Here is a 72089-nt window from a genome sequence, read left to right on the forward strand (position 1 = left end):
CACCCACATGTATTTTTAGAAAAACTGAAAACTGTTGTTTAAACACACATACCAAACGGGCTCCAAATATTCTTAGAGTTTAAGAGCTTGCTTGGTTTGAGGGCGAGTCCTGTTCCATCACTCATCCTGTAACTCCTTTTTTTTTTTAACTTGAAAATCCCCAATATCCATCTCACCTTTGTTTGGCTTATAAACCCGTCAGAGTTTTCTTTCAAAAAAAACTCAAATATTTTCACTTTATGTGGGATCCATAGACTGATTGTGTTCAGAAAAGCTAGAACGGGTACCTGTGTGTATCTTCTCTCTCCCCTTAAATCCTTTTTTCTTTGTTGTTAGAACTTAGAAGAACAGTGTCGGTGTGTTCTTGCTTGTTGATGCAAAGACTTCTTGGTCATCAATTTTCACTTTGACAACTGGAAAAGGTTGCCAAACAAGTAGAGCAACGTTGGTGCTGGCGAATTGTGGTTGGTAGAGGGGTAATAATGGGTCTATGTGAGGACACCTTTTCATCAATTACAACTTACAACATAGATGAGTTGTAATACAAATTGTGTCACAAGTTGTGACACTAAAATTATCCAAAAAAGTATGGAATGTGAACCACTTTAATTTACTGTTCGATTTGAATCCCTTCTTTGCCTTTTACTTTATTTGTTTCTTTTATAATTTTTTTTTTTACTTAGCACGACAAATCAAGAACAAAACAAAAATGACTAATTTAGTGGTTCCAGTTCTTTCGATATTTCAACTAAACAAAGAAAATCATTCTATTACGGATTTAGGCCCCGGTTGTGCCAAATTATACTACCAATTTTAAACCAAATTATTTATTAGTCAAATTATGTGTCGGTTCATAATGTTGGGTGCATGGCACCATTGTAGTCCAGCCCACATTCTATAGGACACCTCATTATATGAGGCTGTTGAACAAGCCACAAAAGTCATCTTGCTTTTTCTTGGAAGATTTCCTGGGCGTGTCTTACACTCTGAAGAGAAAAAGCAAAAGCTGAAGCAAAATAGAGAGATATTCGGTCATTGAGTGAGATTGCTCATTTATATTTATATATTATAATTAAGTTAGTGTCTTGCTCTTATATGTGTGTGTGCATGCCCAGTTTCATTTTCTTTATTAGTATATTTCATTTATGTTTTGTATCTTTCCTTTTGTTTATATATATTAACATTGAATGCACGCTAGTTTTAATTTTTACCATATATTTAGTCTTGAATCTTAGTATATATTTCATTCTTGAGTTCAAATTTTTTTTTTGTTCATGATTAGCCTCCTAAGCTAAAGTCTTGACACTGTCTCTGTGCGTAGTGTCTATTGGTGTTGAACGGGTGAAAATGCATACTTTGAATTACAACTGATGAAGGTACGAAATCACTACAATCTAATAAAGGATGATGTATCTCGCATTAAAGGCATTCTTCTCCATACCGGGGAATTAGAAGCAAAGACTTGTATCAGAAGCAAACACTAGAAAATAAAATTTATATTACTACATCTCCTAAACAATAGAATACGCACAACAGGAAAAGCCAGGATACTGTCATGCAAGAACAGAGTAAGGAATTCTCCAAAGGCAGCAGAAAGCAGCATACGAAATCGCTTTTTTCGATTATCAAAACTAAATTGAGTTTTTCATCTTATCCTTTTTGTTTTCCAATTTTCCTTTTTAACTATTCGATTGTTTCAACGACTTAACTTTTATGTTTCTTTGGTTTAGATGGAATATTAGATACAATTATATGGCATCCTACGTGAATTACGACCTGTCTTTCCAATTAGAACATTTTCCAAATGGCTTCATATGACCGCATTTGAAATGATCTACAATGGAGACATGACATGTATGCCCATTCTTTATAAGTGCACTAATGGTACATGTGAATAGCATTCTCTTGAATCTCTTCCTGCTTCGTGTGGCAGTGAACAGTACAGCTCAAATGTAAGACTGACTGTACCTCTTCATGAAAATTGCAAATAATGCAGTTCTAGGCTTCCAAATAATAGGAATAAACAAATGAAGGCAGTTGGTCAGAGTTAGAGACAATCAGAAATCAGTTGAAGTACAATAAATACAAAGGAGGTTCAAATAGGAAACAATTAAACGTACATTGGATACAATGTTATCACTTATCAGGGACAATATAAAAAAGTATCAATATGACAGACAAGAAATATGCCGTAATTGTTCCTATGAGAACCATAGTGAGAATACTAGAAACTTCTGCAAGACTGATAAAGATAAAACAAGAATCATGAGAGCCCTTATGTGATCCACCATTATCGGCCTTCTTCAATGGTAGAAGTTAATTCATTCAAACTTTCTGGTTTAGTAGTAGAAGAAGTTGCGCTAGAAAGGGATCTTCTTACAACGTAGGCTGGTTGTTTAGGAGTTGGGAGAGTTGCAGTTTCACTACCAAGCATGAAAACTACATTCGACATTGTCGGACGATCACTTGGGTCCTCTTGTACACATAAAAGCCCAATGTTAACACACCTCAAAAATTCGTCAGCATTACAAGTTTCATGTATTGTTTGGTCCATTAAATCTAAAGCCTTGCCTTCTTTCCACAATTTCTATGCCTGAGACAATTTGAAAATTGAATTGGCAATAAGTAGAGTGCAGGAAAAATTAAAAATAACTATATGTACTTGATGCAACATACGTTTTCTTTGGTTTACTAATACAACATACTTACATTACCTAAAAGACTCAGACCATGTTCTGACTGGTGAAATCCTGTGTTCCTTTTTCCACTGATAACCTCAAGTACAACTTCTCCAAAGCTGAAGACATCAAACTTGACTGAGAAAAACCATCCAATGCATATTCTAGAGACATGTAGCCACTGCACAACAAAAATTGTTTAAATTTTCAATGAATTAGGGAGCATAGATAGGAGAATTGAAAAAATGTAATTCAAAGTCTAAACAACGAGCTTTCATAATCAATCATCTGCATCAAACTTACTAAGTTCCAACTACTCTGGTTGTGGTTGTCTCAGTTTGTTTGCCTCCAAATATCCTTGCCAAGCCAAAGCTTGAAATCTTGGGGCTCATCTCCTCATCCAATAAAACATTGCTTGTTTTCAAATCCCTATGAATAATCCTTAACCAAGAATCTTGGTGAAGATAGAGCAGCCTTTGAGCGATTCCCAAAATGATGTCAAAATGTATTGAAAGTTCAAATAGTGTAAAAACACCCTTGAACGTTTAGACCCCCAATTTATAAATTACCAATTCAAGCTTAATATCAAACAATTAATGTGCAGAATATGAACATAAGCTTAATACAGAATTGATAAACAATCTAAACCAAATAATATCATATCCACAGCAGAAATTAAATGGTAAAGATTAAGGGAAGAGAGATGCAAACACAAGGACAACACACGATGTGTTATCGAAGAGGAAACCAAAGCTCTCGGCGTAAAACCTTTCTGCCGCCCTCCAAGCGGTAAATAATCCACTAGAAAATGTAGTTGGGATACATGAACAGCAATAGACCCTGTAAGCCTAATCTGCCCAGTGTACCTAAGCCCTCCAAGCTTCTTGCTCCAACGAAGTTACTCCGAACCTATTTCTTTTCTAGTTTCCCGGATTCCGCTACCTGACCATAGCATCAACCAATGTAAAATTGGTTCCTTCCTAACTGCTTCCCAGAACACCAAACAGCCCTCTCACAGTAATGGATATGGTGAGAAAAGGTTTTGGTAAAAAGGCTCCTCAAGGATTTAACAATGGAGAGGAAGAGAGTAGAGGAATTTGAAGAGTCTCTATATGAAGATTATGGATGAATCAATCTTATTTTTCTCTAGGGTTTCTCTCTTAAAATTCTCTCTGGAAGCCCTCTTTTTTTCATGGTTATAAGGGGTATTTATACTGGGGTGAGAATGGAATGTGAAGAGTCAGGTTTTTCAAAACAGGGCTGGCTCGCGGCTTGACTGAGTCGCGAGTTCTAGCCGCGAGATAACTGAACGGCCAGTTGTCCTATTTTGTCCTGTAGTGCTCTAGCTGGCATGACGCTTCAACTTCTAGCATGCTTGGCACGTGTGCTACTTCTGGCGGCTTGCAGCTGCGAGTCACCTGCAAGATCCAATCGCGAGTCTCTGTTTTTCTTGCACACTCTTGAGCATTTCAACACACTATCTCACTCACTACCCTTACAACAATCTCACCTAAATACAGGGTTACTAATGCTGAAATATAAGCAAATTTGGCACGGAATAAAGCCAACAAGATGGTTGATTAAATTCAACCTTACAATCTCCCCCTTTGGTTATTTTGTGACAAAACCCTAAAACAGATTCTAGACTTAATATGTGAGTTGGGAACAGTTGAACAAAACTCACTCACACCTAACTCTAGAAACTGTGAAGCTCTTGAATCATATGATTATAAATCTCTTGAAACACAACAATACACCATAATCATTGTATGTAGAAAAGCATGAAATGCATATGAAGCAGGCATGATAAGATCAAGCAAAGATGGAGTTAAGAAACAAACCATGACTTGATCAAACAAGCAATCACTACAGGGTAGTGACCACAATGCTCATTCACACTTGGAATGAACACTTGAACAAACAAGCTAACAAGCTCAATGCAAGTCACTTGCATGCCTAATACTCAACCAATTCATAATACACTAAGTATATGCATCTAGGAACAATCCTACAAAGGCACAAGAGTGACAATACTTAACAAGAAAATGCATGACATTTAGTTAGAAGTACTAATTTAACAAAAACATAAAGGCTGCAAAAAGCATGATACAAACCATAAAGCCTACAGAAGAAAATAAACCCTAAAAGCTTACAAAAGCACCATGGGTACAAACACACATTATATACTGAAAAACATCAACAATATATATAAAGTAAACCAAGTTTCAAAAACATCCATGAGATATGAGTTTAAATCAGACAATAACCATAACCATATTAAACCAAATCCATAGTAACAACAATTATACAAAACATAATACTTTAACCATAAACATAAACAAAATAAACAAGATAGACACTATTTTTGACTGCTCCCCTTCAAAATAGTGCTCCCCCTCAAGAGCTGCTTCTCAAAAACTTCTCCCCCTTTTTGACCGGAATAGTCAAAGGATCACTGCCCATGATGTGTGGTGAAGCTATCAAATTTTGCTGAGAGAACATTTAGCTGGTCCTACATGGCTGCCATCCTCTCAGACTGTTCGGTCTGGACCTCTCTAAGTCCATCAAGTCTTTCCAAGATGACCTGAAATGCATCTGGAGGTATATTTGAAGAAGTTGATGCTCTAGTCCTCTTGCCACTCCTTCTGGGGGTTGAAGTTAATGCCTGACCTACTGCCTCTGCCTCAGTCTCCATTGGAACACCCTCTCCTTCATCACCTTCATCTTCTTCACCTGGAAGACGAACACTTATCATTTTGAAGGTTTGCTTGTTAATTGCTGAAGGTTTAGACATGGGACTGATGTCTCGAGGGATTGCAACACCCTTCTTTCTGAAAATCCTCATGAGTAGACTAGGGAATATTAGTTTAGGCCTAGAAGTGGTTCTAGTCTCATACACAATAGTATCTGTAAGGTTGAATTTAATCAACCATCTAATTGGCTTTATTCCGTGCCAAATTTGCTTGTATTTCAGCATTTAGTAACCCTGTATTTAAGTGGGTTTGTTGTAAGAGTAGTGAGTGAGATAGAGTGAAGATTGCTCAAGAGTGTGCAAGAAAATAGAGACTCGCGGCTGCAAGCCGCCAGATGCAGCACATGTGCCAAGCATGCCAGAAGATGAACAGTCATGCTAGCTAAAGCACTACAGGACAACTGGCCATACGATTATCTCGCGTCTGGATCTCGTGACTCAGTCAAGTCATGAGGCCAAGCCGCGAGCCAGCCTGTTTTGAAAAACCTGACGTTTCACATTCTCCTCTCGCCTCAGTATAAATACCCCTTATACCCACAAATGAGAGAGAGCTTCCAGAGAGAATTTTGAGAGAGAAACCCTAGAGTAAAACAAGATTGATTCATCTACAATCTTTACATAAGTGTCTCTTCAAATTCCTCAACTCTCTTCCTCTCCATTACCAAACCTTTGAGAGGCTTTTTACCGAAACCTTGTTCTCACCATATCCATTACTGTGAGAGGGCTGTTTGGTGTTCTGGGAAGCAGTTAGGAAGGAACCAATCTTCATTGGTTGATGCTATGGTCTAGTAGCGGAATCCGGGAAGCTAGAAAAGAAAAAGGTTTGGCGCAACCTCGTTGGAGCAAGAAGCTAGGGCTTAGGTGCACTGGATAGATTAGGTTTGGAGGGTATATTACTGTCCATGTATCCCAACTACATTTTCTAGTGGATTGTTTACCGCTTGGAGGGTGGCGGAGAGGTTTTACGCCGAGGGCTTCGGTTTCCTCTTCGATAACACATCGCGTGTTGTCTTTGTGTTTGCATCTTCCTTCCATTTTATCTTTGCCTTTTATTATCTACTGTGGGTTGTGATTTTAATTTGGCTTAAATAGTTTTTCCAATTCTATATTATAGCTTTTGTTCATTTTCCGTACACTAGTTGTTTGACATAAAGCTTGAATTGGTTAATTTGTAAATTGGGGGTCTAATCATTCAAGGATGTTTTTACACTATTTGAACTTTCAATTGGTATCAGAGCGGGTACACATTTATTGGTTTCATTACCAATGTGTGATCCTTGACTCCCTATTGAGATGGATCGGTCTCAATCCCTAAATGCACTTCCATATTTTGATGGTAGTAATTATGCTTTTTGGAAGGTTCGCATGAGAGCATTTTTGTGCTCCATTAATGAATCTGTTTGGGATGCTCTTGAGAGTGGTTGGACCAGACCTGAGGTAGCCAAATCCACATGGGATAAGGCAGCACTCGCTGCATCTAATGCTAATAGTAAAGCCCTCAATGGTATTTTCTGTGGTGTGTCTCCAGATGAATTTCACAGGATCTCCCACATTACCGTTGCCAAAGAAGCATGAGAGATATTGGAAACCACCTACGAAGGCACGAAGAAAGTGAAAGACACCAAGTTGCAAGTGCTGACCACTCGGTTTGAGGAGCTCAAAATGAGTGAGGATGAGTCATTTGACTCTTTCTATGGGAAGCTAAATGAGGTGGTTGTCAGTAAGTTCAATTTGAGGGAGAAAATGGAGGATTCTAAAATAGTAAGGAAGATCCTTCGATCATTGCCGGAAAGTTTTCGTGCTAAAGTGACAGCGATTGAAGAGAGCAAGGACCTTGATGACATTAAAGTCCAGGAGCTGGTTAGTCTCTTCAGACTTATGAGATGTCGCTGCCCAATCAACGGAGGAGCAAATCTCTTGCTCTTAAGACCATTAATGAGAAGGTAGAAGTCCATGGCTCATCGGAAGAAGATGTGGTTGATAAAGATGTTGCATACCTTGTAAAAAATTTCCAAAAATTCTTGAAATTCAAGAATAATGGAAAATTTGGTGATAAAGGAAAATTCCAAAGTTCAGGAAGGGAGAAAAGGGAATTCAAAAGGAAAGATGGAAAAGAATCTCAATCTACACAAGGTGTCACTTGTTTCGAATGTAACGGGCATGGACACTTTAAGAAAGAATGTCTGAATTATTTGAAATCGAAAGGCAAGGTGTATGCCATGACATTAAGTGACTCGGATTCATCCGACTCAGAATCTGAAGAAAGCTGTGATGGAGAGGGGAACTATTCAGCTTTTATGACTATTGCCCATGTTGAGTCTTCAGACAAGTTGAATCTGCTTGTACGAGACCTTGGAGAACATAGTGATGAAGAATCATTGGGAGTTGTTGAAGAATCAGATGTTGAAGAAGATGAAAGCACAGCCAATCTTCAAGAGAATTATAACTCACTCTTGGAAAAATCGGGTGAGTACACAAGGGTGGCCAAGGCAACTGTGAGAAAGATGAAGAAGGCAGAGGAGGACTATAAAAGTCTCCTAATTCGCTATAAGGAGGCCAACTGTGAGATAGAAACTTTGAATGGTGAGCTGTCAGAAGTTTACTCAAAAGTGAGATTTCTTGAGTAAGAGGTTGTGCAAGCTAATGCCAAGATAAAGAGGGTCTCCACCAAGAAACTAGATGATATTAGTTCATCTCAAAAGAGTTTTTCAGACAAATCCGGATTGGGATATACCGGAGGAAGTAGCTCATCTGGAACTGTCACTAAAGAAGTGAAGTTTATAAAGGCCAAAGAGCCAGTTGAAATTAGCCCTACTGATGAAAAGCCCAAGATAGAGGAGAAGAGGAATTTGGAGAACCGATGGATGGTAAACAACCCACGTAATAAATTTGTGGGCAGGTCTGAATCCTGAGCCAAGTCTCGTCCATGACCACAAAGAGGTCCTAGATCAAATTATGTGTGTCATCATTGTGGACTTCAAGGGCATACTCGACCAAATTGTCAAAAGCTGAGAGCAATGAATAGTGCAACTCCTCAAAGGTCATGAGGACCTAGAAATGATATAAGAAATTGGGCTGGTGAACCATCAAGAGATCAAAATGGTGATCCCGGAATGGTGAAAGTGATGAAGATGATTAGTGCATTCACCAATTGTTTGGAAAGCTTCACACGAAGGTTTGAAAGCCCTAACTCCCGTACCCAATCCTATAAGGAAATCACCCCAAACGCAAGTGACGTGTGGGTGAAAAAGGGTACTCATGCATAAGCATTAAAACATGTCCATGCATTAACACTTCCTATGCTTTGTGACGATGTTTGATTGTTTGCTTGTTGTTTGTGTTGATGGTTGTTTGTTTGTCTTTTTGTGCATACGTTTGGTCATTCTTTCCTTCTTATGTGTCAAAAATCCAAAAATCACATAAAATTAGAAAATTAAAAAGTTTGATTGATATTGTTGAGTTTTTGTCTCAAAACTTGTTTTTCCTTGTACCTTTGTGCTAATGGCTTTGTGCATTTTCGAGAATAGCTTGTTCCTTTGCACCCTTATCACTGTGAGAGAAATCTTGAAATCTATGTGATTGTTGTAAATAGATCTTCAAACTTATCATGAATGATGAGTGAATGGTTATGATGATCTTGAGACATGCATAGTCTTGTGTTTATATATCTTCCCACTCTTTATTTTTGTTTTTGCTAAAAATAGCTCACCAAATGTAAATCTCCAAATGAAAAGAGATATTGAGCTGCAAAAGCCTGTCGCACATACTAGTATTCGACTAGGAAAAAGGGAAAGCGACCAAAAATTAAAGTGAATGTTTATTCAAAAGGCCAAAGGCTTGTTTATTAAAGTGAATTATCAAATATCACTCTCATAATGAGAGGTGATTGTCTCAAAAGGATCAAAAAGATCAATTGTTATGATTGAAAGTGGAGTCAAATGTAAAGCTCCATGTTATGTTATCAAGTTTGTGGGAGGTCATATATACATATTTCTATAATTGAGATAGGTCACATAATCTAGTGCTAATTGTGTATGCCTTGGTTGAATTGATCATTGAAGCTTCACTTTAGACTATGGACTCTCTCATTGTTGATATCGACACGCAACACACAAGTTTATGTTCATTAAATGCCATATTCATTTGTGTGATTGTACATGTTGAAATGTGTTTTCACATACTCAATCTTTGTTGATTCAAGTACAAAAAGATTTTTGAGTATTTTAGGTATTTTTGGAAAGTATTTTGTTCTTAAAAACTGAAAATTTCAAAAATCATTTTTGCCCTGTTTTGGTGACTCAATCGCGGGTAAGTCAAGTCGCAGGCCTTAGTCGCATGTTCGCGGGTCTATTTTGGCGACTTATTCGAGAGTGAAAGGTCCAATCGTGAGGGTTACTTAGAGATTTTCGTGGCTCATCTCGCGACTCCCTTGCGGGTAGACCTTCCAGTCGCAAAAAACACTTAGAAATTTTTTTCAAAATTTTGTCTTTGAGTGTTTTGGCAGCTCGACCTGGCGACTTGTTGGCGACTCAATTCAGTCGCGAAAAACGCGTGTTTGGCAAAAATAGGGGCAGTTTTTAAAACTATTTCAATTTTTCCCTCGAACTTTTTGTGACTGTTCATTGTCTCTCTCAACTGCTCTTACCCATTCACACCGTGCCTCCATTTTCGAACTCCATTGTTGCTTCCTTTCAGCTCGAAATCTTCAAGTAACAGGTATGGGTTTTCTTTCTTGAACTCTATTTCACTTGATTCCGTGCTTTTTCCCTCTTGATTTCTCACATTTGTTTATGTTTTTGATATGGGTTTTTGTTTCGGCTGTTGCTCTTTGTCCATGCTCAGCTTGTGGAAGTTATTGATTTAGTTTGATTTTAACTAAGTTCTTGGTTGGTTCTTCTTCATGTGCTTAGCTAGGGTTTGCTATTTGTTGGTTTCTCTTCTTGTCTAATCTTATGTTGATATGTTGATTCAAAATGTTCCTATTTTGGCTGTGAGGTTTACTGTGCTGAATATGTGCCTGTCCATCTATTATGTGCATCTGTCTTTTGTTCTTTGAGTCAGGTCATACACATCAATTTGTATGTCTCATTGACATATATTTGTCTTTTGGATGTTTTCAAAATCTCTGTTGCATTAATGCTCCCATGCATTATATCAGTTGTTCTTTTGTATCCACTTTTAGGCTTAGTTCATCTGAGTGGTGGCATTTTTGTCCTTGTCACTAACAAAGTACTGATTTTTTCTACACATGTATTGTACTATGTTGTTGTGGTCTCTTCTAATTGTTCACAGATGACTCCCTCAACTCCGAAGAAGAAAACTCCTGCAAAGAAGGCTGACAAATGATTGAAAATGGATTCTAATCTGTTTAGGTCGGTTCAACACTTTGAGAGATACAAAGATTCTTTCATGAAGGGAACCATAATTCAAGAGAGATTTGTGGATTTAGTGGACCTAAAAGATACATTTATTCCCACATGTTTTGAGGGCAGAGGCTGGGAAAAGTTGTTAAGTGGATTACCGGGTGTGTGTGAGTCTCTGATAAGAGAATTTTACTCTAATGTGAAGATTAGGGAAAATGAGCTAGATTGTTGGGTAAGAGGGCATGAATTCACTCTAGATGCCCATGAGTTTACCAACTACAAAGACAGAATGTTGTCTTTAGAAACTGTTCAAAACCACATTGGAGGACAGAGAGAAGGAAAGTGTCTCAATACCACAGCTTTTCCAGTGGACATGAGGTGCCTCACCATCATCATGATGAACAACTTGTATCCTGTGAAGAAACTCACTACAATCAACAATGCCAGAGCCATTTTTCTTATGGAGCTAAAGGAGAAAACATTCATTGATATCAGCTCTCATATATTTGATACAATCGTGGAAGAGACCAGAACAACTTCCCGAGCTAAGCTGATTTTTCCTAGCCTTCTCATGCGGATTTTCAGGGCAAAAGGAATTCCAATTCCTCAAGACCTCAGCCTAATGCCAATACCCTCAACAATCAACAAGCAAACCATCATAAGGATACAAGTACAGCTTCCGGGTGATGTAGATGAAGAAGGGGCTGAACAAGATAAAGGTGTTCCAATGGAGACTGAGACAGAGGCAGCAGGCAGACATCAACTTCAACACCTAGAAGGAGTGGCAAGAGGACTAGAGCATCAACTTCTTCAGCTGTACCTCAAGATGCATTTCAAGTAATCTTGAATAGACTTGATGGACTCAAGGAGGTCCAGACAGAGCAGTCTGAGAGGATGATAGCCATGCAGAACCAGCTGGATATTCTCTTTGCAAAATTCGACAGCTTCGCCACACATCATGGGCACTGACCCTTTGGCCATTCCAGTCAAAAAGGGGGAGAAATTTTTGAGAAACAGACCTTGAGGGGGAGCATTATGTTGAGGGGGAGCATAGTTTATCTTGCTTGCTTACTTTATCTTATGTCTTATGTTTTGGATAATTTGTTGTTTTTATGGGTTTAATACACTGTGGTTTTGGTGTATTTTTGTTTCTAACTCTTAACTTATAAACTTGGTTTACTTTATATATTTATTGTTGATGTTATTCAGTTTATATTGTTTTTATTTGTACCCATGTTGCTTTTGTAAACTTTTAAGGTTATGTTTTTTGCATAATTTGTAGGCTATATGGTTTGTACCATGCTTTATGCAGCCTTTTATGCTTTGTTTAAATCAGTACTTCTATATAAATGTATTGCATTTTCTTTTAAGTACTGTCACTTTTGTGCCCTTGTAGGATTGTTCCTAGATGCATATACTTAGTGTATTATGCATTAGTTGAGTGTTAGGCATGCAAGAGACTTGCATTGAGCTTGTTAGCTTGTATGTCCAAGTATTCATTCCAAGTGTGAATGAGCATTGTGGTCACTACCTTGTAGTGATTACTTGGTTGATCAAGCCATGGTTTGTTTCTTAACTCCATCTTTGCTTGATCACATATTGCCTGTTTCATATGCATTTCACGATTTTCTACTTACAATGATCATGGTGTATTGTTGTGTTTCAGGAGTCTAATGTTCATATGATTCAAGGGATTCACAGCTTCTAAAGTTAGGTGTGAGTGAGTTTTGCTCAACTGTTCCCAACTCACATGTTAAGTCTAGAGTCTGTTTTAGGGTTTTGTCACGGAATAGCAAAGGGGGAGATTGTAAGGTTGAATTTAATCAACCATCTAATTGGCTTTATTCCGTGCCAAATTTGCTTGTATTTCAGCATTTAGTAACCCTGTATTTAGGTGGGTTTGTTGTAAGGGTAGTGAGTGAGATAGAGTGAAGATTGCTCAAGAGTGTGCAAGAAAACAGAGACTCACGGCTTGATCTCGCGGGTGACTCGCGGCTGCAAGCCGCCAGATGCAGCACACGTGTCAAGCATGCCAAAAGGTGAACAGTCATGCTAGCTGGAGCACTACAGGACAAAATAAGACAACTGGCCATACGGTTATCTCGCGACTGGATCTCGCGACTCAGTCAAGTTGCGAGGCCAAGCCGTGAGCCAGCCCTGTTTTGAAAAACCTGACGTTTCACATTCTCCTCTCACCTCAGTATAAATACCCCTTATACCCACAAATGAGAAAGAGCTTCCAGAGAGAATTTTGAGAGAGAAACCCTAGAGTAAAACAAGATCGATTCATCTACAATCTTTACATAAGTGTCTCTTCAAATTCCTCAACTCTCTTCCTCTTCATTGCTAAACCCTTGAGAGGCTTTTTACCAAAACCTTGTTCTCACCATATCCATTACTATGAGAGGGCTATTTGGTGTTCTGGGAAGCAGTTAGGAAGGAACCAATCTTCATTGGTTGATGCTATGGTCTAGTAGCGGAATCCGGGAAGCTAGAAATGAAAAAGGTTCGGCGCAACCTCGTTGGAGCAAAAAGCTTGGAGGGCTTATGTGCACTGGGTAGATTAGGCTTGGAGGGTCTATTGCTGTCCATGTATCCTAACTACATTTTCTAGTGGATTGTTTACTGCTTGGAGGGCGGCAGAGAGGTTTTACGCCGAGAGCTTCGGTTTCCTCTTCGATAACACATCGCGTGTTGTCTTTGTGTTTGCATCTTCCTTCCCTTTTATCTTTGCCTTTTATTATCTGCTGTGGGTTGTGATTTTAATTTGGCTTAAATAGTTTTTCCAATTCTATATTATAGCTTTTGTTCATTTTCTGCACACTAGTTGTTTGACAATAAGTTTGAATTGGTTAATTTGTAAATTGGGGGTCTAATCATTCAAGGGTGTTTTTACACTATTTGAACTTTCAGTATCAAATATGTGAGAACTGATATCAGTGAATGTCTTTTCTTTGAGCTCCATCAGAAAAATTGCTCTGGCATTGTTAATTGTAGTCAGCTTCTTTATAGGATACAGGTTAAACATCATGATAATAGTGAGACACCTCATGTCCACAGGAAAGGTTGTGGTATTTAGTCATCTCCCCTTTCTCTGTCCACCAATCCTCTGCTATACTGTTTCTATTGAAAGCATCCTATCCTTATAGTTGATGAACGCATGATCTTCTAACCCCTCAAGACCTAGCACATCATTAATGTCATGTGCATCTAAGGTGAATTCTGTTCCTCTAACCCAGCAGCTCAACTCATCTTCCTTTATTACAGCATTGGAGTAAAACTCCCTAATCAGGGGTTCACACACAACTGGGAAATCACTTAGCAGCCTTTTCCATCCTCTCCCCTCAAAACAACTAGGGATAAAGGTGTCCCTAAAATCCTCCAAATCCACATATCTTTCTTGTATGATTCCTGCCTTTAAGAAAAAATTCTTGTATCTCTCAAAATGGGAAACAGACCTAAACAGATTAGGATCCATTTTCATTCTCTTATCTACTTTCTTGGCAGGTGTTTTCTTCTTTGGGGATGAAGGAGCCATCTATAAACAAGCAGAAAAGGCCACAACAACAAAGTACAGTACATGTGTAAAACAAATCAGTACTCTATTAGTGTCATAAAGAGATAAGTATAGAGCAACAAGACCAAAGATGGCTTAAAGACAAGTATAAAGGAAAAGCCTCAAAACTTATACCAATAACTCAAAAGAGTGTACCCATTGGTAGATACTCAAAAACAACCAACATCTTGCAGAAGAGTTCTAATGCTGGAGAGTATAACATCACCCAAAGGACAAACATATGTTAATGAACATATATTTTGATGAGTATGAGATGACACAAAATACACAAGACAAATGCACACACTAGATATACTAACATAGAGTCAAAACAATATAACCCAACAAACAAAACACAGTCATTTTGAATCAACTAAATAGGGTGGGTTCAAACGAAATGGGTAAAAGTCAATCAACAAACCCTAAGCATAAAGAAGACAAGTATTAATAAACAAATCTAGCAACCTAAACAAGTTCATATAAACCAAGATCCTCAACACGCCATACATGGACAAAGCTCAACACCGAATCACCAACCGAAAGCAAATCAGAAAAAAAAACACATATAATCAAGAGGGAAAAGCTCAAAAACAAGAAATACTGAGTTAGAGAATGAGAACCCATACCTTTTTTTTGAAGATTTTGAGTTGAAATGAAGCAAAAATGGAGTTCGAAGACGGTGACACGAAGTGTTTGGGTAAGTCTCAGACGAAAGAGAAAATGAACAGTCACATAAAATTCGAGGGAAAACTGAAAAAAAAAAAATTTAAAAACTGCCCTTACTAAGCTAAACACACGTTTTTCGCGACCGAGGTAAGTCGCCAAAATCACTCGGCAAAACACTTTAAGCCAAAAGATTTAAAAAATATGCTAAGTGTTTTTCGCGACTGGAAGTCTTACTCGAGAGGGAGTCGTGAGCTGAGCCGCGAAAATCTCTATGTATCCCTCGCGACTGGACCTTCCACACATGAACAAGTCGCCAAAACTGACCCGCGACTGTGGCATGCGACTTGACTGACCCGCGACTGAGTCACCAAAACAGGGCAACATTGTTTTTGAAATTTTCAGTTTTTTGAGAGAACAAAATACTTTCTAAAAACAACTAAAACACTCAAAAAAAAATTTGTGTTTGAATCAACAAAGATTGAGCATGTGAAAACACATTTTATCAAGTACAATCACACAAATGAATATGGCAATCATTGAACATAAACTTGTGTGTTGTATGTGGATATCAACAATGAGATAGTCCTTAGTCTAATGTGAAGTTTCAATGATCAATTCAACCAAGGCATACACAATTAGCACTAGATCATGTGACCCATCTCAATTATAGAAGTATGCATATATGACCTCCCACAAGATTTGATTACATAATTTGGAGGTCTACATTTGACTCCATTTTCAATCATAACATTTGATCCTTTTGAAACAATCACATCTCATTGTGAGAATGATGTTTGATATTTCACCTTGATGAGATAGCCTTTGGCTTTTTGAAAAATCATACATTTTATTTTGGTCGCTTTCCCTTTTTCCTAGTTGAATATTAGTATGTGCGACAGGCTTTTGCAACTCAATATCTCTTTACATTTGGAGATTTACATTTAGTAAGCTCTTTTTAGCCAAAAAAAAATAAAGAGTGGGAAGATATATAGGCACAAGTCTATGCATGTCTCAAGATCAACAAAACCACTCACTATTCATTCATGACAAGTTTGAAGATTTATTTACAACAGCCACATAGATTTCAAGATTTCTTCCATAGTGATAAGAGTGCAAAGGAACAAGCTACGCTCGTAAATGCGCAAAGCCATTAACACAAAGGTACAACGCAAAACAAGTTTTGAGACAAAACTCAACAATGTCAATCAAACTTTTTGATTTTCTACTTTCTATGTGGTTTTTGGATTTTTGACACCAAAGAAGAAAAGGATTGATCAAAAACAAAAATGAACGAAAGTATGCAAAAACAGACAAACAAATTTCAACCCACACAATCAATAAGCAAACAACCAAACAAAGTCACAAAGCATAAGAAGTATTGATGCATGGACATGTTGTAATGCTTATACATAAGTACCCTTTTTCACCCACACGTCACTTGCGTTTGGGGTGACTTCCTTATAGGATTGGGTACGGGAGTTAGGGCTTTCAAACCTTCGTGTGAAGCTTTCCAAGCAGTTGGTGAATGCACCAATCATCTTTATCACGTCCATCATTTCGGGATCACCATTTTGATCTCTTGATGGTTCACCAGCCCAATTTCTCCTGTCATTTATAGGTCCTTGTGACCTTGGAGCAGTTGCACTATTCATTGCTCTCAACTTTTGACAATTTGGTCGAGTATGCCCTTGAAGTCCACAGTGATGACACTCATAGCTTGATCTAGGACCACTTTGTGGTCGTGGACAAGACTTGGCTCGGGATTCAGACCTACCCACAAATGGAGTATGGGGGTTGTTCAACAACCGTTGGTTCACCACATTCCTCTTCTCCTCCATCTTGGGCTTCTCAGCAGTAGGGCCAACTTCAAATGGCTCTTTGGCCTTTATAAACTTCACTTCTTTCGTGATATTGCCCGATGAGCTACTCCCTCCGGTATATCCCAACCCGGATTTGTCTGAAAAATACTTTTGAGATGAAATAACATCATCTAGCTTCTTGGTGGAGACCCTCTCTATCTTGGCATTTGTTTGCATAACCTCTTGCTCAAGAAATCTCACTTTTGTGTAGGCTTCTAACAGTTCACCATTCAGTGTCTCTATCTCACATTTGGCCTCCTTATAGCGAATTAGAAGACTTTTATAGCCTTCCTCTACCTTCTTCATCTTTCTCACAGCTACCTTAGCCACCTTTGTGTACTCACCTGACTTCTCCAGGACTGAGTTATATTTCTCTTGAAGATTGGCTGTGCTTTCATCTTCTTCTACATTTGATTCTTCAACAACTCCCAATGATTCTTCATCACTATGTTCTCCAAGCTCTCGTACAAGCAAATTCAACTCATCTGAAGAGTCAACATAGGCAATAGTCATAAAAGCAGCGTAATTCCCTTCTTTGTCACAGCTTTCCTCAGAATCAGAGTTGGATGAATCTGAGTCACTCAGTGTCGTGGCATACACATTGACTTTTGATTTCAAATAATTCAGACATTCTTTCTTAAAGTGTCCATGCCCATTGCATTCAAAACACGTGACACCTTGTGTAGATTGGGATCATTTTCCATCTTTCTTTTTGAATTCCCTTTTCTCCCTTCCTAAACTTTGGAATTTCCCTTTATCACCAAATTTACCATTATTCTTGAATTTCAAGAATTTTCAGAAATTTTTCACAAGGTATGCAACATCTTTGTCAACCACATCCTCATCTGATGAGTCATGGACTTCCAACCTCTCATTAATGGTCTTATGAGCAAGAGATTTGCTCTTCCGTTGAGTGGGCAGCGACATTTCATAAGTCTGAAGGGAACCAATCAATTCTTGAACTTTGATGTCATCAAGGTCCTGCTCACTTCAATCGCTATCACTTTGGCACGAAAGCTTTCTGGCAATGACCGAAGGATCTTTCTTACTATTTTAGAATCCTTCGTTTTCTCCCCCAAATTGAACTTGCTGACAACCACCTCATTCAGCTTGCTATAGAAAGAGTCAAAGGACTCATCCTCACTCATTTTGAGCTCCTCAAACTGAGTGGTCAGCATTTGCAACTTGGTGTCTTTCACTTTCTTCGTGCCTTTATAGGTGGTCTTCAATATCTCCCATACTTTTTTGGCAACGGTAATGTGAGAGATCCTGTAAAACTCATCTAGAGACACACCACAGAAAATCACATTAAGTGCTTTACTGTTAGCATTAGATGCGGCGAGTGCTACCTTATCCCATGTGGATTTGGCTTCCTCAGGCCTGGTCCAACCTATATCAACAGCATCCCAAACAGATTCATCAATGGAACATAAAAAAGCTCTCATGCGAACTTTCCAAAATGCATAATTACTACCATCAAAATATGGAGGTGCATTTAGGGATTGAGAATGGTCCATCTCAATATGAGGTCAAGGATCACACTATGGTAATGAAACCAATAACAGTGTTCCCACTCCAATACCAATTGAAAGTTCAAATAGTGTAAAAATACCCTTGAACGTTTAAACCCCCAATTTACAAATTACCAATTCAAGCTTAATATCAAACAATTAATGTGCGGAATATGAACATAAGCTTAATACAGAATTGATAAACAATCTAAACCAAATAATATCACATCCACGACAGAAATTAAATGGCAAAGATTAAGGGAAGAGAGATGCAAACACAAGGACAACACACGATGTGTTATCGAAGAGGAAACCGAAGCCCTCAGCGTAAAACCTCTCCGCCGCCCTCCAAGTGATAAACAATCCACTAGAAAATGTAGTTGGGATACATGAACATCAATAGACCCTCCAAGCCTAATCTACCCAATGTATCTAAACCCTCCAAACTTCTTGCTCTAACGAGGTTGCGCCGAACCTATTTCTTTTCTGGCTTCCTGGATTCCGCTACTTGACCATAGCATCAACTAATGTAAAATTGCTTCCTTCCTAACTGCTTCCCAGAACACCAAACAGTCCTCTCACAGTAATGGATATGGTGAGAAAAGATTTTGGTAAAAAGACCTCTCAAGGATTTAACAATGGAGAGGAAGAGAGTAGAGGAATTTAAAGAGTCTCTATATGAAGATTGTGGATGAATCAATCTTGTTTTTCTCTAGGGTTTCTCTCTCAAAATTCTCTCTGGAAGCCCTCTTTCTTTCGTGGGTATAAGGGGTATTTATATTGGGGTGAGAATGGAATGTGAAGAGTCAGGTTTTTCAAAACAGGGCTGGGTCGCGGCTTGACTGAGTTGCGAGTTCCAGCCGCGAGATAACTGAACGGCCAGTTGTCCTATTTTGTCCTGTAGTGCTCCAGCTGGCATGACACTTCAACTTCTGGCATGCCTGGCACATGTGCTGCTTTTGCCGACTTGTAGCCGCGAGTCACCCGCGAGATCCAGTCGCAAGTCTCTGTTTTTCTTGCACACTCTTGAGCGTTTCAACACACTATCTCACTCAGTACCCTTACAACAATTCCACCTAAATACAGGGTTACTAATGCTGAAATACAAGCAAATTTGACACGGAATAAAGCCAACAAGATGGTTGATTAAATTCAACCTTACATGTATCTTCTAGTTCAGTAACACGCATAGAGTCCGATCTTGCATGCCATTGTCCATTTCAGGACATATTTTAGTAACCATTCAAATCTAAATTACTGGTAAGTAAAAAAATAAAATAATTTCAGGTTTGGAGACTAACCAAATAAAAATGAGTCTAAACTCTTGTTTGGCATGTATTCATAGAGTAACATTTTTTCATCTCCTTCTATGCTGAAAGTTTAAAAACGTGTATAAACACCTTTGAACGTTTAGACCCCCAAATTACAACTTAACCAATTCAAGCAATATGTCAAACAACTAGTGTGCGGAAACTTAACATATGCTATAATATGAAAATGGTTAAAAACTATCTAAGCCAAAACAAAATAAAATCCACAGCAAATAATAAAAAGGCAAAGATAGAGAGAAAGGAAGATGCAAACACAAAGACAACACGCGATGTGTTATCGAAGAGGAAACCGAAACCCTCGGCGTAAAACCTCTCCGCCACCCTCCAAGCGGAAAAAAATCCACTAGAAAATACAGTTGGGATACATGGACAGCAATAGACTCTCCAAACCTAATCTACCCAGTGCACCTAAGCCTTCCAAGCTTCTTGCTCCAACAAGGTTGCGCCGAACCTTTTTCTTTTCTAGCTTTTCGGATTCCGCTATTAGACCGTAGCATCAATCAATGAAGATTAGTTCCTTCCTAACTGCTTCCCAGAAATCCAAACAGCTGTCTCACAGTGATGATGATGGTGAGAACCAGGTTTGGTATAATGCCTCTCAAGGATTTGACAATGGAGAGGGAGAGAGTTGAGGAATTTGAAGAGACTCTAAGGTATAGATTGTGGGTGAATCAATCTTGTTTTTCTTTAGGGTTTCTCTCTCAAAATTCTCTCTGGAAGCTCTCTTTCAATCGTGGGTAAAAGGGGTATTTATACTGGAGTGGGAGAGGAATGTGAAACGTCAGGTTTTACAAAATAGGGGTGGCTCGCGGCTTGACTAAGTCGCGAGATCCAGTCGCGAGATAACCGTATGGCCAGTTGTCTTGTTTTGTCCTGTAGTGCTCCAGCTAGCATAACTGTTCATCTTCCAGCATGCTTGGCACGTGTCCTGCGTCTGGCGGCTTGCAGCCACGAGTCACCCGTGAGTCCCAGCCGCGAGTCTCTGTTTTCTTGCACACTCTTGAGCAATCTTCACTCTATCTCACTCACTACCCTTACATCAAACCCACCTAAATACAAGGTTACTACATGCTAAATTACAAGCAAATTTGGCACGGAATAAAGCCAATTAGATGGTTGAATAAATTCAACCTTACAATCTCCCCCTTTGGCTATTCCGTGACAAAACCCTAAAACAGACTCTAGACTTAACATGTGAGTTGGGAACAGTTGAACAAAACTCACTCATACCTAACTCTAGAAGCTGTGAAGCACTTGAATCATATGAACATAATACTCCTGAAACACAACAATACACCATGATCATTGTAAGCAGAAAATTATAAAATGCATATGAAACAGGCAATATGTGATCAAGCAAAAATGGAGATAAGAAACAAACCATGGCTTGATCAACCAAGTGAACACCACAAGGTAGTGATCACAGTGCTCATTCACACTTGGAATGAACACAAAGACATACAAGTTAACAAGCACAAGGCAAGACACTTGTATGTGCAACACTCAACCAATGCATAGTACACAGGGTATATGCATCTAGGAATAATCCTACAAGGGCACAAGAGTGACAGTATATAAACCAAAATGCAAGACATTTAGATTAAAGTACTGTTTTCAACATAGCATAAAAGCTGCAATAAGCAAGGTACAAACCATAAAGCCTACAAACTATGTATAAAACATTAACCCTAAAAGCTTACAAAAGCACATGGGTACAAACACAAAACATCCTAAAAAACATCATCAAAATATATTGAAGTTTAAACCAAGAGTATTAGTATAGGTTAAGAGTTAGAAACAACTATACACCAAAAACACAGTGTATCAAACCCATAAAAACATTAAATAGTCCAACAAACATAAACCTAAACCTATAAGTTTAGAGGATAAGACTAAAAAACGAAAGTATAACAAAAGTATGTGTGTACTCCCCCTATCACTATGCACACTTCCCTTTGAAACTTTCTCCCCCTCACTGAATGCTCTCCATAGTCTCAAGACGCATTTGGACATGGTTGTTTGTGGAGTAGAGAAGTGCCACAATCTCATCAATGCGTTTCTGAATATGGTCAAGTACACTCTCGACTCTATCAGTATGAGGAGCAGTCTGTGCTTACGGAATACTAGCCGGTGAAGTTTCAGGAACAGCACGTGAAGTAGATGTGGTATGTGTAGGTGTCTCTGATTCAGGGGCAGATGGAGTAACCGGAGATATGTGAGCACTCCTTGGTGATTTAGAGGAGTGACTTCTGCTAGCTTGAAGAGTGAACAAGGAAATAGGACGTTGACGAGTCAACATTTTTCCATCTGTAGGAGGAATAATGCCTTCACGAAGAATGAGCTTCATGATGAGACTGCAAAATGGAATAATTCCTCGAGCTGCAGTTCGACACGCGGTCTTCCTCAAGGTGTAGTAGATGTGAGCACATATATCAATGGAGGCTCCTGTAATAAGGTCACAAAGGAATAGAGCTCTCCCAAGATTGATGAATGTAGTGTTGGACAGTGGGTAGAGATTGGTGAACATGATCAACTCAGTGTGGTCAGCTCTGGTGCAAACTTTGCGGTGCTGATGGATGTTCCTGCGCTGGATACTTCATGATCGGATCCTAGGATTTGTAGAATTTCTACAACTTCTGGAGTTCGTTCATCGTAAGGAGTTAGATTCACATTCTGAGGTCTAGTGATGCCGAGAAGATCTACGATGGAGTCTGGGGAAACGCTAAACTCTGTTCCTCTGACCCAGAAAATGAGTTGAACTCCAAGATCAGTTGCATTGGAGAAGCATTCTTTGACCAGCTCATCCATTGGATCATCAAAGTTCCCGAACAAGTTTGTCCAATCTCGTTTCTCAAAGATTCGAGGGATAAAAGTAGTCCCTAAGGTGTTAAACTCTACCACCCGTTCCACTATAGTAGTTGACTTGTCAAAAACGTTTGAGTAGACGTGTGAGTTAAGCGGAAGTCTGAACCTATCCTCATTGGGGTCTTGAGATGCCTGAGATGATAGTCGAGTCCTTTTAGCAACTGGTGTTGCTGGTTCGTCAGCAACAATGTCTTTACCCCTGGAAGATCGACGAGACATCTGTAAGAGAACAGGCCCACAGCAAAGAACCAAACAACAGTACCACACAAGATAAATGTCAACAAGATTCAGTGCAAAAAAAATTTCAATACATAAATACAAACTGAAGATAGTGCAGACCCAACCAGACTTCCAACAATATAAAGAAGCACAAAAAGACAGGTGCAGCAAAATGGTGATAGTGCACAAAGGCATAGATAGACAAAACAACTAACAAAACTGTCAATGAGATAGGTTATCATGACCATGATATGCAAACAGATACAGCATTCGAACATTTAGAGCAGATATCATAAAAACACTCCACAAGAGATATGAACATGGGAAAATATTTCAACATGAAGTAACAAATCATCCAAACTAGAGCACATGGTTGAGAGAAATCCAATACCACATTATGTTATCATAAAAACTCAGTAACCAATACCGAAATCCAACATCAATACTCAAGCAAGTGAAATGAGCAAGTCAAATAAACACCAAACCCATTTAAGAAAAGATATTCAGACTCAACAATAGGCAAATATCAAAACAATGAAAAATACATTGTGACCACTCAACATGAAAATAGATGAGAACAATAGCAAACATAACAGGCCATACCCATCACACAAAGAGAGAAATGTTTCGAACACAATATCAATCCAAACGGTAAAATAAATATCCATGAAATAGGTAAAATGAGATTGAGAAATCAAAACCCATACCTTTTCTTGATGATTTAGACAAGAAATGAAGCACCAATGAGATTTGAAAATGGATTCACGGAGTGTTTGGGAAGGAGATAGTTTAGAGAGAAGATGAACAGTTACAAATGTTCGAGAGAAAACTGAAAAAGATTTAAAAACTGCTCCTATTTCTGCCAAACACGCGTTTTTCGCGACTTGATTAAGTCGCCACATAGTCGCCAGTTCAAGCCGCCAAAACACTCAAGGACAAAAATTTGAAAAAAAAATTTCTAAGTGTTTTTCGCGACTGGAAGGTCTACCCGCGAGTGAGTCGCGAGCTGAGCCATGAAAATCTCTGAGTAACCCTCGCGACTGGACCTTCCACTCGCGAACAAGTTGCCAAGAATGACCCGCGAAGACGCGACTGAGGCTCGCGACTTGACATACCCGCGACTTAGCCGCCAAAACAGAGCAAAATTGGATTTTTGAAATTTTCAGATTTTTCAAACAAAATACTTTCCAAAAAACACCTAAAACACTCAAAAAACTTTTTGTGCTTGAATTAACAAAGATTGAGCATGTAAAAACACATTTCATCAAGTACAATCACACAAATGAATATGGCATTTATTGAACATAAACTTGTGTGTTGTGTGTGGATATCAACAATGAGATAGTCCTTAGTCTAATGTGAAGCTTCAATGATCAATTCAGCCAAGACATACACAATTAGCACTAGATCATGTGACCCATCTCAATTATAGAAATATGTATATATGACCTCCCACAAAACTTGATAACTTAACTTGGAGCTTTACATTTGACTCCACTTTTAATCATAACATTTGATCTTTTTGATCTTTTGAGGCAATCACCTCTCATTGTGAGAGCGATATTTGACATTTCACTTTAATGAACAAGCCTTTTGCTTTTTGAATGACCATTTTCTTTAATATAAAGTCGCTTACCCTTTTTCCTAGTTCAAAAACGTGTGAAAACACCTTTGAACGTTTAGACCCCCAAATTAAAACTTAACGAATTCAAGCAATATTTCAAACAACTAATGTGCAGAAACTTAACATATGCTATAATATGAAATTGGTTAAAAACTATCTAATCCATAACAAAATAAAATCCACAAAATGGTGATAGTGCACAAAGACATAGATAGACAAAACAACTGACAAAACTGTCAATGAGACAGGTTATCATGACCATGATATGCAAACAGATACAACATTCGAATATTTAGAGCATATAACATAAATCACTCCACCAGAGATATGAACAAGGGGAAAATATTTCAACATGAAGAAACCAATCATCCACACTAGAGCACATGGTTGAGAGACATACATTATGTTATCATAAAAAACTCAGAAACCAATACCGAAAACCAACATCAATACTCAAGAAAGTGAAATGAGTAAGTCAAATAAACACCAAACCCATTTAAGAAAAGATTATCAGACTCAGCAATAGGCAAAAATCAGAACAATGAAAAACACATTGTGACCGCTCAACAAGAAAACAGGCGAGACAAATATCAAACAAGACACGCCATACCCATTACACAAAGAGAGAAGTATTTCAAACACAATATCAATCCAAACTGTAACAAAAATATCCAGGAAAAGGAAAATGAGATTGAGAAAGCAAAACCCATACATTTTCTTGATGATTTGGATAAGAAATGAAGCACCAATGAGGGTTGAAAATGGATTCACAGAGTGTTTGGAAAGGAGGAAGTTTAGAGAGAAGATGAACAGTCACAAAAGTTCGAGGGAAAACTGAAAAAGATTTAAAAAACTGCTCCTGTTTCTGCCAAACACGCGATTTTCGCGATTGGAAGGTCTACCCGCGAGTGAGTCGCGAGCTGAGCCGCGAAAATCTCTGAGTGAACCTCGCGACTGGACCTTCCACTCGCGAACAAGTCGCCAAAAATGACCAGCGAAGATGCGACTGAGGCTCGCGACTTGACATACCCGCGACTAAGCCGCTAAAACAGGGCAAAACTGGATTTTTGAAATTTTCAGATTTTTTAAACAAAATACTTTCCAAAAACACCTAAAACACTCAAAAATATTTTTGTGCTTGAATTAACAAAGATTGAGCATGTGAAAACACATTTCATCAGGTACAATCACACAAATGAATATGACATTTATTGAACATAAACTTGTGTGTTGTGTGTGGATATCAACAATGAGATAGTCCTTAGTCTAATGTGAAGCTTCAATGATCAATTCAACCAAGACATACACAATTAGCACTAGATCATGTGACCCATCTCAATTATAGAAGTATGTATATATGACCTCCCACAAAACTTGATGACATAATTTGGAGTTTTACATTTGACTCCACTTTCAATCATAACATTTGATCTTTTGAGTCAATCACCTCTCATTGTGAGAGTGATATTTGATATTTCACTTTAATGAATAAGCCTTTGGCTTTTTGAATAAACATTCACTTTAATATAAGGTCACTTACCCTTTTTCCTAGTCAAATACTAGAATGTGCGACAGGCTTTTGCAGCTCAATATCTCTTTTCATTTGGAGATTTACATTTGGTGAGCTCTTTTTAGCAAAAACAAAAATAAATAGTGGGAAGATATATAGACACAAGTCTATGCATGTCTCAAGATCAACAAAACCATTCACTAATCATTCATGACAAGTTTGAAGATCTATTTACAACAATCACATAGATTTCAAGATTTTTCTCACAGTGATATGAGTGCATGAAAACAAGCAATGTTCGAAAATGCACAAAGTCATTAGCATAAAGGTACAAGGCAAAACAAGTTTTGAGACAAAAACTCAACAAAGTCAATCAAGCTTTTTGATTTTCTAAATTTTTATGTGATTTTTGGATTTTTGACACAAGAAGCAAAAAGATTGATAAGACAAAAATAAAAAATATGCACAAGAAGACAAGCAAACAACCAATAGAAAAAACAGCAAGTGGAACAAACAAACATTGTCACAAAGCATAGGAAGTATTAATGCATGGACATGTTCTAATGCTTATGCATGAGTACCCTTTTTCACCCACACGTCACTTGCGTTTGGGGTGATTTCCTTATAGGATTGGGTACGGGAGTTAGGGCTTTCAAACCTTCGTGAGAAGCTTTCCAAGCAGTTGGTGAATGCACCAATCATCTTCATCACGTTCATCATTTCGGGATCACCATTCTGATCTCTAGATTGATCACCTGCCCAAATTCTTCTATCATTTCTAGGTCCTCCTGACCTTTGAGGAGTTGCACTATTCTTTGCTCTCAGCTTTTAGCAATTTGGTCGAGTATACCCTTGAAGTCCGCAATAATGACACACATAAGTCGCTCTAGGACCTCTTTGTGGTCGTGGGCGTGACTTGGCACGAGATTCAGACCTGCCCACAGATTGATTACGGGGATTCAGCATCCGTTGGTTCACCACATTCTTCTTCTCCTTCACCTCGAGCTTCTCACCAGTAAGGTCAGCTACAACTGAATCTTTGGCCTTTACAAACTTCACTTCTTTAGTGACATTTCCAGATGAATTACTTCCTCCGGTGTATCCCAATCTGGATTTGTCTGAAAAGCTCTTTTGAGATGAGAAAACATCATCTAACTTCTTGGTGGTGACCCTCTCTATTTTAGCATTTGCTTGCACAACCTCATTCTCAAGAAATCTCACTTTTGTGTAAGCTTCGGACAACTCACCATTCAATGTTTCTATCTCACATTTGGCCTCCCTATATCGGATTAGGAGACTTTTGTAGTCCTCCTCAGCCTTCTTCATTTTTCTCACAGCAGCCTTGGCCACCCTTGCGTACTCACCCGACTTCTCCAAGAGTATGTTATAATTCTCTTCAAGATTTGCTGTGCTTTCATCTTCTTCAGCATCTGATTCTTCAACAATTCCTAGTGATTCATCATCACTATGTTCTCCAAGGTCTTGTACAAGCAGATTCAACTCATCAGAAGACTCAACATGAGCAATAGTCATAAAAGCTGAATAGTTCCCCTCTCCATCACAGCTTTCTTCTGATTCTGAGTCAGATGAATCTGAGTCACTCAATGTTGTGGCATACAATTTACCTTTCGATTTCAAATAATTCGGACATTCCTTCTTAAAGTGTCCATGCCCGTTACATTCGAAACAAGTGACACCTTGTGTGGGTTGGGATTCTTTTCCATCTTTCTTTTTGAAATCCCTTTTCTCCCTTCCAGAACTTTGGAATTTTCTTTTATCATCAAATTTGCCATTATTTTTTAATTTCAAAAACTTTCTGAAATTTTTGACAAGGTATGCAACATCTTTGTCAACCACATCTTCTCCCGATAAGTCTTGATCTTCTACCTTCTCATTAATGGTCTTTAGAGCAAGAGATTTACTCTTCCGTTGATTGGGCAGCGACATCTCATAAGTCTGCAGAGAACCCACCAGCTCCTGTACTTTGATGTCATCAAGGTCCTTGCTCTCTTCAATTGCTGTCAATTTAGCACGTAAACTTTCCGGCAATGATCGAAGGATCTTCCTTACAATCTTTGAGTCCTCCGTTTTCTCCCCCAAGTTGAACTTGCTGACAACCACCTCATTTAGCTTCCCATAGAAAGAGTCAAAAGACTCATCCTCACTCATTTTGAGCTCCTCAAACCGAGTGGTCAGCATTTGTAACTTGGTGTCTTTCACTTTCTTCGTGCCTTCGTAGGTGGTTTCCAAAATCTCCCATGCTTCTTTGGCAATGGTAATATGAGAAATCCTGTGAAATTCATCTGGAGACACACCACAGAAAATAGCATTGAGTGCTTTACTGTTAGCATTAGATGCAGCAAGTGCTGCCTTATCCCAAGTGGATTTGGCTGCCTCAGGTCTGGTCCAACCAATCTCAACAGCATCCCAAACAGATTCATCAATAGAACACAGAAAAGTTCTCATGCGAACCTTCCAAAAAGCATAATTACTTCCATCAAAATATGGAAGTGCATTTAGGGATTGAGACCTATCCATCTCAAAAGGGAGTCAAGGATCACACAATGGTAATGAAACCAATAGCAGTGTACCCGCTCTGATACCAATTGAAAGTTCAAAAACGTGTATAAACACCTTTGAACGTTTAGACCCCCAAATTACAACTTAACCAATTCAAGCAATATGTCAAACAACTAGTGTGCGGAAACTTAACATATGCTATAATATGAAAATGGTTAAAAACTATCTAAGCCAAAACAAAATAAAATCCACAGCAGATAATAAAAAGGCAAAGATAGAGAGGAAGGAAGATGCAAACACAAAGACAACACGCGATGTGTTATCGAAGAGGAAACCGAAGCCTTCGGCGTAAAACCTCTCCGCCGCCCTCCAAGCGGTAAACAATCCACTAGAAAATACAGTTGGGATACATGGACAGCAATAGACCCTCCAAGCCTAATCTACCCAGTGCACCTAAGCCCTCCAAGCTTCTTGCTCCAACGAGGTTGCGCCGAACCTTTTTCTTTTCTAGCTTCCCGGATTCCGCTTCTAGACCGTAGCATCAACCAATGAAGATTGGTTCCTTCCTAACTGCTTCCCAGAAATCCAAGCAGCTGTCTCACAGTGATGATGATGGTGAGAACCAGGTTTGGTATAATGCCTCTCAAGGATTTGACAATGGAGAGGGAGAGAGTTGAGGAATTTGAAGAGACTCTAAGGTATAGATTGTGGGTGAATCAATCTTGTTTTTCTTTAGGGTTTCTCTCACAAAATTCTCTCTGGAAGCTCTCTTTCAATCGTGGGTAAAAGGGGTATTTATACTGGAGTGGAAGAGGAATGTGAAACGTCAGGTTTTACAAAACAGGGGTGGCTCGCGGCTTGACCTCGCGGCTTGACTAAGTCGCGAGATCCAGTCGCGAGATAACCGTATGGCCAGTTGTCCTGTTTTGTCCTGTAGTGCTCCAGCTAGCATGACTGTTCATCTTCCAGCATGCTTGGCACGTGTGCTGTGTCTGGCGGCTTGCAGCCGCGAGTCATCCGCAAGTCCCAGCCGCGAGTCTCTGTTTTTTTGTACACTCTTGAGCAATCTTCACTCTATCTCACTCACTACCCTTACATCAAACCCACCTAAATACAGGGTTACTAAATGCTGAATTACAAGCAAATTTGGCACGGAATAAAGCCAATTAGATGGTTGAATAAATTCAACCTTACATATGCAATAACCCAAAAGTCAAACAAGATTCCGATGCTGAAGTTTAGCAATTAAAACAACCTCATTCTTAAATTCCTCCAAGCCTTGCCCTGAACCACTCGAGAGCCTCTTTATAGCAATTTCTTGTCCGCCTGGAAATGTACACTGAGAGAAAACTCCCACAACCATAAGCACCATCCATCATTAATTAGAAACTAGTAAACAAAATGCTATATTGATTGAGTACTAAAAAGGTTAATACCTTGTAAACAGGCCCAAAGCCCCCTTGTCCAAGCTTTTTTGTATCTGAGAAGTAATTTGTAGCAGCTATTATGCTTTTCAAATTGAAAAATGGTACATCTATGCCTTTTTTCTCATCTTCTCTAAATTGGTCTGAATCTATCAAGTGATTGAGCTTCAGAAGCTTTCTCACTACATCAATAGCTGTATAATTATTCACTCTAATTGTAAATGTTTGTTCTTCAGGGTGAATGATTGTGACTGGATATGTACCACCAGCCGGCCCAAAGCTAACTTGGCCAGAGGTATCGTTGCAGTTGAAATGTGAGTACATAGGATCACCACAATCTGGTCCGATGCTTAGTGGATAGGGAATTATTGTAGTGCCACAAGGCTCACAATCTCTTTTTGTCAGTTCTGCAAAAAGAAATGCCCAATATCAACAGGCAATGTAATCATCTGCAGTCCTCTAAAACTCCACTGCTTTTATTAGTAACTTTTGTTATTGAAAACACATTAAATATCAATCAGAGCATAACCATTTGTCCCCTCTTTTTTAGAACTAATATTGTTATCATTTGAACCTAAGACCTACCCCAGACTCAACTCCTCTTCTTTCACAACAGAGCCAAAGCCCAAGGATATTGTGATTTTTTATTTATTTTTATAATTTGGATAAGAAGGGATATTTTAAATTGGTACTATTGATTAGGCAAGACCTGGCCTCATAATAACCTAAATATATGGTGCATTTTGTGCTCAAGCTGGATAATTATAAGTTAATGCAATTATTAAGAATTGCTAGATAAAACAACAATGTGAGCTCTTTCCTGAATTTCCTACTATATAGCTTTAGGCTATAAGCTTTGAGCAATATGAGTTGATGTCATTAAGTTTCTACAAAGCTTGGCCAGACTTTGGGCCGTCAGGATCAACTAACTATTGCCAAATTGTACCTTGCATAGTAAACTGCAAGAAGAAATTAGAAGCATTTGATTGATTGGACTTAAATCATTGCAATGGATGTAGAAAAATCTCATTTGGTGCCAAATCAAATTCTCCTATCAGGATACAACACTTGGCCAATCATGCAACAGATGAAACTGACTGATGTATTGGAAATATTAACCTATTAGAATTTGGAATTGATCAATCAACATCAATATCCCGAAATCTGCTATATAGATTCTACCATAAACAATAAGAAAAACCAAAATTAAGTACCTATATCAGAAAGCTTCACACGAACATAGAGGTCAATGCCCCCTTCTATCTGCTCCTGTATATTTTTAACTTCATTTGACCAGAAATAGCATGTGCCGTGGCGTATCCTTTCTGTAATGACATATGAATAAGCCTGGCAGTTACAGTCGCTACGGCATTCCTTTTTGCATTCATCTGCACTCCCTTTTTCTTTTGTGGTACTTTGAGTTCCCACTTTCATCATCTTCAAGCTCAAAAAGTGATCAGCCATAACATTATTATTATTATTGCATATGGGGGATTTTCTAAAGCAGCCTTCTGACCTAGACTCAAACCCAGGTAGACACTTGCACAATGGCCCATTCCCAAGATTGCAGATACCAAAGTCCCAACAAGCATCGAACACGCTACATTTATCTTCTGGTTCCCACCAGATCAAAGACTATGAGGCTTTCTCATTGTCCCAAATATAAAACTCTACCCTACCAGTGAAATTCATTACCAGTCTATAATAATGAAAACTTTCAGGGATTTGAATAGACTTGGTAAGATTTAATTTTGTGGGCATTTTTTTCCTACTGAAATTAGATAGCAAGGAAAATATGGCAAGGAAATTATTATCAGAGTAAAAAAGGCTCCCTGATACTCCAATCTTCCAATATGGGCTAGTTTTTTTTCTCGACAATGTACTGGTTTTCTCCGTCTTGATCTTTCTGGAAAATGAAGTCCCCTGGGGCAGGATGGTCTTGACTTTTCCATGAAGTCAGAAGCATCGTTGAACTCATCTTCATTCCAGGAAGAAATGTGTCAGTTGGAAGATCAAAGCTTTGCCAGAGAATATTTGCTTTTGATTCTGAGACAACTTGACCTTCAATAAGAACTAAGTTCCCAGAATCCAAGAGCTTCACTGTCCTATTAAAAGAAGTTGATCCACCTTTATTAGCTGACCACAACTTTTTAGCATCCTCCAGCACCTGTAGGTCGCCATCGTCTGTAATGGTAAAAACCCCAGTGGTTTTGGACAGTGGATTATCGCGGTTAGCAACCCATACAACTACACTTGGACTTGACTTATACCATATCCCTACATATCTTCTATGCTTAGAGCTTCCATTAGGGGTGAAAAAACCAAGCTCGAATCTTTTTTCGGCCGATACAAGAGATTCTTTCCGGCTGTCATTAATTGGATTGTTGAATGTTGTGGTATCTCCAGCAGAGCAAAATGAAATTGAAGTTAAAAAAAACAAGAATGTGTATATGGTACAGAATGAAATGTGACTTGCAGATCACGTAAAGACCATTGTAATTCTGCTTTTGCTGCTTGTGGTTTCTGTTATGAGAGAATGTGGAAAGTTATGCGCGCTGTTGTGGACTCGTAGTTCACTTATGTGATGGCCACGAGGTCTTCTGCTGAAATCCAAGTCTTCTAGCTGATAATTATTAAATCTGGTTTCCTTTTCACTGAATAGTCTACGCGCTTAAAGTTGACTTGGTCAGGAAGTTACAATGTAAGTTTCAGTTTGCATGAAACAGGTGAAACAGGTTAGATTTTTTCTATGAATTGTTGTCATGGTAATGAGGAAACCTTGCTTTTTAGTGATTGACATACATGACACTTAATTGTAGCCCACTTCGATTCATCAATTGAGAGTGTAATATCAATAGATAGATGATGTGATAACCACACTCCACTTTGACAATCCCATGTAGCGCACAATTTTGCAGATATATTAGCCAATGGCAACTATCTACTAATATGAAAACTGATGATCATAAATCTTTTTCTTTTTTCTTTTTTTACTTTCTTTTTAATTGGTGTTAGGTTTTAGATTGAAAAATTCCATGACAATGTAATAAATAATGATCAAGTTTGTAATATGTTGATCAATGATCAAGATCGCAATGTGAAGATGCAACTCAAAGAGACATTTTATCAGGATTTCAACTGCCTTGATTGATCAAACATCAAGTTTTGATAGACTTTCATTCTCTTCTCAATTGATTGAAAGATGATTTTTGATAGCTAATCCTATTTGATTGTGACTTGATCAATCGGAAATCATGAAAACAAAATCTAATGTGTTTTAACTAAAGGCAGGTTGCCTTGGTTTTCGTACCATACTTGCATAACATATAAAAGACTTTTTATAAACCTAACTTCACACAAGGTTTAGAAAGATTGTGGTCGTGCACCGTAAACAATGATAACCTTAACCTAATTTGTTCAACCTGTAAGTTCGAAATGTCAATATTCACTACAAAGTTGCTACCATATTGGTAATCAAAACTAAAACCACAAAGTTTATCAACCCAATATACATATCACTGTAGTATTCAAACCTTCAAGAAGAGTCATTGGAGTCAATCAAAAATTCTAGTAGTGAACATAGATGGGTTGTTCCTGAAGGGGTTCATGTACAAAGAGTTCAGACATTCTGAAACTATTATAGTTCAACAGGGTAGTGTCTAGAGTAAAGTGAGTTTAACTAGATTTTCTTAGTTGGGTTAGGTTACACTTGGAGTGTTTTTTTTTTCCTTTGGAGTTTTTTCAAATAGTTTTTCACTTCATTACCAAATTTGAGTTACTATTGTCTCTTGGTTTACTCTTTAGATTTGGTACTTGTTGTGGTTGTGATTAACTTAACATCATTAAAATCGCTAATTAACTTGGCATAATTGTTAAATAGTTAATTAATTGACTAAAGTACAATTTTAGCTCTTAAAATTTGGGGTTGTTTTCCGTTTGGTCCTTTATATTTTTAACTTTTCATGTTGGCCCTTCACATTTGATTTCATTTTCATATTAACCCTGTCATCCATTTTTGATAATAATCTGACCATTAAGTGTCAAATAAGTGGCATCCATTAAATCACATTAGTATAATTTTTGGTATTACTAGATTATCAATTGAAATGAACGATCGGGGCAATATGATACTAAATCAAATTATAAGGACCAAACTAAAAATAATTCCAAAATTTAAAAGTAAAAGATGTACTTTAATCTGATTAATGAGTTTACATAATATTTCTCATTAGGAATTAATCCTGAAGCAAATAGGCAACTTGAAGCTAATCAAAATGTTAGTTTGAGTAGTTGATGAACTAGGTCCACGATATCAAACAAACAGGCATAAAAAATTAGAGCCAAGCTAAATTAGCATTGAACTGAAATTTTAGTTGAAGGATCTTAGTTTAAAAAATAATAATAAATCCTTCCAATTTTTGTTCTTCCTGAATTGACAGATACAGAAGAAAACAAGATTAAAAAACAAGAAGTTAGTTGTCTTTGAAGTAAATTAGCTAAGCACAATGGATTAGAAACCAAATAAGGGTAATATCTCCCGAAGAAGTCCATAATTTTGGGGTCACGACTATTGTTAAAAAAATAAATACCATTAATCTTCAGTTTAGTGGTAGTTTCTTGGAATAATAAAGCAACAGCAAGTAAAAGCACCTTTTTACTTTCTTTAGAGAAAAAAAAATAAAAATAAAAAAAGAGAAAGTTAACTTTAATAGCAAGCACCTGGCAATACGTCAAACGGTCAAAGGTCTTCGCCAGTCCACTAAATCGTGTTTCGTTTTTAATGTTTTTAATTTTTAGTAGGCGTAAATGTACTTCTAGTTCTTATATTTTGGCTTATTTTTATTTTAGTCCCTACATTTTAATTTTACTACTTTTAGTCCCTAAATTAATTAACGCGTTCTATTTTGGTTCTTTCCGTTAGCTTACTACCAAAAATTGCTTAGGTGGTAAACGGAATTATTAAAATAATAATTAAAATTTTTTATTTTACTATTAAAAATGCCACGTCAACTTATAAATTAAAAAAATTTATTTATTAATTTTAACTAAATAAAAAAATTAAAAACAGATTTTTTAAAAAAGAAATTAAACTAATTAAATTTAAAAAAAAAAAAATCCTTTACATTATGTTCTTCCCAGTCATCATGAAGAACATGTTCATGTTCTTCCCCAAATAATATGTTTGGTTGTCGAGGAAATTAAAAAAATCAAGAACATGCCAACATGGAACACGTAAAATCAAAGGGCACAGATCTACAAAATACAAAAACCTTCAAAGATGCAAAACACAAAGAACACAAACCCAAACCCACCCCTCAATCTCTAGCAAACCTAGAACATCACATGAAAAATCAAACCCTCCATACAAACATCAAACCCAGTGTTGATGATCATTTTCGGAAGCCCAATAGAAAGAAGAAGCCCTACAACATGGGCAGAAAAGAGTTATTAAGTGGATAGAAAAACCATTAAGCCCAAACAGCAGGAATAATGGATTGCAGACCCATGAAATAAACAAATGGGCCTTGAAGAAGTAGACAGGCCTAAAGGAGCCAGGAAAGAGAGAAGAAGAAAACTCATGGGCAGTATGTGATGTAGAAAAGTAAGAATGGGCCATAACAGGCCCGGAGTAATGAAAGTAAGGAAAGTAAGGGGTTGATGGAAAGTCCATGAGTCTCAAGAATGAAGGATAAGGTAATTGAGCCAGAAAAGCCTAAAGGAGTTAGTAAAAGCCCATGAGAATGCAAAGCTAGGAAAAGGGCCAAAAGGGCCCAAAGAAAGTAAATGGGCCAAGGATGCCCAATGTAACCAAAAAAGCCCAAATGACTATACTGAGTCATTGAGGGAAGAATAAGCAACAAGCCCAAAGAGGCCCAACAGGCTTGGGTCAAATAACGCCACAACAGGAATGACAGAGCAGTACGGCAGGACATGCAAAGACTGCAAAAAAGATCAAGAGAGTGGACTGAAGGAGGAAAAGCCCACGACCAAGCAAAAGCCCAGCCCCAAAAGGAGCAGGCTTTAAAGAATGAGAAGCCAGAAAATGGTTCACGCCATAAGAAGCCAAGGATAGGCGGCAGGATGTGCGGATAAGTCTCCAAACCATGGCGAACGAGTGAGCAGTAGGCAGATTTTGGATATACATGGAAGTGAAGCATGCGTAAGGCTTAGATATCACCAGCCTGTACCCAGTTAATACAGGAGGTGGTGAGGTCATGGATTAGAGGTAAGAGGGCATGGTTTGGCAGTGAGGAGAAGGGAAAACCTATTCTGGGGTTTCTGCTCAAGCTCTTTTGGAGGAAACGTCCTGCTGGGATGACATACCACCCAAAGGAAGCAAGGATGAGCTGGGACCACTAGGTGCATACCATAAGGGATAGGAAGAGAGAGGGAGCACTCACACTGCAACACGGCAGGTAAACAAACAAAATAGCCTTCTTTGTCTAGTGTCACGGCCAGTACAGGTAAATGGTAGTGGCTAAGCGACTGGTAAACCAATAAGTGGTCGGTAAGGACACCTAGACCAAACAAAGGTTGTTAAAGGATAAAATAGTAAAATCCAGTCATAGTGAGCACTATAAAAAAGGGCCTTGCCGTGTTCAACAAGGGATCACGGTCAGGATCACAATCACAAACACTGTAATAGCAACCTCTAGGAGAGAATCGCAACAAAATGAGTAAACACTGAGAAAGAAAAGGAAGAAAAAAAGAAAGAAATGAAAAACTAGGAAGGATAGAAAATAGGGAGTATAGAATGGCAGGCATGCACCAATAGGTTGATCTTCTCTCTCCCTCTAAAGCCCTGCTCTCTATAAAAAAAAGACAGAGGATTCTCATTAAACATAAACCATTCAGGCCCATTCCCTCAAAGTAATTAATTTCTTTCCCCTGAGAGATTAGTCGCATTAAGGAAGTGGTTTACCTTCTTAGTTTCAACTCCGCAGCATTACTTGGCATGGCAGACTGATTTTTCCCTCTTTAATTCAATAACCCCATTATTATTATTCATCATTTATTTCTCTACTTTCGGCCGACGAGATGCCTCTTGTCGCTCCCTTTTATTCATTTTGTCTACTATTTCTTGTGTTATCTTTATTATATTTGTCTGCCATAATTTACCCATAGCAACTCTGCTTGCCATGGGCCTGTGATCAAAGCCTAGCAAACGGGACATAGTTTGTGTACAAGCTAGACCAAAGTGAGTTGTAGTTGGACTGATCTCGACTCCCTTACTCAGAACACTTGGGTCTAATACCGCAAGAGGCAGCCCAGCCCAACATTGTAAAAAAGGCCCACTACACCCAAAAACAAACCCATAAATTTCAAACCCAAATTCGAGAAACCCGTAAACAAACCCATAAATTTTAAACCCATTGATCTAATAGAGACCCACTGATCTGTAAGAGATTGGAGATAAACCACCGTCGACCTCAGCCCCTCCACTGTCACCAATCAGTCCATCAAGCCATTACAACCCACACCAACGTCAAACCCATCCAATGATCCACCCTCACTGACCACCACTTCACAACCATTGGTCCGAGAGAGAGCTTTAGAGATTTTTCCAAATCCATGATCTGAGAAAGAGACTTTAGAGCTTTAAAGCTTTAGAAAGATGAAAGAGAGAGGGAGATTTTGGTCTGAGAAAGAGATCTTTAGAGATTTTCGTTTGGGTAAGCAATCCTAGATCTACGATCTCTCCCTCTTCACCCAACCTCCAACCCAATCGCACTCCTTCTCACTCAAATTCGACCACAGATACTTCCCCACCGTGAGTCCAATGTAGAATGGAATTTAAAACGCCATAGTCGATTCCGGCTCCATAATCCGGCATTTGTGCTTCAAGAGCCGGTTGTGGAAAATGATTTCTGAAACAAACTGGTCCGTCCAGTACCACGTCGAAGCTAGGTTCTCCAGCACGATCCCGGCCAGCCCGGTTGCCACCAGACCTAACCCACCGTTTTCCAGAGCGTCGCAGCGTGAGGTCCACGAGTTTAACCGGTCTCAATTCGCGAGAATCTTTGCGTTAAACACTGCAGGGAGGTCGTACACATAAACCCGACCCAACCCGCATTGGTCTTTCAGGTCGGGTGAGGTGGAATTGGAAGCTTGCGGCAGTTAGAATTGGCGATCGTCGTCGTGAGTGTGGGTGTGGGGGTGGGGAAGAGCAAGACAAGGACAGAGCGGATAGTGAGGATCTATTTTTTTATTTAATTAATTTAATTTCTTTTTTAAACAATTTTTTTTTAATTTAGTTAAAATTAATAAATATTTTTTTAATTTTATAATCTGACGTGGCATTTTTAATAGTAAAATAAAAATTTTTATTATTATTTTAAGAGTAAAATATCATTTTGGTCTTTAAATTTGATTAAAAGTTTGTTTTTCATTCCTAAACTTTATTTTATTTTATTTTATTGTCCTTAAACTATTGAAAGTTCATCTTTCATCCTTAATGGTTAGATTTTATGCTGGTGAACTCTTGTATTATTTTGATTTATATAATACTAATTTATAATCTCATGCATATATATGGATACACTTAAAGATATATAATAAGATGCATAATATAATTAAAATACTATTGATAGTCATTTTTATATTTTGTTAACTCTTTAAAAAAATTTATAAGGATATTATTAGGTATAAAATGTAAATTGTTCATGTTTTTTTCTAAAATTATTGTAAAGCAATTTTTTTTTTACAATTTATTTATTCTAGACTCTTTGGTTTTTGTACTTAATAACTCACTTGGAATATTTATGATGTGGTCCCACATTTGATTCTAAAATTAAGAAATAACATTCTTTAAGAATAAATAATTTAGGACACATAGTGTAAAATTGGAATTCTAATTTAAAATTTTAATTTGAATTTCTCTTAACTTCACCTATTATGCTGGTAACAATAAAGAGCCAATGATACATGCAAAATTATCCCTACAGTCATGTAGATTGGGCCAAATGAACACCCATTTTTTAAAGCAGTCGTGGCTGCTACCGTCCACTCATCTCCTTCCGAGAATGAGCATGTACATAATTTCGTAATTACTTCTTTGACCTTCCATATGATAGAATGATACCAGCCACTCACATTTTCCACATTCGATAAATATAGTTTAGGGCTACGCGTCCTCTAATTAACCTGAAATTTGCATCTTGTTTCCCTATAGCAAAGGTTTTCACGTTCAAAATATTATTAGGTGTTGAAAAGTTTAACTTTTAGTTTTTGTTTCAGCTTTTCTCTTCTTCTTTTTTTTTTTTTTTTTTAATAATCTAATTTCTAGTTTTTTAAAAATAAACTAACTTTTAACTTTTTGTAACATATTTAACATAAAACTTACTAAAAATTATATTTTTTGATAAATATTATGCAAATAAGCTATCAAAATTAAACAATTCACAAATGAAGCATCACTCTATATGTAACACCCCGACCCAACTTTATAATTAAACCATGTGTTTGAGTGGTTAATTACTATTTGAAGCCACTTTCTTTCTATAATTAATAGAAAAGTATTAAATAAACACATTATTTTATAATGCCTTTGAATAAGAATTGTAAAGATTATAAATACTTGAAGGGCTAATTGTATTATGTATATATATTAAGTATGTATAAAATTATATTAAGTGGTTTAAGTTATTAGATATATAGCTGTTGGTGTTTAATTAAGTGTATAAAGGTAAGGGTTTATATGTAAAGTTATTTTATTATTTGGGTCTTTCTAGAATATAGAACTATGAGAGGGTGAAAAGTATAAATACTGAAAGTTGAAAAAGTGAGTTATCCTTTCTTTCCTTAGCAATACACGTGAATCACCCAAGATATTTTTGCTTGACTTCTTGGCTGCACCAAAAACTTCCTTGGTCCTTCTTGCTTTGCTTCTTTGTTTTCTTCCTTCTTTGTTCTTATTGGCTGCACCTTTATCTCTTCTTTGACTTTCTCAAAGAAAGAAGACTCAAGAAGCCCTCCCTCTCTATTCCCACGGGTCCAATTAAATCAGAAAATTCTCACCTCACTTTTCTCTCTTTTCTCTTAAGGAAAGAGATAGAAGCTCTCTTGAGTCCACAAGTTCACACACCAAAAGAAAGATAAAGCTCCAAATCATTTCTTCTTCATATTCTCTCAAAGAAAACTCTCTCAAGCTCTCTACCTCTCATACTTTTGAGTCCAACCACTAGGAAAGGGAAATCCTTTCATGCAAGAGTGATTCTACCTCTAATTCCCCTCAAGAACCAGAAACTTGGTAAGGGTTTTAACTACTCTCATCTTAGAATCCATGATTTCCTAAAGGAATTTTTAATAATGGTATTTGTGGTGTATAAAATTAGGAAATCATGAACTTATAAGTCTCTATATATATATAGTGTTTTAAGAAGCTTTGAACTGTGTTGATGGTTTGTGGAAGGTAGATTAGGGTTTTTACTAATTAAGGATTGTATATGATTAAGGAAGTAAGAAAAAGTTAGGATGAGTACTTTTTATGCTACTGCTGAGATTTTTTTTCTAAATGGTTAAATGACTATATATAAGTGTTTTCCAACATGTCTAATGAGTGTATAGAAATCTCCATATGATAATAAGACTATTTGCAATCATTTTATGATTTTACAAGAAAATGTTTCAGAGCTGCCTCTGTAACAGATTCTGTGTTTACACATGGTAAATTATGTATTAAATTGTATACAGTGAATTAGGATGCTAGGAGTAATTCCTATGAAAGCTAAGACACATATGGTTGTTATGGAAGTGGTCTCACAACATTTGGATTAATATAAAAATAATTGGTTAATTTCTAAGTTGCATAAAATTCTGTCAGGACAGATTTGAACACGTTTTCTTGTATGATTTTTAGTAAATTATAGTTTTATGCTTTGACTCCGAAATTGATATGGTATTTACTAGACATCCATAGGAGTTTCTCCGTAATATTTCATGAAGTTTGGATGTGAATTGGTAGCCCATTTGTATTTTATAAGTGAAGTACATGCTGCTGGAATAAAACAGTGAACAATAAGGGACATGCCTAACATTGAGGATTTAATTATAAAGTTAGGGTGAATGTTTTGAGCTATAATTTAATATTCTTGTCATTTGGTATGTCTAGATCATAGATTAATTTTGTATAACTTGTTTTATGTAAGGTTGAATTTATTCAACCATCTAATTGGCTTTATTCCGTGCCAAATTTGCTTGTAATTCAGTATTTAGTAACCCTGTATTTAGGTGGGTTTGATGTAAGGGTAGTGAGTGAGATAGAGTGAAGATTGCTCAAAAGTGTGCAAGAAAACAGAGACTCGCGGCTGGGCCTCGCGGGTGACTCGCGGCTGCAAGTCGCCAGACGCAGCACACGTGCCAAGCATGCTGGAAGGTGAACAGTCATGCAAGCTGGAGCACTACAGGACAAAACAGGACAACTAGCCATACAGTTATCTCGCAACTGGATCTCGCGACTTAGTCAAGCTGCGAGGTCAAGCCGCGAGCCACCCCTGTTTTGTAAAACCTGACGTTTCACATTCCTCTCCCACTCCAGTATAAATACCCCTTTTACCCACGATTGTAAGAGAGCTTTCAGAGAGAATTTTGAGAGAGAAACCCTAAAGAAAAACAAGATTGATTCACCCACAATCTATACATTAGAGTCTCTTCAAATTCCTCAACTCTCTTCCTCTCCATTGTCAAATCCTTGAGAGGTATTATACCAAACCTGATTCTCACCATTATCATTACTGTGAGAGAGCTGTTTGGATTTCTGGGAAGCAGTTAGGAAGGAACCAATCTTCATTGGTTGATGCTACGGTCTAGTAGCGGAATCCGAGAAGCTAGAAAAGAAAAAGGTTCGGCGCAACCTCGTTGGAGCAAGAAGCTTGGAGGGCTTAGGTGCACTGGGTAGATTAGGCTTGGAGGGTCTATTGCTGCCCATGTATCCCAACTATATTTTCTAGTGGATTGTTTACTACTTGGAGGGCGGCAGAGAGGTTTTACGCCGAGGGCTTCGGTTTCCTCTTCGATAACACATAGCGTGTTGTCTTTGTGTTTGCATCTTCCTTCCTCTCTATCTTTGCCTTTTTATTATCTGCTATGGATTGTGTTTTGTTTTGGCTTAGATAGTTTTTAACCAATTCCATATTATAGCTTATGTTAAGTTTCCGCACACTTGTTGTTTGACATATTGCTTGAATTGGTTAAGTTGTAATTTGGGGGTCTAAACGTTTAAGGGTGTTTATATACGTTTTTGAACTTTCATTTGGTATCAAAGCGGGTACACTGTTATTGGTTTCATTACCATTGTGTGATCCTTGACTCCCTTTTGAGATGGATCGGTATCAATCCCTAAATGCACCTCCATATTTTGATGGTAGTAATTATGCTTTTTGGAAGGTTCACATGAGAGCTTTTCTGTGTTCTATTGATGAATCCGTTTGGGATGCTGTTGAGATTGGTTGGACCAGACCTGAGGCAGCCAAATCCACTTGGGATAAGGCAGCATTTGCTGCATCTAATGCTAACAGTAAAGCACTCAATGCTATTTTCTGTGGTGTGTCTCCAGATGAATTTCACAGGATTTCTCATATTACCGTTGCCAAAGAAGTATGAGAGATTTTGGAAACCACCTATGAAGGCACGAAGAAAGTGAAAGACACCAAGTTGCAAATGCTGACCACTCGGTTTGAGGAGCTCAAAATGACTGAGGATGAGTTGTTTGACTCTTTCTATGGGAAGCTAAATGAGGTGGTTGTCAGCAAGTTCAACTTGAGGGAGAAAATGGAGGATTCAAAAATTGTAAGGAAGATCCTTTGATCATTGCCGGAAAGTTTTCGTGCTAAAGTAACGGCGATTGAAGAGAGTAAGGACCTTGATGACATCAAAGTCCAGGAGCTGGTTGGTTCTCTTCAGACTTATGAGATGTCGGTTCCCAATCAACGGAAGAGTAAATCTCTTGCTCTTAAGACCATTAATGAGAAGGTGGAAGATCAAGACTCATCGGGAGAAGATGTGGTTGACAAAGATGTTGCATACCTTGTCAAAAATTTCAGAAAGTTCTTGAAATTCAAAAATAATGGCAAATTTGATGATAAAAGAAAATTCCAAAGTTCTGGAAGGGAGAAAAGGGAATTCAAAAAGAAAGATGGAAAAGAATCCCAACCTACACAAGGTGTCACTTACTTCGAATGTAACGGACATGGACACTTTAAGAAGGAATGTCCGAATTATTTGAAATCGAAAGGCAAAGTGTATGCCACAACATTGAGTGACTCGGATTCATCTGACTCAGAATCAGAAGAAAGCTGTGATGGAGAGGGGAATTATTCAGCTTTTATGACTATTGCTCATGTTGAGTTTTCAGATGAGTTGAATCTGCTTGTACGAGACCTTGGAGAACATAGTGATGATGAATCACTAGGAATTGTTGAAGAATCAGATGCTGAAGAAGATGAAAGCACAGCAAATCTTCAAGAGAATTATAACTCACTCTTGGAGAAGTCGGGTGAGTACACAAGGGTGGCCAAGGCTGCTGTGAGAAAAATGAAGAAGGCAGAGGAGGACTACAAAAGTCTCCTAATCCGATATAGGGAGGCCAAATGTGAGATAGAAACACTGAATGGTGAGCTGTCCGAAACTTACACAAAAGTGAGATTTCTTGAGAATGAGGTTGTGCAAGCAAATGCTAAAATAGAGAGGGTCACCACCAAGAAGCTAGATGATGTTATCTCATCTCAAAAGAGCTTTTCAGACAAATCCGGATTGGGATATACCGGAGGAAGTAGTTCATCTGGAAATGTCACTAAAGAAGTGAAGTTTGTAAAGGCCAAAGATCCAGTTGTAGCTGACCTTACTGATGAGAAGCTCAAGGTGGAGGAGAAGAAGAATGTGGTGAACCAACGGATGCTGAATCCCCGTAATCAATCTGTGGGCAGGTCTGAATCTCGTGCCAAGTCACGCCCACGACCACAAAGAGGTCCTAGAGCAACTTATGTGTGTCATTATTGCGGACTTCAAGGGCATACTCGACCAAATTGCCAAAAGCTGAGAGCAAAGAATAGTGCAACTCCTCAAAGGTCAGGAGGACCTAGAAATGATAGAAGAAATTGGGCAGGTGATCAATCTAGAGATCAGAATGGTGATCCCGGAATGATGAACGTGATGAAGATGATTGGTGCATTCACCAACTGCTTGGAAAGCTTCTCACGAAGGTTTGAAAGCCCTAACTCCCGTACCCAATCCTATAAGGAAATCACCCCAAACGCAAGTGACGTGTGGGTGAAAAAGGGTACTCATGCATAAGCATTACAACATATCCATGCATTAATACTTCCTATGCTTTGTGACGATGTTTGTTTGTTTGCTTGTTGTTTTTGCTGTTGGTTGTTTGCTTGTCTACTTGTGCATATTTTTTAATTTTGTTTTATCAATCTTTTTGCTTTTAGTGTCAAAAATCCAAAAATCACATAAAAATTAGAAAATCAAAAAGCTTGATTGACTTTGTTGAGTTTTTGTCTCAAAACTTGTTTTGCCTTGTACCTTTGTGCTAATGGCTTTGTGCATTTTTGAGCATTGCTTGTTTTCATGCACTCATATCACTGTGGGAAAAATCTTGAAATCTATGTGATTGTTGTAAGTAGATCTTCAAACTTGTCATGAATGATTAGTGAATGGTTTTGTTGATCTTGAGACATGCATAAACTTGTGTCTATATATCTTCCCACTATTTATTTTTGTTTTTGCTAAAAAGAGCTCACCAAATGTAAATCTTTAAATGAAAAGAGATATTGAGCTGCAAAAGCCTGTCGCACATTCTAGTATTCGACTAGGAAAAAGGGTAAGCGACTTTATATTAAAGAAAATGTTTATTCAAAAAGCCAATGGCTTGTTCATTAAAGTGAAATATCAAATATCACTCTCACAATGAGAGGTGATTGCCTTAAAAGATCAAAAAGATCAAATGTTATGATTAAAAGTGGAGTTAAATGTAAAGCTCTAAGTTATGTTATCAAGTTTTGTGGGAGGTCATATATACATATTTCTATAATTGAGATGGGTCACATGATCTAGTGCTAATTGTGTATGTCTTGGTTGAATTTATCATTGAAGTTTCACATTAGACTAAGGACTATCTCATTGTTGATATCCACACACAACACACAAGTTTATGTTCAATAAATGCCATATTCATTTGTGTGATTGTACTTGATGAAATGTGTTTTCACATACTCAATCTTTGTTAATTCAAGCACAAAAAGATTTTTGAGTGTTTTAGGTGATTTTGGAAAGTATTTTGTTTGAAAAATCTGAAAATTTCAAAAATCCAGTTTTGCCCTGTTTTGGTGGCTCAGTCGCGGGTATGTCAAGTCGCAAGCCTCAGTCGCGTCTTCGCGGGTCATTTTTGGCGACTTGTTCGCGAGTAGAAGGTCCAGTCGCGAGGTTTACTCAGAGATTTTCGCGGCTCAGCTCGCGACTCACTCGCGAGTAGACCTTCCAGTCGCGAAAAACACTTAGAAAAATTTTTCAAATTTTTGTCCTCGAGTGTTTTGGCGGCTTGAACTAGCGACTATGTGGCGACTCAATAAAGTCGCGAAAAACGCGTGTTTGGCAGAAATAGGGGCAGTTTTTAAATCTTTTTCAGTTTTCCCTCGAACATTTGTGACTGTTCATCTTCTCTCTAAACTATCTCCTCCCCAAACACTCCGTGAATCCATTTTCAAATCTCATTTGTGCTTCATTTCTTGTCCAAATCATCAAGAAAAGGTATGAGTTTTGCTTTCTCAATCTCATTTTCCCTATTTCATGGATATTTGTATTACCGTTTGGATTGATATTGTATTCGAAACATTTCTCTCTTTGTGTGATGGGTATGGCTTGTTATGTTTGCTATTGTTCTCATCTGTTTTCATGGTAAGTGGTCACAATGTGTTTTTTTCATTGTTCTGATATTTGCCTGTTGTTGAGACTGAAAACCTTTTATTAAATGGGTTTGGTACTTATTTGACTTGCTCATTTCACTTGCTTGAGTGTTGATGTTGTTTTCGGTATTGGGCTACTGAGTTTTTATGATAACATAATGTGTGTCTCTCAACCATGTGCTCTAATTTGGATGCTTTGTGACTTCATTTTGAAATATTTTCCCATGTTCGTTTCTCTTGTGGAATGTTTTATGATATCTGTTCTTAATGTTCGAATGTTGTATCTGTTTGCATATCATGGTCATGGTAACCTGTCTCATTGATAGTTTTGTTAGTTGTTTTGTCTCTCTATGCCTTTGTGCATTATCACCATTTTGCTGCATGTTCACTCTTCAAACTCAATTGGATCAAATTCAGAGAAAGCTGGAAGAGGATGAATAGCCTATTCCATGACAAAAAGGGGGAGTGATGGGCATGATCAAAAGGGGAGGATAGTACCTAAGGGGGAGTGTCTTTACATTCTTCTCCAGTTTAAGTTTTTAGTTTAAGTTGATATATTGTGTTTTGTAAACTGTTATATGGTGGTTTGTACCCATGTGCTTTTGTAAGCTTTTAGGGTTAATGTTTTATGCATAGTTTGTAGGTTTTATAGTATGTACCTTGCTTAATGCAGCCTTTATACTATGTTGAAATCAGTACTTTAATCTAAATGTCTTGCATTTTGATTTATGTACTGTCACTCTTGTGCCCTTGTAGGATTGTTCCTAGATGCATATACCTTGTGTACTCTTGCCTTAGGCTTGTTAACTTATATGTCCTTGTGTTCATTCCAAGTGTGAATGAGCACTGTGATCACTACCTTGTGGTGTTCACTTGGTTGATCAAGCCATGGTTTGTTTCTTAACTCCATCTTTGCTTGATCACATATTGCCTGTTTCATATGCATTTCACGATTTTCTGCTTAACAATGATCATGGTGTATTGTTGTGTTTTAGGAGTTATATGTTCATATGATTCAAGTGCTTCACAGCTTCTAGAGTTAGGTGTGAGTGAGTTTTGTTCAACTGTTCCCAACTCACATGTTAAGTCTAGAGTCTGTTTTAGGGTTTTGTCACGGAATAGCCAAAGGGGGAGATTGTAACGTTGAATTTATTCAACCATCTAATTGGCTTTATTCCGTGCCAAATTTGCTTGTAATTCAGCATTTAGTAACCCTGTATTTAGGTGGGTTTGATATAACGGTAGTGAGTGAGATAGAGTGAAGATTGCTCAAGAGTGTGCAAGAAAACAGAGACTCGCAGCTGGGCCTCGCGGGTGACTCGCGGCTGCAAGCTGCCAGACGCAGCACACGTGCCAAGCATGCTGGAAGGTGAACAGTCATGTAAGCTAGAGCACTACTGGACAAAACAGGACAACTAGCTATACGGTTATCTCGCGACTGGATCTCGCGACTTAGTCAAGCCGCGAGCCACCCCTGTTTTGTAAAACCTGACGTTTCACATTCCTCTCCCACTCCAGTATAAATACCCCTTTTACCCACGATTGTAAGAGAGTTTCCAGAGAGAATTTTGAGAGAGAAACCCTAAAGAAAAACAAGATTGATTCACCCACAATCTATACATTAGAGTCTCTTCAAATTCCTCAACTCTCTTCCTCTCCATTGTCAAATCCTTGAGAGGTATTATGCCAAACCTGATTCTCATCATTATCATTACTGTGAGAGAGCTGTTTGGATTTCTGGGAAGCAGTTAGGAAGGAACCAATCTTCATTGGTTGATGCTACGGTCTAGTAGCGGAATCCGAGAAGCTAGAAAAGAAAAAGGTTCGGCGCAACCTCGTTGGAGCAAGAAGCTTGGATGGCTTAGGTGCACTGGGTAGATTAGGCTTGGAGGGTCTATTGTTGTCCATGTATGCCAACTGTATTTTCTAGTGGATTGTTTACCGCTTTGAGGGCAGCGGAGAGGTTTTACGCCGAGGGCTTCGGTTTCCTCTTCGATAACACATCGCGTGTTGTCTTTGTGTTTGCATCTTCCTTCCTCTCTGTAAGGTTGAATTTATTCAACCATCTTATTGGCTTTATTCCGTGCCAAATTTGCTTGTAATTCAGCATTTAGTAACCCTGTATTTAGGTGGGTTTGATGTAAGGGTAGTGAGTGAGATAGAGTGAAGTTTGCTCAAGAGTGTGCAAGAAAACAGAGTGTCGCGGCTGGGTCTCGCTGGTGACTCGCGGCTTCAAGCCGCCAGAAGCAACCTCACGTGCCAAGCATGCTGGAAGGTGAACAGTCTGCTAGCTGGAGCACTACAGGACAAAACAGGACAACTGGCCATACGGTTATCTCGCGACTGGATCTTGCGACTTAGTCAAGCCGCGAGCCACCCCTGTTTTGTAGAATTCTGACGTTTCACATTCCTCTCCACTCCAGTATAAATACCCCTATTACCCACGATTGAAAGAGGGCTTCTAGAGAGAATTTTGAGAGAGAAACCCTAAAGAAAAACTAGTTTGATTCACACACAATCTATACCTTAGAGACTCTTCAAATTCCTCAACTCTCTTCCTCTCCATTGTCAAATCCTTGAGAGGCATTATACCAAACCAGGTTCTCACCATCATCATCATTGTGAGACTGCTGTTTGGATTTCTGGGAAGCAGTTAGGAAGGAGCCAATCTTCATTGGTTGATGCTACGGTCTAGTAGCGGAATCCGGAAAGCTAGAAAAGAAAAAGGTTCGGCGCAACCTCGTTGGAGCAAGAAGCTTGGAGGGCTTAGGTGCACTGGGTAGATTAGGCTTGGAGGGTCTATTGCTGTCCTTGTATCCCAACTATATTTTCTAGTGGATTGATTACCGCTTGGAGGGCGGCGGAGAGGTTTTTCGCCGAGGGCTTCGGTTTCCTCTTCGATAACACATCGCGTGTTGTCTTTGTGTTTGCATCTTCCTTCCTCTCTATCTTTGCCTTTTTATTTATCTGCTGTGGATTTTAATCTGTTATGGCTTAGATAGTATTTAATCAATTTCGTATGATAGCATATGTTAAGTTTCCGCACACTAGTTGTTTGACATATTGCTTGAATTGATTAAGTTGTAATTTGGGGGTCTAAACGTTCAAAGGTGTTTTTGTACACGTTTTTGAACTTTCAATTGGTATCAGAGCGGGTACACTTGTTGTGGTTTAAATACCTAAGTGTGATCCTTGACCCCTTGTGTTTATTTGCCATGGATTGTGCTTTGTATGACTCTTTGCATGATTTGGTTGGTGATGAATGTAACATGCCACGTGTTTGTGAAAATGCCTCTATGAGTGTTAATCCTCATAAGTGTGATGACATGTTATTTGAATCTATGGGTGTTGTTGACAAACTCTTCAAGAAAAATGCTAAGAAGTTTCAAAAGAATTTGAGCAAGTTATTATGTGAAAAGGATGATTTGATTGCTAAGCTCAATGAATCCTACAAATTGGTTGAGAAATATGAAAAACTTGCTGAAATTTCTCTTGAAAAGCTGAAAGAGTTTGAATGTTTGAATATGGACTTGGATGCTAAACTTGTTTTGTCTAACAAACTTGTTGATGATCTTAAATGTAAAAATGAATCTCTTAAGATGCATGCCAAGTGTTTGATTGCTGAACCCATTGATAAAATGGATGATAATATTTGTTGCAATCATGTTATGGTACCCGATTTTGTGCCTAGTGTGTGTTCTACCTTAAAGGACAAATCGGTGTACATTCCTCCACATAAAAGAAATCAAAAGGTGGAGAGAAAGGTTGTTAAGTCAAAACCTTCGTTTAGGTCTCAACCTAAGGCTTTGGATGGATCTAAGTTTGTTCCAACTTGCCACCATTGTGGTGTGATTGGTCATATAAGACCTCAATGTCATAAGTTGAAGAGGGAACAAAACCATGTTGCTAGATCCATTCCCAAAAAGCCTAGTGGACCTAAACACATTGTTTGTCACCATTGTGGTGCCTTTGGTCATCTTAGACCTCATTGCTCTAAGTTTCAAGCTCTTAAGAGAATCAAAAGAAAAGAGAAACTTGAGCTTTTTGGAAGTTGTGCTAAAAAGAGTAAACTGGATTTGAGTAAAAATAGCATGTTGTTAAAGAAAATGTTTAATGCTCTTAACTCCTTGACTATGTGCTTCTCTGGTTCTCATTCTTCCAACCCTCGTCTCGCTTCTCTTGAGACACTCATTCCAAACAATCGTTCCGTTTGGATGAGGAAGGGTTCCTATGGTTGAGCTTTTGCTCTTTTGGTCCTTGATCTAATTCTTTCGATCTTTATAGGACCCTTCATGCATTAAATGTCATATCTTCATGCATTTTGTGCATCTTGCATTTATTTGTATGCATTATTTCGTTTTTTTATCTTACTTTTATGTTTCTATTTTGTGTGAGTAAAAATCCAAAACCACATAAAAAGTGAAAAATTCAAAAAGTTTAATCGTATTTGTTTGAGCACATATCACATGTGAGTTTGGCCTTGTACCTTTGTACAAATGGCTTTGTGCATTTACGAGCTTAGCTTGTTATTTTTGCACCTATATCTTTGTGGGAAAAATCTTGACATCTTTGTGTGATTGTTGTAAATCGATCTTCAAGCTTGTCATGAATGATTTGTCAATAGTCATGTTGGTTTTGATACATGCGTAGACTTGTGCTTATATCTCTTCCCACTCTTTTATTTTTATTGCTGAAAGAGCTCAATAAATGTAAATCTCAAAATAAAAAGAGATAATGAGCTGCAAAAGCCGTCGCATATACTAGTATTTGACTAGGAAAAAGGGAAAGCGACTTATATGAAATTGTATGATGCCCAAAAAGCCAAAGGCTTGTTCATCAAATTGAAATATCACAAATTTCAGGCATCAATCTCAAAATGAGATGTTTTGATTCAAAATGATCAAATGTTATGAATTGTAAAGAAGCCAAATGAAAAGCTTCAATCTTATGTAATCATTTTCTTGTGGGAGGTCATATATGTTCATTTCTATAATTGAGATAGACCACTTGACTTAGTACTAGTTGTGTATGACTTGATTGAATTGATCATTGAAGTTTCACTCTAGACTAAGGACTATTCCACATTTGATACACACACACAACACACATGCCTAATGCTCAATGAATGTCTTATTCATTTGTTAGATTGTACTTGTCTAAATGTGATGTGTGTTTGCTCAATCTTATATGGATTAATCCAAAAAGATTTTTGATCATTTTATATGTTTTTGGAAGTGATTTTTATCATTTTTTGTGTTTATGTTTAGTGCTTACTTTGTTTTTCAATGTTTAAACATGTTCTGTTTTGAAAAACAAGTATCAGAATTTTTGGCCACTTATTTTGGCTACTTGCGCGAGCTGCCAGCAAGCTGCCAGTTTTGGCTACTCGGTTTGGCGGCTTGCAAGCCTCGAGTCTAAGCCGAGAGTTCAGACAGAGAGGTTTCGCGGCTCACTCGCGACTTGTCTCGCGACTCGCCAGTCGCGACTCGCCCAGAATCAGCTTTTTAAAGAGTTTTTTCGTGGGAAACTTGTTTTAAACCTCTCCCATCCTCTCTGAAACCCCTCTTTCAATATTTTTACATCAAAACCCAACCAATTTGAATGGTTTTTCAATCCATTAACATCTCTAAGGTAATTATAAACTCTTTTCATTGATTTTGATCCTTAGATTATGTTTTGGAGAGTTTTGTGCTCTTGGTTGGGATTTTCATCATAGGGGTTGGGAAAACTTATTTTTTTGTCAATTTTCTTCATGGGATTGGTTTCTTTTGTTGATATGCATTGGATGTTGGCCCCTTGCGGCAGAAAGAACATGTATTAAGGGTGGATTTCATGATGTTCATGCATTGTTTCACATTTTTGTTCATAGTGTGCATGCTAGGTGTTTGATAAAATGCCTTTTAGACATTTTCTCGCTTGTTTGGACTCCGATGAGTACCAAACTTTGGGGTTTCTCATGTTTCCTCATTAGGAACATGTTTGGTTCATTGGTTGTGTATTTAACACACCTTGCCCCACATGTGCATTTTTCATGCATTGGTCATGCATTGCACTTAGCCACCTCTTGCACACACCTTTGCTACCCTTGTCATGCATTGGTCTTTACCTTATTTCTTCATCCTAGCATGTCATGCTCACCTTATGCTTTGTAGCATGTTACTTTATCTTAGGTTTGAGCTTTATTTTCTCATTCATCTTGCACCCCTCATGCATCATTAGCATTGTTCATACCTTCATCTCTTGCCCTCGTTTCTTCTTGACCCTTTGTCTATTCCTGACAAAAAGGGGGAGAGTATACTCTAGAGAATGTTTCGGAGTATTTTGTCATTTCTATATGACTCTTGTGCACATCCTTAGGGGGAGAAATTCTATTTCTCATGCACATTTGTAGGGGGAGAGATATTCCATAGGGGAGATGCATATACCAAGGGGGAGAAGACATTGTGTTAACTAGAAAACCTTGTTTTGTTTGTTTTCTTGTTGGCTTTATGGTGCTTTGTGTTATGCTTTGGGGTTTTCATTGCATCATGTTTGTGCTTTGGACATGCATATATCCCTATGTTATTATGCTTCATTGAATGCATGTTCAGATGATCATTTGCTTTGATATGTGATCATTGTAGTCATTTCTATACTTGTTATATTATACTTGTCATTTATTACTTGCTTTACCTTGAGGGTCTAATGTGTTTTGTGCAAGTGTTTCAGGGTACAAGTATATATATGTTCCAAGTGCATCACAGCTTCTCATCACTTTGAAGGGGAGAAATTTTAAGCACTTTTAGTTTATATTGTTTAAGTTTTTATTCAATATAATGTGTTTGTACCCATGTGCTTTTGTAAGCTTTTAGGGTTTATGTCTTTTGCATAGTTTGTAGGCTTTATGGTTTGTACCTTGCCTAGTGCAGCCTTTATACTATGTTGAAATCAGTACTTTAATCTAAATGTTATGCATTTTGGTTTATGTACTGTCACTCTTGTGCCCTTGTAGGATTGTTCCTAGATGCATATGCCTTGTGTGATATGCATTGGTTGAGTGTTGTGCATACAAGTGTCTTGCCTTGTGCTTGTTAACTTGTATGTTCTTGTGTTCATTCCAAGTGTGAATGAGCACTGTGATCACTACCTTGTGGTGTTCACTTGGTTGATCAAGCCATGGTTTGTTTCATAACTCCATCTTTGCTTGATCACTTATTGCCTGTTTCATATGCATTTTATAATTTTCTGCTTACAATGATCATGGTGTATTGTTGTGTTTCAGGAGTATTATATTCATATGATTCAAGTGCTTCACAGCTTCTATAGTTAGGTGTGAGTGAGTTTTGTTCAACTGTTCCCAACTCACATGTTAAGTCTAGAGTCTGTTTTAGGGTTTTGTCACGGAATAGCCAAAGGGGGAGATTGTAAGGTTGAATTTATTCAACCATCTTATTGGCTTTATTCCGTGCCAAATTTGCTTGTAATTCAGCATTTATAGTAACCCTGTATTTTAGGTGGGTTTGATGTAAGGGTAGTGAGTGAGATAGAGTGAAGTTTGCTCAAGAGTGTGCAAGAAAACAGAGTGTCGCGGTTGGGTCTCGCTGGTGACTCGCGGCTTCAAGCCGCCAGAAGCAACCTCACGTGCCAAGCATGCTGGAAGGTGAACAGTCTGCTAGCTGGAGCACTACAGGACAAAACAGGACAACTGGCCATACGGTTATCTCGCGACTGGATCTTGCGACTTAGTCAAGCCGCGAGGTCAAGCCGCGAGCCACCCCTGTTTTCTAGAATTCTGACGTTTCACATTCCTCTCCACTCCAGTATAAATACCCCTATTACCCACGATTGAAAGAGGGCTTCCAGAGAGAATTTTGAGAGAGAAACCCTAAAGAAAAACTAGATTGATTCACACACAATCTATACCTTAGAGACTCTTCAAATTCCTCAACTCTCTTCCTCTCCATTGTCAAATCCTTGAGAGGCATTATACCAAACCAGGTTCTCACCATCATCATCATTGTGAGACTGCTGTTTGGATTTCTGGGAAGCAGTTAGGAAGGAGCCAATCTTCATTGGTTGATGCTACGGTCTAGTAGCGGAATCCGAAAAGCTAGAAAAGAAAAAAGTTCGGCGCAACCTCGTTGGAGCAAGAAGCTTGGAGGGCTTAGGTGCACTGGGTAGATTAGGCTTGGAGGGTCTATTGCTGTCCTTGTATCCCAACTATATTTTCTAGTGGATTGATTACCGCTTGGAGGGCGGCGGAGAGGTTTTTCGCCGAGGGCTTCGGTTTCCTCTTCGATAACACATTGCATGTTGTCTTTGTGTTTGCATCTTCCTTCCTCTCTATCTTTGCCTTTTTATTTATCTGCTGTGGATTTTAATCTGTTATGGCTTAGATAGTATTTAATCAATTTCGTATGATAGCATATGTTAAGTTTCCGCACACTAGTTGTTTGACATATTGCTTGAATTGATTAAGTTGTAATTTGGGGGTCTAAACGTTCAAAGGTGTTTTTGTACACGTTTTTGAACTTTCACTCTCTATCTTTGCCTTTTTATTATCTGCTGTGGATTGTGTTTTGTTTTGGCTTGGATAGTTTTTAACCAATTCCATATTATAGCTTATGTTAAGTTTCCGCACACTTGTTGTTTGACATATTGCTTGAATTGGTTAAGTTGTAATTTGGGGGTCTAAACGTTTAAGGGTATTTATACACGTTTTTGAACTTTCATTTTAAGGTTTAGTACTCAAAGGAGGGGTTCTAAACCATCCTACTGTTGTTTTTATGAAGTTGTCTTGTTCAATGCGCTGTATGTTGCCATGTAAGTGTATATGGTTATATGACCATGTTTAAAAGAATTTATGTTTATGCATGCATTATTGCCCTAATCTCAAAGCACCTTTTGAAATGAAGTTGGCCCTTTTGGAGATATGATATGAATATGAGAATGTGGGTTTCTCTTTAGTTTGGTACATCATGGTATTGATGAATGTAACTTGTGTTTGGGGAACCTCTTTGAGGTGGGATTAGGACTTTCTTGATTCTAAGAGATAGGCTTTGAGATGAATGTGTAAGTTTATGATAAGGAATAATGGATAGTAATAAACTTTGATTTTGGTTTAGGTGTTACCAGCCCCAGATCTAAGCTCCTTCGACTTTAGGCTCTTGGTTCCTCTGCTTTCAGGTAGACTTTAGGCTCTCGATTCCTTTGCTTTCAGGTAAGGGATAAGTTATATGAGCATTTGATAAGTTATATGAGCATTTGGTAAGTCATGTGGTTATTTTAAAGTGTATTATGCATTAAAAATGTTTTTGATTAGAGATATGACATATAATCATGTTTGAGACAAAGATATGTTCGTGAGCTTTTAAAATCTTATGTATATGATTTAAGCATATTGATGCTGTACTAATTCCATGAACAGGATGTTTTATAGAAAAGAATGAAAATACTATTATTATGAAATGTTCTGCAAAATAAGAATTTAAGTATGAGGTATAAGTATGAAATTTTTTTGGGTTATGTCCTCTGGTGATCTGAACTCTGTTAATAAGGGTTAATTATTAGCTTTCCATGGAAAATGTTATATGATTGGCCATTATAAGTGAGACTGGCTCTGCTGTACCCGCCCTTGTTGGTTACAGCCAAATTGTGAAGGAAGTCAATTGACCCCCATGGTTGAATATATGTATTATGATGTGATCCCAAGAATACCTGGCATTGTGGGGAATGCTAGATGCCTAGCACCGTGGTGCTAAAAGCCTCCCAAATAAGTACAGACTTATTAGATATGGACTAACCAATAAGTTATTTATGAATAACTATATTATGTTATTAATCATGAGAAAATGATTTTATTTAAATGCATTATGAAAAGTTAAAAACTCTCATGAAAGGAAGTTTATGATGAAAAGAAAAGTTGTCCTTTAAAGATAAGAGTTTCTGAAGTTTTGTTACACTTTAAAGATAAAGCTTCTGATGAAAGTACAAGTTTATGTTAAAAAGTTATAAGATATTTGTTCTTTATGAAACGTTAAGTTTTATGACTATAAAAGTTATAATATTTTACGAGAAGAAGTTTATAAAGAAAAGTTTTGTTATTCTTTAAGATGTTTCTAGTTTAAGACAAAGTTACCAATTATCTGATTTAAGTTAAAATGATTATTTTGTAATGAGAATGCATATATATTGATTTTAAACAATCAATATTATATTTGGTGACTTTGTAAGAAATGAAAGAAATTAAATCCGAAAGGTTTTGGTAATATTATTCTGATAAGAAAAAGGAGAACCATTATTTACCTATGAAAAGCATATAAGTTATTATTATGAATAGTATAAAATACTATGCATGAAAAGATTTGATTTACATGCATCCTTATTAAATTCTCATGTATCTTACCTTTACTGAGCTGTGTAGCTCACCCCTTCCACTCTTTCAGTCAACAGGTTTTAATTTGGAGCAGAAGGAACCTTAGTCGAGTTTTGGAAGGAGCTAGTTTTAGTTTTAATGTATAGATCCCAAATTAGCAATTTGATGTTTAGCTTTGTAGTATTGTGTATTTTAGGATCTAATGAAAGTTTTGTACCTTAAAGCATTAAGAGATGTATTATGTGAAATTTAGAATTTGAGTAACTAGTGGATTATGTTATTTTTTGAGTATAGTGTAGATGCTTTGAATGTCAAGTGAAAAGTTAGATCATTTAAGTAAAGAAACAAGAATGAATAGAAAGAGGGAAGCTTTTGTAAAAGTTAAGTTGGTTCTTGTTAATATCAGGTTTAAGCTTGATATTAGCATGTCGGTCATGGTCACAAATTCGGGTATCAGGTTTGGGGCGTGACACTATATACTCACCTAAGATCCATCCCTATGTGAGGGATTGTTATATATTCCCATTACACCGAATACCAGTTTGTCCCATGGTATATTTCACAGAGCATATATCCCAAGAGCTTACCACGACATGCATGGTCTCAATTGGTGTGAAATGAGTAAGAAAGACTTACAAATGCTCTCTCTCTTTCTCTCTCTCTCCAAGGATAGTTGGGGGCCTTTTAGGGGAGGGGGGGTGGAGATTTTAATTTTAGATATCTTCATTGAAAGCATTAAAATGTGTCAATTGAATTATAAGGCTTTAGGCCTAGCATAAATATTAGTATATCAACATATTAGACATCAGGCAAAACAATGTTAATGTTCTTCAACTTTTTTTAATTACAATTCATGAAAAATACCATTTTGCTATATAGTGCCCTTGTTCATTTGTTGAGATAACAAAAGAAAAATAAAGAAAGGAAGATGGAAATAATAATAAATATTTCAATAAATTGAATATAGAATAGAGAATCATGTGTAAATTTTGAAAAGTAATTAGTTAAAATAGGAAAAAACACTACTTTTTCTCCACACACACAAAAACAAATGCCACTTTAGTACACCAAAAAGTTACTTTATCTATTTTAGCATAACATTTAACAATACATCATATATCCCAACTTCTATTTTATCATTACGACACATTAAAATATATTAAAAATATACCCGCTGGTATAAAAATAATACAAAGCCTAGCCACCACCCACAACCCACTAGTACTACAAAATGCAAACCCATCACCACCAATTGCCACCAAAATCAACCAAACATCACCCAAAGTTAACCCAATCACCATTGGCTACTATAAAAACAACCCAGAATCAACCAATCAACACCAGTCCAAAACCACCAAAAACCCAAAATTAGATCAACCCAAAATCACCACAATCAACTTAAAATCCAAAGAGTGAGGTTAGTAGAATTGGTAGCATGGCGAGAGGTAGAGAGCGAGAAAGGGATGGTTGAGAGAGGGATAGAGGCAAAGCAAATAGACAAATAGGTTAAAAGAGAGAGAGAGAGAGAGGAGAAGTGGAGAATTGATGATGAGAGAGGAGAGAGAAAATATAATTAAAAAACTAAATTAAAAAAAAAAAATAGAATGGTGCTACAGTACCCTAATTGCAGCACCATGCTATTTTTTTAGGCATATGACACATCTAATGTAGGTGGTCTTTTGGTGTTTGGTCATTGGTGTGCTAAATGCTAAATATTTAGCATTTAGCACATCTAATGCATCTAATGCTAGTGCTTGTATAACTCATTTTAAAAAAAATAAAAAAGAAGAAGAAAGCAGGAGTTAAAAATTGAATGGTGAAGCAGGCACATCACACACACCGTCCACCTAGATGAGCCGCTAGTACCAAGAAAGGTTAACAAGAAAAAGATTAAGATGAAGAACACTAAGATGAGCACTGAGAAAACATCTGGAATTATTTTTTTATTTTTTATTTTTTTTTCAAGGATTAAGATGGAGAGATAGAGAGAATGATTTTGTGTGTGTGTGGGGGGGGGGGTGTTTGTTTTTAGAGATAAATAGTCTCTCTTTTGGCAAATTTCAAGAGGTAAAAGTTAGATTTAATGAATTTGTCTAGTATTAATTTAGATTTTACCAAATTTCAATAAATGAGTTAATGAATTTGTCTACTATTAATTTACATTTTAATTTTGTTAGGTGAGTTTTGTCTAATTTTAATTTTGTCTCTTCACCTTCATCTTCAAGAAAATGGCCTTATTATTATCATTATTATTTAGGTAAAGGCCTAAAGAAGCCTTAATTTATCTCCAAAAAAAAAAAAAAAAAAAAGCCTTAATGAAAATGTACACGTACATATATTATATTATAGTATTAGTTAAAAAAAAAGGGCATTCTATCATTTGGGGCCCTTAGACCATTGCTACTGCCTATATACCCTAGTTGGCCCTGCTTGGATGTCATGAACACAATAGAAAGTGTCAACCAGTTGAACTATTCTTGAAGACCTTTTTAAATTTTAATTACTCTATTAAAAAAAATTACGTAATAAACTTTTGTTGATAGAGTATAGGATGAATGAATTTTATTCAGCAGAGAAGCTGATGCAGAGCATCATGTATGCATACAAGGGCAAGTAGTTGGGTTTCAAATTCAAGTGCAAGCACTTATGTTAACAGCGTAAGTCCCTCATTAGATAACTACACCACTGCTAGGTTGTTGGAAGCTTCTGGAAGTAATTTGGAAGTTAAAGGATGTATGTTTTCATCAATTTGTGAAACAAAAATATTTATTGTTATACGAAATACAGACTATAACAATGTATGACAAGGTAATGATCACATTGACATTGCTGCAGACGATTTTGCAAATTTTAGGAAAGACCCGCCTACTTTGGAGGTAAAATTAGAATCGTTAAACGTAAGTAAAAGAAAAACCCCTGAAAATCAGTCCTTAGCTAAATACACAAGGACCTAACAATGTGCTAAATCACTAAAGCAACCATTATCACAGCTAGCAAAGGAAGAAAATAAAAAATCTCAGCTGGGGCAACATTAACTAAATCTTCATTTGTAATAAAGTAATTTAATTTGCAATATTCGCATGATATAGAATCCTAACCTTGTGTACAACTTAACTTTGTGCCATCCCATCGAAAGCTTTTGGTGCAAAGGCACCTCCCCTTCCCATCACTAGCTGATTTGCAAGTTGAATGTGGCCAATCCTTGCAATCTGTATATAAATTACAGATTGGCTCTAGTGGTGGCTCCCAAATAATCTCAACATCATCTGTAACTCTAGACAAAACATTAGAACAAGAGTTTCTTGGAGTAGTTTGATTAAATGGCAATGACTGGTTTAGCCGCAGACTTCCAACATCCTTGACTTGGATAAAGAACTTTGTTGTATTTTGATCGATACTAGTGACTCGATATGTCCCACTTGGGGCCTTGAAGCTAACCTGGCCAGAGGTAGTGTTGCAATTGAAACTGAAGTACATAGGATCACCACAATTTGAGCTAGTGCTAAGTGGATAAGGGATCATGTTTGTGCCACAAGGCTTACAATTTTGTAAAGTTCGTTCTGCAGAAATATCAAGTTTCAATTAGTGAATAAACTCAAAACAAATAGGACTTGGCCTTATTTACATATGGTGAAATTGCCTAGCATTGTAAATCCATCTGTCCACAAACCTACAGTCCATCATCCCATGGGCCGTGGTTGAGAGTTTATCATATACGGAGATTGGGTTAGCATTTTATTTTTGTTCAGTAAAGATAATTGACATTTTCAATTATCGGCTCATCTTGAAAAAATAATTTGGTTATTATGTAGAACCATGCTCCTTGCCAAATTCATTATAAATAAATTTACTAAGTTGTTAGTACTATTATTGTGCCTCTTTAACATTTTGTATAGACTTGGGCTTGGACTATAAACAGCAGGCAGGTTTCTAACCTTTCTACTTCATATTCAAGACGCTTTCTAAATTTCCTACAGTACAATACTACGTTAGTAAATTCAAGCAACTTTATGTAAAATCGACCAGTTAGTACAGTACCTATATTCGAAATTGCTACACGGATGGAGATGTTATAACCACCTTCATACTCCTCTTAAAGATTAACTAACTCCTGCTTGCATTTCTGAGCCTCGATTATATGGATAAGACTTGCACTCGCAGTGTTTAAGGCACAACTCTTTGCATTCTGTTTCGTTTTCAACCCAAGAGCTTTGTTCTAGGTTTTTCCCTACCTTCATCATCTTTAAGCTCAAGGTGTTGGCACAGGACACCAAATTTTTTGTGCACCCATCTGAAAAATCTCCAGAACTTCTGAGCAACATATGGCTTGAACCCTGGCAAACATTTGCATTTCAATTTATTGTTTAAATTATAGCTACCAAAATTTCCATAAACATTATACGTTGTTGTGCAGATAGCACCCTAGGACTCAAATCAATAACAGTAAATAAACGGAAATTAAATAACAAGCATACACAAAGAACACAAGAATTTACGTAGTTTGGCAAACTGCCTACCTCCACGAAGATGACGGAGAAATTTCACTATAAAAAATAAGGAGATACAATAGTGCACTAGAACACTCTCAAGAAACCCAAATCCCAATACACCCTAACTTTCTCTCACCCACAAGACAAGAAAACTCTATTCTTCTCCTTATGTGGCTGCTAGGTTTTTTAGGAATTATCTTATCACACAGTTGCACTTAATACAATATATATATATATATATATATATATTAAAGTCGGCAGAAAAGGTTTCCTATTACAACTTGTATTTGGTTTAGATGACCAAATTGGGCTTTGGCAATTCAAGCCACACAGTTCACTTCAACAAATCTCCACCTTGGCTTGAATTGATCAAGCTACACGAGCAAACTCCTCCATCGCCTCCACCTTAGCCCTTAAGAGCTTACAGGCTGTAAAAATCAACCAAGTCCAAGTAGCTCTTGAACTTATTTGTTGGAACTGACTTTGTCAACATACTAGAGGATTTCCAAGTCTTATTCTTCTGTAGTGACCCCATCTCTTCTACATCCCTATAAGACAATGGATCTCCACGTTATGAGAGCAAAGCTAACCATGTCTTCAAAGCCATATCTCTGTGGTGCTTTGTGAACCCGCTTCTCTCTACCTTTAGCAATTGAATAAGACTCTTCTTGTTGCTGCTGTGGTTCAATCTCAGTATCACCCTTATCACTAGGTGAACTATTCACGACAAACTCCACCTCAACAGTTAATTTCTCTTGTGGCCTATCATCACATGTCTCTGCTTCATTCTGTTTTAACATAAAGGCTTCATCAAATATGACATCTTTGCTGGTCACTGTTTTCTTTGAGATTGGATCCCAAAGCTTGTAGCCTTTAACACATTTTTCAAAACCAAGAAATATGCATTTTCTTGACTTTGAATCCAATTTAGAACGCCCTCCACTCTGTACATGCACATAAGCTGAACAACCAAAGATTTTTAGACTCGAATAATCAACTGGTCTACCTGACCAAACCTCTTCTGGAATCTTGAAATCTATGGCTGAAGATGGAGATCTATTAATAATAAAGCTTGTTGTGTTAACTGTCTCTGCCTAGAACACCTTAGGCAACCTTGTATTCAATCTCATGCATCTGGCTTTTTCTGCTAAGGTTCTGTTATTCTCTTTGCAACCCCAATCTGCTCTGGAGTTCCTTTAACTGTGAAGTGAAGAGTAATGCCTTCTAATTCACAAAATCTTTAGAATTCTTTATCTCTATACTCTAGTCCATTATCTATTTTAAGGTATTTTATTTTCCTGCCAGTCTGGTTCTCAACTTGTGCTTTCCACTTTTTAAATATGCCAAACACATCAGACTTATGCTTCATAAAATAAATCCATACCTTTCTAGAGTAGTCATCAATGAAACTGACAAAGTATTAAGCACCGCTATTAGAAGAAACTGATACTGGGCCCCAAACATTTGAATGAATGTAGTCAAGAACACCCTTACTTGTATGAGAGCCTGTCTTAAAACTGACTCAATGCTACTTCCCATACACACAATACTTGCAGAAGTCTAGCTTGCATGTCTTCACCCCTTTTAATAAATTTCTCTTGTGCAGCTCTAACATACCACGTTCACCAATATGGCCAAGTTGCATATGCCATAATTTTGTGTCGTCAATGTTGGACTCCACCGGAGTGGTGATTGCAACTCTTCCTACAACTGTGTTCCCAATCAATCTGTAAAGTGTGCTTATTTTCTTTCCCTTCATCACCATCAAAGCACCTTTGGTAATCTTCATGATTCCACCCTTTGATGAGTATGAATAGCCCAAATCATCCAATACTCCTAAAGAAATTAAATTCTTTCTAAGATCTAGAACATGTCTGACATTACTAAGAACTCCCACAACTCCATCAAACATCTTGATCTTCATGGTACCAATTCCAATAACCGGGCATGTAGTATCATTACCCATTTGGACCATACCACCGTTGTAAGGCTTATACATGTCAAACCAATCTTTCTTTGGAGTCATATGATACGAGCATGCTAAATCTAAAACCCAAGATTCCAGTAGAACATTGTTAGCTGATGAGACTGAAAGTAAATCTGCACCAACTTCACTGTCATCTGATGTTTCTTCAGCAACACTAGCTGATTCTAGGGGCTTTTTTCCATTCTTCTTCTCCTTTAAATGCTCTTTCAACTCTTTACATTGATTCTTGTAATGCCCTTTCTTGTGACAATAAAAGCACTCTACATCTTTCTTTGCACGTGATTTAGACTGTGATCCGTTCCTATTGGAGTTCCGTCCTCTTGACCTACTTCTACCCCTATTGCTCGACTCAGACTTTACAATAAGTCCGTCAACCTGAGAACCATCACTATCTTGCTTCATCTTTATGTGTGACAAGAGAGCACTAGTCACCTCCTCGGGTACTATAGTCTATTTCCTGTACATCAAAGTAGTCACTAGATGATCAAAAGAAGTAGGAAGCGATGCTAATAAGAGTAACGCTTTATCTTTATCCTCATAATTCACCCCAAAACTTGACAATTGGGTGTTCAATATGTTAAACGTGTTGAGATGCTCCAACAGATCTGAACCTTCCTTCATATGCAAACTATGCAGTTGCTTCTTCACGTACAACTTGTTTATCAAATTCTTTCTCATATAAAGACCTTCTAGTTTTTCCCAAACCTCATTTGCGGTCTTTGCTTCTAGGATGTTGTGAATGGTCTCATCACCTAGGTTGAGACGAATAGCGCTAGCTGCTTTCTCATCCACCTCTACCCATTCTACATCCTTCATTGTTTCCGGTTTCTTCTCCTTCCTAAGCAAAGCCTTGTGAACTCTTTGTTGAATTAGGAGATCCTTCATTCGCCTTTGCCAAAGTGAAAAATTTCCCTTACCACAAAACTTCTCTACATCATACTTTGTGCTTGACATCTTTACTATATTCAAAGGATTGAATCCTAACCTTGCTTTGATACCACTTGTTGTGCAGATAGCACCCCAGGACTCAAATCAATAACAGTATACAAGTGGAAATTAAATAACAAGCACACACAAAGAACACAAGAATTTACGTGGTTCAGTAAATTGCCTACCTCCACGAAGACGACAGATAAATTTCACTATAAAAAATAGGGAGATACAATAGTGCACTAGAACACTCTCAAGAAACCCAAATCCCAATATACCCTAACTCTCTCTCACCCACAAGACAAGAAAAATCTATTCTTCTCCTTATGCGGCTACTAGGTTTTTTTAGGAATTATCTTATCACACAGCTGCACTTAATACAATATATATATATATATATATATATATATATTAAAGTCGGCAGAAAAGGTTTCCTATTACAACTTGTATTTGGTTTAGATGACCAAATTGGGCTTTGGCAATTCAAGCCACACGGCCCACATCAACATACGTGCTACAATTGTTGCTCGGCTCCGCAATAGACAAGTACCATGTCTCGTTTGTGTTCAGTACCCAATACTCGATCTTCCTAGTAAAATTCATCACCAACCTTGCATTCTCAAAATCAGTATCATTTTTAACTTCTGTTGTTGTGAGGAATTTGTATAAACCAACCGAGCTTTTCCAATAAATCGTCGTCCCCTCTTTGTTGGCGACTATTGCGTTCAGATTTCCGGCTGCATCTAGCATAAACATGGAGTTCCCGCTTCCAGGGTCATCACGGCCTCTCCAAGAAGTCAAATTAATGTTTCCATCCAACGACAGCGTCATGCCTGGAAGAAACGTATCAGTTGGATTTTCAAAGCTCTCCCACAGACTTGTCACATTACCGTATTCGGATGAGTATCCGTATAGTACCAGGTTTCCAGAATCCGTGAGATTCACAATCGTGTCTGTAGTATTGCAGGATTCACCCCAATTATAACATTCCGAATTCCAATGAGCCTTCTCAGTACTCGTATCCATCACCTGGAGATTGCCATCTTTTGCAAATCTGAAAGCTCCAGCAGTAGTATTAATAAGCAGGTCATATCGATTGGCAAGCCATACAACTGTTCGCTTATCCCACTTGTACCATATTCCAACATATCTTTTGTAGCCAGAACTTCCAGCAGGACTAAAGAATCCTAATTCAAACTTTCTTCCAGGCGAAACCAGAGTTTCTTCATGGTCTTTAATCCACTCGCCATGCCTCAAAGAAACTCTATCAGCGCAATAAACATGAAAGGAACACACTACTCACAAAATAATTTGAAAATAATTATAAAAAACTTCTCTATACAATAATAAAAATTATTTTTATTTGTGATAAATAGAATCTTATAAACTAAAACAAAGATACAACCGTGTGAAGCACAGATTAACAACTAGTGGCACTAAATGTTCAATCTTAATTCAAAAGGATTCCTAAACTCCTCTTATCTACTAGTAAAATAAATAAATTTTCATAAGATGAAACTTCATAAGCTTGGAAACTGTAACTATGGTTTTGAAACTCAGACCATTTAATGAACTGAGAAAGAGAGAGGTTTAAGGTTTTTGAAATTAGACCAAGGTTTAACTGAAGTCAAACAGTGATATGTTATTTAATTTTTAATATATTTGATACTTAAATTGGTTTATATTTATTAATTTTTCATTCCTAACCAACAAGATGTGTGACCCAATGGTTTGCATGTTGGACATGTTACTTTCACAAAAGTGACTCGCTTGACCCAAATTTGAAGGAGATAGAAAGTTTCTAAATGACCATCTTAATCAAATAAGTTTTTAATATTTCAATAGGAAAGCTAATCTATATCTATATATATCTTAAAAGTTGAAATATAACATTTATTGTTACTATACTCCACTTAAGCTACATCAGTGTCCATCCACGTCATTATCCTTTTTTCTTTTAACCTTTCTTCGTCCCTTACTTTTATATCTTCCCACTACCCTCTATCTTAATATCACTATTGATCTTTCCCTTCATCTTTCTTTATTTTGTCTCTTCTTATTTATACTATCTTACTATAAATTTGACATCTTTTATTCCATTCTTTGTATAGTTTTCACTCACAAAAAGGTTATCTCTCTCTCTCTCTCTCTCTCTCTCTCTCTCTCTTTTGGTAGATTTTTATTTTTATTTTTATTTTTCTTGCATCTCTGCTTTAGGTTGATAAATTTTTTGTTTTTAGAACTCTAATTTTGGTTGATGAGATTTATTTTGTGTTTTAAGTTTTTTTTTATTTTTTTGTTTGATTGTTAAATATTATCCTATTGTATTATAATGAATTAAAGATAATATATAAAAAAAAATTATATTATTCTATTACATAGCATGATTTGGATAATTTTGTGATTATTTTTATATCTTTTTTTTTAAACTTTTTTTTTTCTCATCTTATTTTATTCAACATTGAAATAAGATGAGATCCTCTGTATCGTTAAATTATTTATGTTTTCTCATCTTTTTTATTTTCAAAAATTAAAAATATAATATTTTAAACTTTCTCCAATCTTTCTCATTCCCTTTACCTTTTCATCTCCCCAAACCCTCTAGCAAACCCTTTACCTTAATATCACTCTTCCTTTTGTCCATTTATCTTCTTTTATTTTGTTTCTTCTTATTATCCCCCTCTTAGCATAAATTTGTCATTCACTCTTCCATTTTATGCATAATTTTTCCTCACAAAAAAGGTTATTTCTCTCTCAATTTTTTGGTGGACTTTTTAATTTTTCTTACAAATTTGTTTTAGGTTGATTCGATTTAGTTTTGTTTTTTGTTTTTTTTTTTTTTTGTTTTTTGTTTTCACTTTGATTGTTAAATATTATCATATTGCATTATAAAGAATTAAAGATTGTATATAAAAAATATTATTACTATATTACATAGTATGCTTTTGATAATTTGGTGTTTATTGTTATATATATTTCTTTCTTTTTTTTCTTCTCATATTATTTTATTCAACATTTAAATTTAGTTACATCCTCCATATCATTAAATTATTTATATTCCTTCTAAAAAATTAAACATATAATAATTTACTTAAATTCAATAAATAAAATTGTCCTCATAAAATAAAATAATGCTAGGAAAACACTCATTCTCACACCTAATACGTTAAAGGGAAAATGGAATACAAAACAAATGTCAATTTAGAAACACTTAATTAAAAAAATAAAAATAAATAAGGATATCAAACAAAATAGGAAAAAAAATGCTCATACACCCCCTAAACTTTAGAAGAGTGGCCATGACACCCCTAGAACTTTTATGTTAACCAATTTACTCCTTAAACTTTACAATTCTGCCAAATTAATACATCAATTGGTCTACCGTTACTTTCTCAACCAAAAAAAATGGTGTGCCGTTAATATACAAACAGAAACACATGGGAGTTTACAATACAAATATCAGTCTTAAACCCATATGAAAAGAAGAGACACGACTGAAGCAGAACCACCAGCGATCGCCGCAATCCTCCTTCGACGACGGGTTTATTTGTCCCGCTATTGATCTCTCCCCCACGTTCAACTACATATTATTTGGATCTGCAATTTATACTTTATAAATTGATTTTCATTTTGGATTGTGAAATAAAACACTTTATTATTTTGTCTCCTTCGGCTCACCAAACAAACACAGATCTTTCAAAACCACTACAAACAAAACCAAAAAATCCCATTTTAAAAAAAAAAAAAATCCAAACCCAAAAGCAAAGCAAAGTAAGCTCATGAAATTGCTTAATCCTGATCGTCATCAGCTACACAAACAAAAAGGTACAAAAATTATTCATAGTGGTTTGCTTTTGGTCATAGATGCTAGAATATGGGTCGGATCTGGATGGTTGAACAACGTGGTGGGACCAACTTGGTAAACAAGGACGGCAAGATCTAATTTTGATAATTTTTTTTGTTCTTCACCACTAGTAGGGACAGCGCTAAAGGGGGCCCAAGAACGCCCCCCCCCCCCCCCCCCCACAAAAATCTTTTTTAAATTCCGATTTTAGTACTCATAAAATCATAAATTCTACACATTTGTATTTACTGTCTCCTCTACGATTTCGAGAAAAGAAAAAATACTACTGATTAACTTAATCCATTCTTAAAGTAGCCTAATAGCTGCAAAAATGCCCCCAACAATAACCAAAAAAACTTAACAAGAAATCCATTTCTTAGCCCTTCAAAAAAGAAAAATAGAAAACCACTGTTCAATGAATTCCAAAAAAACAAATTTGATATTGGCATCACTGCTCACCCACAGATCTGCTCTCCACAACGACATAATTGATATTTATCATTTTTCTCTCATCTCTGATGACTGACACTGACTTTCTCTCTCCTCATATTGGCTTTTTGAGCTCAATGACTAAGATGCATGGACATTTTATTTAAAGTGCCGGATCTTTATTATATCCGTGTCATACCTACCGTTTCATGTTATAATTTATAAAAAATTGCTTGTGTTGTTGTGTCATGCCTATAACCATATCCGTACTTGTATCCATGTCTGTGCACCGTAGCTCACTAAGCTCTGATTTTTTTTATTTTTTTATGGGGTGTAATACTGGTAAAGACCGAAGCTTTAAGTTGGGAAATTAAAGTTAAAGTAGATTAGAAAGAAGATTTACATTTACGTGGTAGGTGAATGAGGGCCACGAAATATGCGGCCAAGCTGTGATTTTTTTTGTTTTAAATTTTAACTTGTTTGTCTATAACTTATGATAAAATAAAAGGTAGTAATGTTACGATTGGCTCAAACATAGTAAAGTTAGTGGCTTTAATATAATTAGTCTCTAATCTGCACGATATATCATATGGTTAGCAAATGTTAAATATTTTCACTTTCTTCAATGTTACAATGAGTTTAAAAAAAAAAAAAAAAAAAAAAAAAATCAGAAGATCTAGAGCCTAGAAATTAATGAAACAAAACATATATATATATATATATACCCTCAAAAAAAAAAAAAATACATGGCTATAGTTGTTAAAATCTGCCAAACAGTTTTAGACAATACAAAAAATAACCCAAAAAATAAAATTTTAAACTTTTGAAAGGCCAAAAAAATTAAAGATTTAGAAGATTTTAAGCTTAGAAGTTATTGAAACAAAAAAGAATAATATAATATATCTATATATATACACACACAATAAATAAATATAAGAGAAAGATGAGTTACGTTCAAAATAATAGTTCTTATAACTTTGCAAATATTACATTCACAATATAAGGAAAGACATGACATATTTTCAAAATTAAAAAAGAAACATACATGAGCCACATCTACATATACATATTTTCTAGTTTCCACCAAACACGAGAATATGTAATCATTTTTGCAAGGAGAATATGTATCATATATTGTCAAAAACGTATTATTTCAAGCCAAATACTTTTGGTGCATAGAATACCTATTGGAAAGAACGAAGTAAATGTTTCCTTAATTCAAATTAGCCTCTAATTTAAAAAAAAAAAAAAAGAAAAAAGAAAAAAAAAAAGAGCCTCTAATGTCATCATGATCCGATTCTCTTCCTCATTCATGCATGGTGTAAGGTTGAATTTAATCAATCATCTTGTTGGCTTTATTCCGTACCAAATTTGCTTGTATTTCAGCAATTAGTAACCCTATATTTAGGTGGGATTATTGTAAGGGTAGTGAGTGAGATAGTGTGAAGAAATGCTCAAGAGTGTGCAAGAAAAACAAGAACTCGCGACTGGATCTCACGAGTGACTCGCGGCTTCAAGCCACCAAAAGCTGCACATATGCTAGGCATGCCAGAAGTTGAAGCGTCATGCTAGCTGGAGTACTACAGGACAAAATAGGACAACTGGCCATTCGGTTATCTCGCGGCTGGAACTCGCGACTCAATCAAGCCGCGAGCTAGCCCTGTTATGAAAATCCTGACTCTTCACATTCCATTCTCACCCTAGTATAAGTACCCCTTATACCCACGAAAGAAAGAGAGCGTCCAAAGAGAATTTTGAGAGAGAAACCCTAGAGAAAAACAAGATTGATTCATCCACAATCTTCACATAAGAGACTCTTCAAATTCCTCTATTCTCTTCCTCTCCATTGTTAAATCCTTGAGAGGCTTTTTACTAAAACCTTTTCTCATTATATCCATTATTGTGAGAGGACTGTTTGGTACTTTGCGAAGTAGTTAGGAAGGAATCAATTTCACATTGGTTGATGCTATGGTCAAGTAGCAGAATCCTGGAAGTTAGAAAAGAAATAGGTTTGGCGCAACCTTGTTGGAGTAAGAAGCTTGAAGGGCTTAGGTATACTGGGTAGATTAGGCTTGGAGGGTTTATTACTGTTCATGTATCCCAACTACATTTTTTAGTGGATTGCTTACCGCTTGGAGGACGGCGGAGAAGTTTTACGCTGAGAGCTTTAGTTTCCTCTTCGATAACACATTGTGTGTTGTCCTTGTATTTGCATCTCTCTTCCCTTAATCTTTGCCATTTAATTTCTACTGTGGATGTGATATTATTTGGTTTAGATTGTTTATCAATTCTATATTAAGCTTATATTCATATTCCGCACATTAATTGTTTGATATTAAGTTTGAATTGGTAATTTGTAAATTGGAGGTCTAAACGTTCAAGGGTGTTTTATACATTATTTGAACTTTCAATTAGTATCAAAGCGGGTACACTGTTATTGGTTTCATTACCATAGTGTGATCCTTGACCCCATATTGAGATGGACCGATCTCAATCCCTAAATGCACCTCCATATTTTGATGGTAGTAATTATCCATTTTGTAAGGTTCGCATGAGAGTATTTTTATGTTCCATGGATGAATCAGTTTGGGATGCTATTGATATAGGTTGGACCAAGCCTGAGGCAGCCAAATCCACATGAGATAAGGCAGCACTCGTCGCATCTAATGCTAACAGTAAAGTATTTAACGCGATTTTCTATGGTGTGTCTCCAGATGAGTTTCACAGGATTTCTCACATTACCGTTGTCAAAGAAGCATGGGAGATATTGGAGACCACCTACGAAGGCACGAAGAAAGTGAAAGACACCAAGCTACAGATGCTGACCACTCGGTTTGAGGAGCTCAAAATGAGTGAGGATGAGTCCTTTGACTCTTTCTATAGCAAGCTGAATGAGGTGGTTGTCAGCAAGTTCAATTTGGGGGAGAAAACAGAGAATTCTAAAATAGTAAGGAAGATCTTTCGGTCATTGCCGGAAAGCTTTCGTGCCAAAGTGACAGCGATTGAAAAGAGTAAGGACCTTGATGACATCAAAGTCCAAGAGCTGATTGGTTCCCTTCAAACTTATGAAATGTCGCTGCCTACTTAACGAAAGAGCAAATCTCTTGCTCTTAAGACCATTAATGAAAGGTTGGAAGTCCATGACCTATCGGATGAGGATGTGGTTGACAAAGATGTTGCATACCTTGTGAAAAATTTCTGAAAATTCTTGAAATTCAAGAATAATGGTAAATTTGGTGATAAAGGGAAATTCCAAAGTTCAGGAAGGGAGAAAAGGGAATTCAAAAAGAAAGATGGAAAAGAATCTCAATCTTCACAAGGTGTCACTTGTTTTGAATGCAATGGGCATGGACACTTTAAAAAAGAATGTCCGAATTATTTAAATCGAAAGGCAAGGTGTATGCCATGACACTGAGTGACTCGGATTCATCCAACTCTAATTCTGAGGAAAGCTATGACGAAGAAGGGAATTATGCTGCTTTTATAACTATTGCCCATGTTGAGTCTTCAGATGAGTTGAATTTGCTTGTACGAGAGCTTGGAGAACATAGTGATAAAGAATCATTAGGAGTTGTTAAAGAATTAGATGTAGAAGAAGATAAAAGCACAGCCAATCTTCAAGAGAATTATAACTCACTCCTGGAGAAGTCGGGTGAGTACACAAGGGTAGTCAAGACAGCTGTGAAAAAGATGAAGAAGGCAGATGAGGACTATAAAAGTCTCCTAATTCGCTATAAGGAGGCCAAATGTGAGATAGAGACACTAAAAGGTAAGCTGTTAGAAGCCTACACAAAAGTAAGATTTCTTAAGCAAGAAGTTGTGCAAGCAAATGCCAAAATAAAAAGGGTCTCCACCAAGAAGCTAGATGATGCTATTTCATCTCAAAAGCATTTTTCAGACAAATCCGGGTTGGGATATATCGGAGGGAGTAGCTCATCGGGCAATATCACCAAAGAAGTGAAGTTTGTAAAAGCCAAAGAGCCATTTGAAGTTGGCCCTTCTACTGAGAAGCCTAAGATGGAGGAGAAGGGGAATGTGGAGAACCAACAGATGTTGAACAACCCCCGTAATCAATCTGTGGATAAGTCTGAATCCCGAGCCAGGTCTCGTCCACGACCACAAAAAAGTCCTAGATCAAACTATATATGTCATCACTGCTGACTTCAAGGGCATTCTCGACCAAATTGTCAAAAGCTGAGAGCAATGAATAGTGCAACTGCTACAAGGTCACAAAGACCTAGAAATGACAGGAGAAATTGGGCTGGTGAACCA

General features: G+C 37.2%; 1 long non-coding RNA gene and 1 pseudogene across 2 annotated transcripts; one reads left to right on the forward strand and one right to left on the reverse strand.

The window, feature by feature from the left end:
• Nucleotides 1-2160: 2160 nt before the first annotated feature.
• LOC115956792 lies at nucleotides 2161-36835 on the reverse strand (annotated as a pseudogene). The gene is made up of 9 exons (XR_004084309.1): nucleotides 36801-36835; nucleotides 31093-32349; nucleotides 29891-30285; nucleotides 29649-29793; nucleotides 19687-19752; nucleotides 7324-7352; nucleotides 2982-3190; nucleotides 2710-2859; nucleotides 2161-2593 (listed from the first exon to the last, which is right to left on the reverse strand). The product of XR_004084309.1 is annotated as a G-type lectin S-receptor-like serine/threonine-protein kinase At4g03230 (transcript).
• Nucleotides 36836-39797: 2962 nt separating this feature from the next.
• LOC115954900 lies at nucleotides 39798-56517 on the forward strand. Its single transcript, XR_004083968.1, has 3 exons — nucleotides 39798-40127; nucleotides 54888-54982; nucleotides 56208-56517. It is a non-coding gene; the product is annotated as an uncharacterized LOC115954900 (long non-coding RNA).
• The last annotated feature ends 15572 nt before the right edge of the window (nucleotides 56518-72089 follow it).

The sequence above is a fragment of the Quercus lobata genome, chromosome 8 (genome assembly GCF_001633185.2).
Source record: "Quercus lobata isolate SW786 chromosome 8, ValleyOak3.0 Primary Assembly, whole genome shotgun sequence".
NCBI lineage: Eukaryota > Viridiplantae > Streptophyta > Magnoliopsida > Fagales > Fagaceae > Quercus > Quercus lobata.